Genomic DNA, 72,089 nt, shown 5'->3' with positions numbered 1-72,089 from the left:
CACAAAAGTTATGCCTATGCAGTCATGTATTTGATGGAAAATATGATAAAATCTTTTGTTTGAAAAGGATAAAGTCTATTATGTCGTTATGATGGAAAATAGAATAGATCCTTGTATTTTATCCACGGTATTGATCTTCATTGATCTATTTTGTTATGTTTTACCGTGAAGGATCCATTGTGTGTCTTATGTTGAGCACCTTACAACTATGTCGATTAATATTGGCCTTGTTGGTTGTTCCATAAGATGCTATATGTTGAGCATTCTTGAACTAAATTAGTTATCTTGATTGGTTATTTAGTTGTTTGCTCCGAAAGTCTTCTTTTGTCGAGCAAATCTTTTGACAATTAAATTGATTACTTTTGTGATTAGTTTGGTTTTTTTTATTCCAATTAGATAATTATCAGTTCTCTTGTAATTAGTCTAGTTGATTTTTTATATATTCCACAAGTTCTTGTGTTGAGTATATGAACGGCTATACAAATCATGTTCTATTAGTTAATGTAGTCGTATATTCCGTAAGGTTTTCCTTATGTTGAGTATGTGAACGATTAAGTTAGTCATCTCCATATGATTACTTTGGTCGTAGCTCCATAAGTTTACTTATGTTGAGCACTTTCAATTAAATTGTTCACTTTTGTGGTTTGATTTAGTTGAGTATTCCAATTAAATTAATCATGGTTTTTCTTGTGATTAATTTGGTTGAGTTTTGGATATAGAAAATCATTTCAATGGTTGTTGGTGTCCAATTAAAAAATCCTTCTTTTCTTTCGAAATTAAGGTCGCCCTTGTTGTTCTTTCGGGAATGACATCAAATGGGGGAGAGTTCTTTTAAACTTGTGCTTAATGGTAATATCTTGCGGGGTGTGCTGCTGTGGAATTTTATAGGGGTTATGTTGTATCTTAAAACTCCTTGATGAATGCATTTATCTTTGGCTTTATGATTGCATTTAAATTAAGTTGGTATGTATTTTTCTTTTAGTCTATGAAATGTCTCTTGTGGAAATTTCATTATGATCCCGTTCTTGTACCTTTGCCAATTTTATTGACAAAAAGGGGGAGAAATATTGTAGTTCACACTACAAATACATATGGTTTTCGGATCATTGTGTAAGGGGGAGTGGTTTCCATGATCGAGATGGAGTATTGACTAAGGGGGAGTGATACATATCACCGTAGTATTATTGTTAAAGTCGTGATACAATTGGACTTTGATGTTACATAATAATACTATGACACTGTATAATAATGATCGAGAATCTCGATTTCTCTCATTCTTATAGCTACGGATCTTCAACAACGGTGATGCTAAACTTACAACTTTTGGGATCATTGGAGTACTTGGAATGACGAAGATTTCAGGGAATGTTGAAGATTAGACTATGGAATAGGAGCCACTAAAGTTTATCTTTTTTGTATTCCATATGTGTTAATAGTTTTGTCACTAAAATTGACAAAGGGGGAGATTGTTAGAGCATAGATCGGTTGACCTCGCATGCGTTGCTATCTCAAGTATGTTTGTCAATGTTAGTGATCAAAACTATGAGTCTTCATTTCTAGCCTACATAGCGAAGTCTCGGACTAGGATAGAAAAGTGTAGTTGAGCTCAAGGACTTCATGGTGATTCATCATACAAAAGCGAAGATATACTCAAGGAACCATGGAACTTCATCAACAAAAAGGTATGTGGAGACTTGAACTTATCTATCACTCAAAAGTCTATCTCTTCTATCTTCTATTTCTTATGAGACAAAAGTCGTATGATATATAGACTGGATCATACACATTTGATATTTCGAGCCGAGTATATCTCTCCTATCTACATCTCGAAATCATGTGTTGGTAAAGCGTTTCTCTTTGATCAAGTTTATCTTCACCTAGTGACGAAAGTCATGAAAAGTTTCAATTACCTTGAGAATTGCTCTGACGTGAAACGGTCTGTGAATAACGGCTATATAACGTCCTCTGAAGAATGTCTCAATGATTGGAATGAGAGTTTAGATTACATAACCATGTATTCCTTAATCCGAAGTTTTCAAACTTTGTTGATTGAGAGAAACCGGAGGAATTGGCTTTGCCAAGTCCGCGAACTGATGGAAGTTCTCGACCGAGAATTTCTGCTGGGATTTTCCAACAACTCGTTTGCGTGTAAGTCCACGAACCTAGTCCCCGAACTGGCGAAAGTCTCCTTGCCGAGATTTTCTGCTGAGTTTGGAAAAATCAACCGGTTGTCTTAAGTCCGCAAACTTGTTTGTGAGCTTAAGTGGTTATGATCTAAAGATGTGCTCTGAACATGAAACTTAAATTACTAAGGAATGATTTATGCAAACCGTGGCTATAAAAGTTCATGAGCCGATTCAATCGAGTCGAATCATCTTTGTTTTAATTGTGTCTTGTGTAGTTACACAAGATCTCATAGCAATTGAACAACTATTTAACTAGTTAATTTGAGTCAATTGAACTAGTTATGGTGAAGAAGAACAAGGTTAATATGAAATGCTCATATGGTTAAGCTTTTGGGTTACTATGTAGAACCAACTTACACGTACACGTTTCGGCATGGTTTTCACAAACCCGGTAAACGTCTACCCAAGTGTGTGTGACAAGCTAAGTTTTCGATCTAACGGTTGAGAAATATTAGCTTAAATCTAAATCAGGTTTTCATCTAACGGTGAATATGGATTGCTTTGTAACTAAGGCAAAGCCCTGATTTGAAATCTATATAAAGGAGACATCTAGAATTGTGCAAAACTAATCCCCACACGTCTGTGTGATACTAGTGCGCTCGCTAGAGTCGATTCTCCTTTAACCTTTGTTTTTCTTCTCTAAAACCAGGTTAACGACTTAAATACTTCATTGGGATTGTGAAGCCAGACTGATACTACTTTTATCGTAGTTGTGTGATTTTATCTTGCATCTTCTATCGTACGAGTACACTCTTTGATTGGCTTGAGATCCTGAGAGTTCTCCGATAGGCAAGATAAAGAAGTCACAAACATCTTCGTCTGACTGTTTGTGATTCCTCGACAAACCGCCTGTGTAGTCAGGAAGGATTTTAGAGAGGTGATTGATTAATCTAGAATGTTCTTCGGGAATATAAGACCGGATTATCAATTGGTTCCTGTTCACCTTGATTTTATATCTTAAGACGGAACAAAAACTAGGGTTTATCTGTGGGAGACAGAGTTATCCTTTGATAGACTTTTCTGCGTGAAACATATTTGTTTATTATCAAATCTGCGATTTTGGGTTGCAACAACTCTTGGTTGTGGGTTAGAACAGCTAACGAAATCAAGTGCGCAGTATCCTGCTGGGATCAGAGGCGTAGGAGTACAAATGTACCTTGGATCGGTGGGAGACTGATTGGGGTTTAACTATAGTCCAGTTCGAAGTTATCTTGGAGTAGGCTAGTGTCTGTAGCGGCTTAATACAGTGTGTATTCAATCTGGACTAGGTCCCGAAGTTTTTCTGCATTTGCGGTTTCCTCGTGAACAAAACTTTTGGTGTCTGTGTTATTTCTTTTCCGCATTATATTTTATATAATTGAAATAATACAGGTTGTGCGTTCGTGATCATCAATTGGAAATCCAACCTTTGGTTGTTGATTGATATTGATTTATCTTTGGACATTGGTCTTTGGTACCGTCCAAGTTATTCCTTGTATTTGTTAAAGACTCGCTATTGTTTTTAGCTTGAGTAAAAATCAAATCAAGAGAGAGATATTAACTCCTTGAGATACTTTTATCTAGATTGAATCTGACTGTCTAGTTGATTCTCTAGCCAACTATTTCGGAGTTAGTCCATACAGATTTCTAAGCGAAATATTGGGTGGTGTTGTTTGACCCCCGCTTTTTCAATTGGTATCAGAGCGCGCAAACACATTAAAGACCTCAAAAGTCTGTGTTTGTCGCGATCTGACTATATGGACTATAAAGTCTCAATTAACGCTTCACCAGGTTTGAAAAACAACCGCAAGAAAAAGTCTGATAAACTGGTTACTCTTCAAAAGAGATTGGAAGAAAAAATCCGGATCTATTCTGGTCTTGTTGCAGAAATTGAAACTCTTAAGGATTTGATATCCAGTAAGAGTCTTTCATTGAATCCGAGAGAATCCAGTTGTTCTTTTCTAAAGAATTGTCACCATTCAGATAATGTTCAACGGTCGCTTGTTGAGAAAACTGATGTGATTAGGAATCAATCAGACAAAAGTCAAGGTTCTGGCTTATTCAGTTGTTTCAGTAGTTGAATTTATGTTAAGTATCCTTGTTTCTTTTTAAAGAAATCCTTCTTTTCTTGTAAAATTAAGGTCGCTCTTGTTGTTTATTCGGGAATGACATTTTATGGGGGAGAGTTCTTTTTTGAACTTGTGCTTAATTACCAATTTTTTGTGGGGAGTTCGGCTGTGGAATATTTTCTGGGTTATCTTGTATCTTTATAAACTCCTTGATGAGTACGTTTAGTTTCGACTAGATGATGGCATCTAAACAAGTTGGTATGTTATTCTCTTTTGTCCATGAAGTATCTCTATGAAAATTTCATGAGGATACCACTAGATTTCGTACCTTTGCCAATTTATATTGACAAAAAAGGGGAGAATTAATGTGTAGTTCACACTAAAAATACATATGGTTATGGATCATTATGTAAGGGGGAGCAGTTTTCATTTTGAGATGATGTATTGACCAAGAGGGAGTGATACATATCACCATTGTATTGTTGTCAAAGTTGTGATGCAATTGGACATTTCTGATGTGTAATGATACTATGACACTGTATAACAATGATTAAGAGCAACTGTTTTCTCATTGTTATTGCTACGGATCTTTAACAACTATGATGCTGAGTTGAACACATTTGTAATCATTGGAGTCCTTGGAAGTGACGAAGATTTCGAGTAATGTTGAAGAACCAAGGAGATCAAGCATTTTGATGAGAAGCTACAAATTTTATTTATTTTGTAATCCATATGTATTGATAGTTTTGTCACTAAAATTGACAAAGAGGGAGATTGTTAGAGCACTGCTCGGTCGAACTCGCAAGCGTTGCTATCCCAAGCTTGTTTGTCAATGTTACTGTTCAAAACTATAAGTCTTGATTTCTAGTCTACTTATAGTGATGTCTCGGACTAGGATAGATTGTGTAGTTGAGCATTAGACTTCACGACGTTCATCAATTGAAGACGAAGAACTACTAAGGATAGCTTGTGGAACTTCATCAACAAATGGTATGTGGAGACTAAAACTCATCTATCACTTAGAAAGTGTATTTCTACTATATCTGCTATATTGAGACAAAAGTCGTATTACTATGGTTTTCGATTATGCACATTTGAGATTTCGAGTTGAGTTTAACTCGCTTATATATTTCTCGAAATATGTGTTGGTAAGCTTTCGCTTCAACCAAGTTCATCTTATATTCTTGAAAAAAGTCAAAAGATAATCATGTGAAAATTTTCGAGTAACATCTTACATGGTTTGTGTGATACAATCATTTGGTGTAGACTTGGAATATTTCGTTATGATTATTTCAATAACTTGAAAATTGCTTTGATGCTAATAGTGTGTGAAAACGGCTATTGTCATCCTCTAAGAAAGTTTCAATGATTGAAATAGAGTTTAGAACACTTAACCAACATTGGATTATAGACATGTTATGCACCCTTGCATATATGTGATTCATGTTCGGGAACCATAGTATGCATACCCGTATGAGTACCTGTTGGTTTGAGAAGTCCGGGAACCTAAGTGCGCGTACCCGTACACATACTGGCTTAAGGTTCATGTCCAAAAAATTCTACTGGGTTTGGAGGTATGCGTACCCGTCCGCATACTGGCGAAAACCAAACTTGGTTCGGCTATTCAAGTATGTGTACCCGTTTGCATACTTGAGTGGTTAAAGTTCTAAAATCATTGTGACATGAAAAAATACATTTATATAATAAGGAATGCATTCTTTGCAAACCGTGGCTATAATGTTCATGAATTGATTCAAGTGAATCAAACCAATTTTACTTCAATTGTGTTCTTGTATACTTCTATGAGAGTATAACAATTGAACAAATCTTTAACTAGCTTCATTTGAGTCATTTGAACTAGTTATGGTTAAGATGAATAAGGTTGATATGAGAGTGTTCATATACCTAACCTCGGTTACTGTTGAGCCAACATGGTGTGCACATTTAGGTACGGTTACATAAACCTAAATGAGGGTACATTTCATTTGTGTGTAACAAGCTAAGTTCGATCTAACGGTTAAAAGATATTAACTTGAAGCTTATAAGGTTTTCATCTAATGGTGAATATTGAATGCTTTGTTACCAAGGTAACATTAATTGCAAACCCTGATTTGAAAACTATATAAAGGAGAAGAAATCTAGCAACTGGGAAACCTAATCCCCATACCTCATGTGTGATATTAGTTGCGACTAGAGTCGATTCTCCTTTAACCTTAGGTTTTTCACAAAACCCTATAGGTTAACGACTTGAAGACTTCATTGGGATTGTGAATCCAGACCCAACTATTTTCTCTGTAGTTGCGTGTTCTGATCATACTTTTACTATCGTGATTGAGTATTATCTTTGCTAAGATTTGCTTGAGATTTATCTCCGATAGGTAATATTAAAAGTAGTCACAAATATCTTCGTCTCATGTGTTTTTGAATCCACGATATCTTGTTTCGTTACTATACGATTAAGATTATTGTGAGGTGATTGATAATACTAGGCTGTTCTTCGGGAATATAAGTCCGTTTTATCAACTGGTTCATGTGCACCTTGATTCATCAAAAGACAGAACAAAACTCGTAGGTATTTCTGTGGAAGACATATTTATCTATTCCAATAGAATTTTCTGTGTGAGACAGACTTGTTTATCAAGTCTTCGACTTTGGCTCGTAGAAACTCTTGGTTGTGGGTGAGATCAGCTAAGAGAATTAAGTGCGTTGAATCCTGCTGGGGTTCAGAGACGTAAGGATCGCAACTGTACCTTGATCAGTGTGAGATTGATTAGGGCTCAACTACATTCCAGTCTGAAGTTCATTAGTAGTAGGCTAGTGTCTGTGGCGGCTTAATACAGTATGGTGTTCAAAGCTGGACTAGGTCCCGAGGTTTTTCTGCATTTGCGGTTTTCCTCGTTAACAAAATTCTGGTATCTGTGTTATTTATTTTCCGCATTATATTTTTTATATAATTGAAATATCATAGGTTGTGCGTTGAATCGATCAATTGGTAAATCCAACCTTTGGTTGTTGATTGATCCTTGAAAATTGGTATTTGGTACCGTTCAAGTTATTTCTCTTATATTCAATCGGGCTCGCAAATTCCTATTTGCTGATTGCGGATTGAATTAAGAGATAGAGATATAAACTCTTTGATATACTTTTCTCTAGATTGAGTCTGACTATCTAGTTGATTCTCTTGAAAGTATATTGGAGTTTGTCTATTCATATTTCCAAACGAAATATTGGGTGTGGTTGTTAGACCCCCGCTTTTTCAATTGGTATCAGAGCAGTCAAACATGTTAAGACCTTATAAGTCTGTGTTTGTCTCGATCTGAGTATTGACGATTTTGTCTCTAAAAACGCTTCACCAGAAATGGATAAACTCAACTTCAAGTGTGTTCTATAAACCATCGATATGGTTGAGAATCCTAATTTAAAAAAATTCATCAATAATCTTTGTCTTGAAAAACACCAATTGATAAGAAAAATTGATTAACTTCATTACGATATTTATATAAAAAAATGTGAGCTTCGAGAACGTTCTGAAGAGGTTGATGATCTCCAAAAGAAGTTGGGCGAACAAATCCGGATCAACTCTGAAGTTGTTGCAGAATTTGCAAAACTTAAGGATTTGAAATCTGTAAAGTCATCTTCAATGGAATTGAGTAACTCCTCTAATTCTTCACTGAAGAATTTCCGTATGTCAGGTGATAAGCGAGGCTTAGGCTTTGTGAAAACTGAAAGTGCTCAGAATTCTTCGAACAAGAGTAAAGATGTTGGTACATGTCTGTTTTGTGGTTCTCATGATCACTTTCAACATGTATGTTTGCTAAATGTTGCACGTAATCTTCATAAGAATACTGTACAACTTTTGTCTATTCTTAAAAGACATTTAATACTAACAAGAAAACCTAATATGGTTAGTAGTGCTAGTATGAGAGCTTTTGCTCTGAACTCAACATCACCCTTTCAATGGTTTCTTAATAATGGATGTAGCAGGCATATGACTGGAGATCTCTCGTGGTTTGTCGACACAAGCGACTTTGATTTTGGACCAGTAACATTTGGTTATTGGAGCTTCTGCTACATAAGCAAGAAAGGGACGATCAAATTACCTGGCGTTCCTGAAATTCATGATGTATTATACATTAAAGGTATGCCTGCTAATCTTCTTTCTGTTAGTCAAATATGGGACAAAGGCCATAAGGTTGTCTTCAATGCTAATGGATGTAACATTGTAGACAAATCTGGAAAGTGATTTTTCAAGGATCATGTGGCAAAAATAATTGTTTTATGTTAGATATTCAGTTCAGTAATTGTTGCAATTTGACTAAGGTGGAATCTACACATCTTTGGCATGAGCGTTTTGATCACATCAATTATTGACTTCTAAGTAAGACCATTTACAAAGAACTTGTTAGAGGTGTTCCCAAAATCAATGCTAAGATTGAAAGTGTATGTGGTGCCTGTCAAAAGGGTAAACAAATGAAAGTTCCATATAAATCATCTCAAGATATTCTTACTAAATATCCACTCGATTTAATTCATATGGATCTCTTCGGCCCAACTCAACAACCTACTGCGGATGAAAATAAGTAGGTTTTGGTATGGTAGATGATTACACCAGATTCACTTGGGTGGCCTTTTTGGCTCACAAAAATGAAACCCTCGGTGAATTCAAGATTATTATTAATAGAATCTAGATTGAACAGGGTCGAAAACTAAAGAAGATTAGAAGTAATCGTGGCACAGAATTCAAAGACACCAAAGTATTTGAATATTGTGATTCTCTGAGAATTTCTCAACAATACTTTCCACCCATTACTCCACAAGCTAATGGAGTTGCAGAAAGGAAGAATAGGAACATTGAGGAAATGGCAAGGGTAATGCTCCATAACAAAAACTTACCGTTAAAGTTTTGGGGAGAGGATGTTTTTACAGCTTTTTACTTGATCAATCGTGTTTAATTACGATCAAAGACCTTAAACAGTCCTTGTGAGTTGTGGTACGTTAAGAAACCCAACTTGCATTATCTTAAAGTGCTCGACAGTAAGTGCTACATTTTAAAGGACCGTGAACATAAAGGGAAATTTAACTGAAAAAGCGGTGAAGATATTTTTCTTGGCTATGCATCTTATAGTCGTGGTTTCCGAGTTTTTAATCTCAGAACCCATGTCATGATGGAATCTGCAAATGTTATTATTGATGATCTAAGTAATTTTCGTCATGATGACTCTCCTGCTGAATTTCCTCCAACCGAGACAATTGAGAAAATCAAAGAAATCCCAGAATCAGTAGAAGTTGTTCCAATAGTTATTGATCCTGATGTTTCTAGTGATGAGGAGAAAATCCCTAATCAGGATATTCCTGTTGAATATGAATGTGCCTTTCCGCGGCATCTTTGGTTTAAAGAAATCATGATACTAACAGTATTAATGGAGAAAAGATTCTACAGCTAAGACGAGTTGACAACTTCAAAATATTTGCAATTTTGGTTGTTATTTATCGCAAGTAGAACCAAAAAACATTGATGAAGCTCTTAGTGATCCCTTTTGGGTGAATGCAACGCATGAGAGTTAAATCAGTTCCAAAGACAAGATGTATGGAAGCTCATACCTTGTCCCCCCAATATCAATTCTCGAGACCCTGTAGGTTAACGACTTGAAGACTTCATTGGGATTGTGAAACCAGACCCAACTATTTTCTTTGTAGTTACGTGATCTGATCTTGTTATTTCTACCGTACTAATTACAATCGTAAGATTGGCTTGAGATTGATTTTTCCGATAGGCAAGATATAAAAGAAGTCACTAACACCTTCATCTCATCGTTTGTGATTCCGCAACATCTTCTTTCGCTAGTCGATTAAGATTATTCTGAGGTGATTCATAATTCTAGGCTGTTCTTCCGGAATATAAGTCTGGGTTATCAATTGGTACTTGTTCACCTTGATTTATCAAAAGACGGAACAAAAACTCGTAGGTATTTCTATGGGAGACATATTTATCTATTACCGTAGACTTTTATGTGTGATACAAATTTGTTTATTAAAGTCTTCGACTTTGGGTCGTAGCAACTCTTAGTTGTGGGTGAGATCGGCTAAGGGAATCAAGTGTGTAGTATCCTGCTGGGATCAGAGACGTAAGGAGCGCAACTGTACCTTGGATCAGTGTGAAATTGATTCGGGTTAAACTACAGTTCATACTGAATTTAGTTTGTAGTAGGCTAGTGTCTGTAGCGGCTTAATACAGTTTTTGTTCAATCTGGACTAGGTCCCGGGATTTTTCTGCATTGCGGTTTCCTCGTTAACAAAACTTTTGGTGGCTATGTTATTTCTTTTCTGCATTATATTTTGTTATATAATTGAAATATCACAGGTTGTGCGTTGAATCGATCAATTGGGAAATCCAACCTTTGGTTGTTGATTGAAATTGATTGATCCTTGAACATTGGTCTTTGGTACCGTTCAAGTAGTTTATCTTGTATTCAATTAGACTCGCAGATTTCTATTTGCTTGAGTAAGTATTGAATCGAGAAAGTGAGATATAACTCCTTGAGATACTTTTATCTAGATTAAATCTGACTGTCTAGTTGATTCTCTTAAAAGTATATTAGGTGATAGGATTTCGGGAAACCCTATATATAATAACCGCAATCGCACGGTGTCTAACTAGTAGACAGGGACAAGTACGGGTCGAACCCACAGGGAGCGGTGGAAATACCTATAATCAATATCTGTAATAACTTCACTAGAAACAATATTTTTGGATTTTTGAAATTGAAAATGAAATAATAAAATTAAAGCAAACTAATAAAGTGAACTCGCAATGAGAGAGCCGGTAACCAGGGTCAATGGCATCCACTACTATTTATATTTCGCACCGAAAAGAATTCAAATCCAAATTTATGTATGTCTTTGTTCTATTGCAACACCTATTATTGGTATATGTTTTTGATCATAAGCTCGCATCTCTTAAGTATAGCCTATCAAATTATCTAAGCATGACCTATCAAATTACAATGACGAGGAAATCATCGAAAACATAATTTATAAATTCATAATTTTTATTTGTTTCGTCTAAGCATAACCCATCGAAAGATTTAACCTAAGCATGGATTATCAAATACTAACAAATACAATTGCAATCTATATGAATTTATGAAGAGAGGCTAATGTATCATACGAAGCCTTGTAGAACACAAAAGCTTCAAACCCTTGTAGACGGCGTCCGTCGCCGCCAGCCTCTGTTCCTTTCTCCTCTTCTTGGCTCTCTCCGTTGCGGCTTCAGTAGCCTGGTCGCCCTCCTCCCAAAGCTTTCTGTTGATATCAATATATAGGTGCTGCCAAGACTCCAAAATACGACCTAGGAAATTGCCAAGGCCCAGTCCAAACATAACCGAGATCCGGACCAAGAAATTCTATTCCAGCCACATCACCAACTTTGAATCCCTGGCCATCTAAACATCTTCGTTCACCGTCCAATTCCATCTCAGTCGCATTCAATCAATATCGTACATCATCGATCCACCAGCTGCTCATGCTCATAATACGGACCTCAGAAGTTTGGTACAAAACTCTTGCGAGCTCCATACAACTCCATTTATCTCAGCAGCTGTTCACTTTCCTTAAACTGATTGCAGCCAGTTCAGTCCAATTCCATTCGGAAAATCTCATCCGAGTCCCTACTTTCATAATTCTCTATCGGTTACAGCACATCACCACTGCCTGCACAGCTCGAGCCAGCTCAAATCAACCATCGATTCATCACCTGCTTGATATATCCATCGTTAACTCTGGAGATATTCCACCATCCAACCAAAACCAGCACCGTATACCACCAGTTTGATTCACTGCTCGTGTTTTTTCCATGTCCTTCCATTACCGAGCTCTCTTCACAGCCAACATCACCGAGTTTCAACCTTCTCAGCAACCTACGTACCATTTCAATCTCACGAGACCAGCCATACTACCAACGACACCTCTATCGACTGCAATAAGGCAGGACCAGCTCAAACTGTTGGAACTACAACACCAGTTTCTATTCCCAGCTGAAATCTGACCTGTACATATAAGACCAAGAATTCCCTGTCTTCTGGTATTCTAACGTTCGTCACTGGCGATTGCATAGCATTTAAACTCCATACACGGCCACCATCATTCAGCATCAATTATTCTTCGTTTTCTGCCTATTATTTCGAGAACCAAGAGCTCACGGTATGAACCAGCCCATTCCAATCCATCACCATCCATTTCTTCCAAAACTTCTCATCTCGGCCAAACAACACAATATAAATGAAACGAGTCATCTAACACAAAACTCCTCCATTATCTCATACGTTTAAGCTCTCAGGTCTTCTTCTCCCAACAGTTCCTTCAGCTTCTTATTTTGGACTAGTAGCTTGAGCTCCATTGACCACAAGATTAAACCCGTTCATAGTAGCTTGGTGATGCTGCTGTTATGAACTCGAGATAATCACCACCAGCAGCTCAACTTCTTTGGTCCCTCGATTGCACAGCGAACTCATGTATTTCTTGATCGATAATTTCAATATAACTCCAACTTCAACTCCAACTTCAGGCTGCATTTCGTCCATTAGCTCAACCAAAGACTCACTGAAGTGTACTCCAGAATACACACCACTGCTGACTATTATTTCAGCCATCATGAACCCTTCTAAGACCCCTCTCCTTGCGATAAGAACAACCAACATCTATTGGGACAGTCTAAGGGTGCACAGGAACCGAGCCGGATCGACGGACCGAACCGGAACCGATGGAACCGTACCTGATTTTGGACCGAACCGAGGTACAAGGTACAAGTACCGGTCCCAAAAATAGGAACCGAGCTCTGGGGGTACAGGTACACGGTCCAACACATGAACCGTCCCGTACCGGACCGAAGTCCCGAATAATTCTGACCGTTAGATTTAGGGGATAAGGGATCTGTCTCAGCCATTGGATTAATAGGGGGTATATAAGCTCACTGTGAGAAGGAGAAGAAATTCTTGGGGTTTCAGACTTTCAGTTCCTTTAATTTTTTCTCGCCTCTTCTCAGTACTTCTCTCTGAGAAGGAGAAGAAATTCTCCCCTTCTTCTGATCTTCATCTTCTCTGTTAACCTTCAATCAAACGATTAAAAGTTCAAACCGTATTACTTCGTCTGTCTCTTCGTTTTTAATTCCGGTGTGAAGAAAATTAGAAGAACAATTCTGGTGGTAAGTAATTTTTAATTTTTTGATTTTAATTTTTGTATGCATGTCTGTGAATCTGTGATTGAGATTAACGGATTTTTGTTTTCTCTAGCGAGTAGCGGCTTAAAGGATTTTCTTCATCTCCCACCAAACCTTCATAGCGAGTAGCGTCTTAAAGGATTCACTGCAATCACCGTAAGATCTTTTTCTTCTTCATATGGATGTTGTTTCTTTTACACTTCTGAAACTAAATCTAGGCTTTTAGTGTTCTGTCACATTTTTGGATGATTTTTTTTGCTTTTAGATCTTTGATTCATGAGCAGTAGTTTAGCCGTGAAGATGGAAATGCTATTCTAAAGCTAGGGTTACCTAAAAATTTCTGTAATAGACTAATAGTTGTTTTTTAGTTTTGTGAATGCTGATAAAATGTTAACATGGGTGTTGAATTTGACTCTGAGTATTTAGTTTACCATTCTTTTGATTGAGTTAGTTTAAAGGCTATTGATGAATGTTTTTGAACAGTTATTATGAATCATACTTGAAATAGAAAGCTAAATTGTTCACTTCCAGAGGTATTTGTATGGATTTTCACAAGTAATTAGATAACCAGTTCACAGAACCTTGTGTAGCCCACTCTTACCTCTGTAAGTATTCTTGCCTTTTGTTTCCGTGTCTCTATTTTGGGTTTGTTGAATTCCTGGCTAATTGTGTTTCATTAGCTTTTAATTTTAATTCTGGGAAATCGAAGTAGAACATGCATTTTATCATACAATTTCAATGCATCTTTTTATAATTTTGAGCTTAACCACCAAATTTAGTGTTCCTATACGAGTTTTTAATTGACTGTATAAGATTGGGTCAGTCATTGTTAAGAGTGGCAATTTATAAGCAATGAGTTGCCAGATTTTGCTGATCATAAGCTACATTACCCCAGTCTACAGGCCAAAGATTGAGACCAATTGAGAGAAATTGCCTGACAAGTAAAATCAAGGTACATTATCAAAGGCAGGAGCCGCAGGACTGCATCAATTGCACAAGGTAGAAAAATCCCGAACTTTACAATTTCATAACAGTAGAACATTTTTATCTTCTTCTATAGAATGGGAATCATTGTCTAAAGAATTTTATGGAACACATTGTACATAGCCTCTTTCTGATTACTGAACTTTATGTTCTTTCTTAACTGCATGTCACACAAGTACTAGAAGCACATGTTAAACAGATTTCACAAATTACTAAACTTTAAATGTTCACATGTACTGGTTCACAGTAAATGATTGAAGCACTATAAATGATTGTCCACTGTTTACTAGATTACATGTTTTCTTCTTCTTATTCATGTACTAGTCCACTTTAAGGATTGAAGATAGTTAAATTTCATGTACTAGTTCACTGTTCACATGTATTATGTCTTATTCACTGAGCTCAAATACAGGAAGTGCCAACTTTGTCAGTGATGGAAATATGGCGTCATTTCACTCGGAGAAATGTTGAAGAACCCTCTTGCAATTACTGTGGAAGGACTTATAGGGCTAACATGTACAGAAATGGAAGTTCTGCCTTGTGGAATGCTTAGAAGTTGCAATAATGCTTAGAAGTTGTAACTTATGCAGTTATGCACTTATGCTTATGCTTAATGAAATTATGCTTAGAAGTTAGAACTTATGCAGTTATGCACTTATGCTTAGAACAATGTTTTTAATATTTATGAATTTTTTTTTCCCCTGAAATGGAACCGGAACCGGTCCATTTTTTTGGTACCGAAGGGTGTAAGGTACAGGTACTCGGTCTCGGCAAGAACCGAGCCGAACCGTACAGTGTGCACCCTTAGGACAGTCACGTGCTTGAGAAAGCAAAGAAATTGTTTGTACCACCAACACAAATGTTCTCTAGCCGTGAAGTGACTTCCATGCTGCTGATATATGGAAATACCAGGCCAGCTACGTTATGTCATTTTCGTCTCCATTTTACTTCTATTTTAGCCATTCATTCTCTGGATGATTGGAATCGCTTGTACTTTCTACAAAAGCACTAAAATAGTGTTATTAACCAAAATATTGAGTCCTAACTAATATAAATATGGGTATAAAATATAGCACATACGTGCTTATCATTATGCATACTTGGTTCCCGGACCTAATCAGGTGAAACCGTTCGCATACTAATATGCATACTTGGTTCCCGGACTTTGGCAGTTAAAACCGTTTGCATACTGGTATGCAAACTTGGTTCCGGACCTGAATCATACTACAACAATTTGCATACTGGTATGCATACTGTGTTATATCCCGCCAATGGTTAATTGTTCTAAACTCCCATTTCAATCATTGAAATATCCTTAGAAGACGATAATAGCTGTCTCGCATAAACTATTAGATTATAAGTCATTTTCAAGTGATCGAATGATCAATACGAAACATTGTGAGTCGATATCAAATCACTATCTCACACAAATCATGTAAGATGTTTCAAGGAAATTTTCACATGGTCATCTTTTGACTCATTATTTAGTTTCCAACAAATAAACTGTTTCCTACTAAACTCGTCAAGAATAATGATGAATGTAGCTAAAGAAAAAAGCTTTCCAACACATATTTCGAGAAAGATATAAGCGAGTTAAACTCAGCTCGAAATATCAAATGTGTATAATGTGAAAGTCTATATAGATATACGACTTAGTCTCCATAGGAGATAGAATAGAATAGACTCCTGAGGGATAGATAAGTTTTAGTCTCCACATACCTTTTGTTGATGAAGTTCCTCCAAGATCTCCTCAGTAGATCTTCGTCTTCAATCGATGAATACCGTGAAGTCTAAAGCTCAACTACACATTCTACCCTAGTCCGAGACATAGATATAAGTAGACTAGAAATCAAGACTTATAGTTTTGATCACCTAAACTTGACAAACAAGCTTGAGATAGCAACACTTGCGAGTTCGACCGAGCAGTGCTCTAATAATCTCCCCCTTTGTGAATTTTAGTGAGAATACTATCAAAACATATGGATTACAAAATAAATAAACTTTGTAGCTTCGCATCCAACATGCTTGATTTCCTTGGTTCTTTAACATTCCTTGAATTCTTCGTCACTCCAAGTACTCCAGTGTTGTTGAAGATCCGTAGCCATAACAATAAGAAAACAGATGTTCTCAATTATTGTACAGTGTCATAGTATTATTATAGATCATCAAAGTTCAATTGTATCACAACTTTAACAATAATACTATGGTGATATGTATCACTTCCCCTTAGTCAATACTTCATCTCACGATGAAAACCACTCTGATCCGTAAACCATATGTATGCAATGTGAACTACAAAATAATTCTCCCCGTTTTTGTCAATATAAATTGGCAAAGGTACTAAAACTAACGAGATCATAATGAAATTATCATATAGACACTTCATGACTAAAAGAGAACATATCAACTTGGTTTCGATGATTTCACATAGTCGAAACTTAGTGTATTCATCGAGGATTTTATAAAGATACAAGATAACTCCTACATATTCCACAGCCGCACTCCCCACAAAGATTTGGAAATTAAGCACAATTCCAATTAAGAACCCTCCCCCATAAAATTTCATTCCCGAAAGAACAACAAGAGCGACCTCACTTTTACGAGAAAAGAAGGACTTCTTTGGACATTAACAAATCACATGAAACATGAGTTTGTATCCAGTAAACTCAAATAAATTAACCACAAGAGAACCTTAATGATTAATTTAATTGGAAATGCTCAACATAAGAAAACTTACGGAGCCATACAGTATTTTCACATAGAAGTGGATCAGGGAAAGATCAATACTGCGGAATATTCAAAAGTTCATTCTATCTTTTATCAATATTTGCATAAAAACATAATAGACTTAACTTTTGATATATATGAGATAATCATAGTTCACGAACGTAAACACACATATCCCATAAAAGTTTTGCAATATATAACACTGTAAAGATTATTACTGCAAAATCATCTTCCAAATAACTTAGAATTTGAATAAGTAAATCTAAAACATTGTAAGATGAAAATCGCTGGAAATATCTACGTGTAATCACAATATTTGCTATTACAAACCCTAGTTATCCTTCTTAAAACACAATAATAAATTCTCATAAGAAGTTTCTTAGACATTAAGATTCTTGAAAAATTATTTATCGTCCCCGAACTCCTTGTCGCCAACAGACATTGGAAAATAAGGTTCATGAAGAAAGGAGTCAATTCCAAAGAACCTTCTAGACTGATGTCGAACCAGAGCTTTCTGAATTTCAAGAGTTCTTAGAAGAATAGCCTTTATTTGTTGAATCTCCATTCTTGTTTCTTTCAACTCTTCAAGAACACCAGAAAACTTCTGAAAATTTGAGGGATTAGCCCTTGGTTTATTCATATTCTTCCTTTTTGTCTTCAAAGTTGTAGAGGAATGAGATTTATATTTTTCCTTCATGATTGATGGCTTACCAATCATATTAACATCTTTTCCATCAGAAGATAAGATGCTTGGAGTCTCCATCAAAATATGGAATTGTGAAGAAACACACAAAACTAACTGCACAAGCAATCTCTTGATAAAAAGAATTTTAGAGAAGGAAAAAGGAATGTAGGGTCACGGAACCTAAATACATAGTAAGTAGGATTCACGTATGACCAACTCATAATCTTAAAAAAGGCAGAATTTTCGAAATTAACCCTCTTTTAATAATCAAAACAGAGTAAACTTTTTCAAAATCAATTGTGAAAAGATCAACAGAATTCAAAAACAAAAACAAAAAAACAAACAAATTTTCTTTTCTAAAACCCGATTGTACATAAATCTTGTCTCTTTTTAAATTTAGGCACATGAGACAAGATGCTCATTTCAACACAATTAAGTTGTATTGGGGTGAACAATAATCTATCCACTATATAATTCATGTACGGAATTTTTAATACCTTTTTCATAGATTGTTTATACCTTGTTCTTTCCTGAAGAGGTCTATCTTTTTTTTAGAAATTAACTTCTTCGGAGATGAGTTGAATCTACATACCTCAGATGAATTCGACTTCTGAACAAATTTGAGCTTGTTTTTTAATCGATTTGCTCTCCTTTGAAGTTTGTTGACATGTCTTATTTTATGTTTGTACTTGAAACACTTAGGGAGTTCATGACCTTTAAAAGTACAATAAGAACATGTCAATGTGGAGCATGGTTCATACACTATATCTGAACATGCTGCTAAAAAAATTGTGGTACCTGAAACATGTGAGATAGAATTTTCAGTAGACATGGAAAAATCCATTGTATCCTCCAAAGTGGTTGAAGAAGTTTCTCCAGGAAGAATATCAAGATTGATGTACGTATTCCTACAATTATCAAAATAAATATTTTCACCAAGGAGTGCAACACTTGACTTTTCATCTTCATTTGAATCATAGTGATCAGACATTTCATCAAGAGTTGCAGCAAGACATTAGTAAAATGACCAAAACCTTTATACTTAAAAAAATGTGGCATATCCTCACCATTAGTATCGACGGTGTCCCTGTGTTAAGGTGGGACACGGTCATGAGGTTTGACTGATGACCTGGGTTTATCTCTGATGACCCGTTTACTTCTCTTCAAAAGAAGACCTCTAAACTTTCTTGTGATCAGTGAGACTGAGTTGTCAAGATCTTTATCCGATGAATCAGTCTCAATAGGATCAACTATAGAGTTTCCAACACTTTTACTTTTGTCAAGTAATTTAGTGTTCTTTTGTGCTTTGAAAGCAATATCCTTTTCAGATTTTGATGTATGCTCATGATCAAAGATCTTTGACTTCCCAACAAGAGTATTTCTGGAAGGTGTATCAAGGTTATTTCCTTCAACGATGGCATGTTTCCTAGAATCGTATCTAGCTGGTAACGATCTGAGAATTTTTATCACAATGTCCTTTTCAGGAATAGTCTTACCCAATGCAAAGGATCGATGCATTAACAACTTCAGACACTTTGTGATTAAACTCATCAAATGAATTTTCATTAGCTATACAAAGGTTTTGCCAATCATAATTTAGGTTTTGAATCCTAGCTTCCTTTTCATAGGTATTCCCTTCAAATACGGTTTCTAAGATATCCCAAGCATCTTTAGACCGAGTGCACGTAGTCACATGGTGCTGAAGATCTGGGGTAATGCCACGTATGATAGCATTTAAGCCGTCAGAATTTTGCTTTGCAGCGAGAATCTCATCAGGCTCATATCTACCAATATCCTTTGCAACAGTTATACCGTCTACTGTAACCATTGGAGGATTATAGCCATTCAAAACATAAAACTATGGTTGAAATTCACATGCTTGAAAAAAGGCACGCATAGAAATTTTCCACCATAAGTAATTCGAGCCATCGAAGACTGGCGGTACGTTTATAAAGATAGCGCTTAAGTCCATAGGGTCAGATTGCTATAAACACAGACTTATGAGGTAAACGTGTTTGCCTGCTCTTATACCAATTGAAAAAGCGGGGGTCTAACAACCACACCCATATTTCGTTCGGCAATCTGTATGAACTAACTCCAATATAATTCCAAGAGAATCAACTGTCCAAGAGAATCAATTAGACAGTCAGACTCAATCAAGGAAAAAACATCCAAGAGTTATATCTCAATTTCTCAACACAATCTGCAATCGAACAGATAGAAATATGTGAGCCCGATCGATATGAGAAATAACTTGAACGGTATCAAAAACCAATGTTCAAGTGTCAATCAATTTCAATTAACAACCAAAGGTTGGATTTACCAATTGATTGAACTACGCACAACCTGTGATATTTCAATTATATAAACAAATATAATGCGCAAAAGAAATAACACAGACACCAGAAGTTTTGTTAACGAGGAAACCGCAAATGCAGAAAAACCCCGGGACCTAGTCCAGATGAACACCATACTGTATTAAGCCGCTACAGACACTATCCTACCACAAGTTAACTTCAGACTGGAATGTAGTTGAGCCCTAACCAAGTCTCACACCGATTAAGGTACAGTCGCGTTCCTTACGCCTATGAATCTCAGCAGGACTCTACGCACTTGATTCCCTTAGATGATCTTATCCACAAATAAGAGTTTCTATGACACAAAGTCGAAGACTTGATAAATAAATATGTCTCCCACATAAAAATCCATTCTGATAGATAAATATGTCTCACACAGAAATACCTACGAAGTTTTTGTTCCGTATTTTGGTAAATCGAGGTGAACAAGAACCAATTGATAATCCAGTCTTATATTCCCGAAGAACAGTCTATAAATATCAATCACCTCACAATAACTTAACTGTATTGGTAAATTATTGTGGAATCACAAAGAATGAGACGAAAATCTTTGTGATTACTTTTTATATCTTACCTATCGGAGATAAATCTCGAGCCAATCTTAAAGCATATAGTACTCAACACGATAAAACAAGTAAGATCAGAACACGCAACTACAGAGAAAATAGTTGGGTCTGGCTTCAAAATCCCAATGAAGTCTTTAAGTCGTTAACCTATAATGGTTTAAGGAAAAACCTAGGTTAAAGGAAAGTCAACTCTAGTACGCAACTAGTATCACACAGAACGTGTGGGGATTAGGTTTCCCAGTTGATAGAGTTCTCCCTTATAGTCTTCCAATCAGGGTTTGATAGCTTTGGAACAAAGCAATCAATATTCACCGTTAGATGAAAACCTGATTTAAGATTCAAGCTATGTTTGCTTAAAACCAAAGCAATATCTCACCACCGTTAGATGGTCTTAGCTTGTTACACACAGATGAAACATACCTTCATTTAGATATTGGTAACCTAAGTTAGCCATATGAACACTTTTTTTATTAACCTCATTCACCTAACACTTCTAGATCAAATGATAATCAAATGAATCTAATTATGTTACTCATAGAGTTGTTAAATTGTTTATATTCTCATAGAAGTATACAAGTCATAATTGAAACAAAATCGGATTGATTCAAGAGAATCAATTCATGAACATTTAGCCACGGTTTGCAAAGATTGCATTCCTTAATTTATATATGTATTTGTTCATCAATATGAAATCATATATAACCGATTTTAGAAAATAAACCAAGTTTGCAAACGGGTATGCAAACTTAAGTTCCGGACATTGGTCTTGTCCGACAGTTCGCAAACGAGTATGCATACTGTCGTACCGGACCTAACTCAGGTGAAACTGTTCGCATACTGGTATGCATACTTGGTTCCCGGACTTTGACAGTTAAAACTGTTTGCATACTGGTATGCAAACTTGGATCCCAGACCTGAATCATACTACATCAATTTGCATACTGGTATGCATACTGTGCTATATCCAGACAATGGTTAATTGTTCTTGAAAAAAAGAGGGGGTCTACCAACCACATCCAATATTTCGATTATCAATATGTATGGACTAACTCCAATACACTTTTAAGAGAATCAACTAGACAGTCAGACTAAATCTTAATGAAAGTATATCAAAGAGTTATATCTCTCTTTCTCGATTCAATACTTACTCAAGCAAATAGAAATCTGCGAGTCTAATTGAATACAAGAGAAATCACTTGAACGGTACCAAAGACCAATATTCAAGTATCAATCAATTTCAATCAACAACCAAAGGTTGGATTTCCCAATTGATTGATTCAAACGCACAACCTGTGATATTTTAATTATATAACAAAATATAATAAGGAAAAGAAATAACACAGACACCAGAAGTTTTGTTAATGAGGAAACCGCAAATGCAGAAAAACCCCGGGACCTAGTCCAGATTGAACACACACTGTATTAAGCCGCTACAGACACTAGCCTACTACAAACTAATTTCGGTCTGGACTGTACTTGAACCCCATTCAATTTCACACTGATCCAAGGTACAGTTGCGCTCCTTACGTCTTTGATCCCAGCAGGATACTACGCACTTGATTCTCTTAGCTGATCTCACCCACAACTAAGAGTTGCTACGACCCAAAGTCGAAGACTTTAATAAACAAATATGTATCACACAGAAAAGTCTACGGTAATAGATAAATCTGTCTCCTATAGAAATACCTAAGAGTTTTTGTTCTGTCTTTTGATAAATAAAGGTGAACAGGATCCAATTGATTACCCGGACTTATATTCCCGAAGAACAACCTAGTATTATCAATCACCTCACACTAATCTTAATCGACTAGCGAAAGAAGATACTACGGAATCACAAACGATGAGACGAAGATGTTTGTGACTTATTTTATATCTTGCCTATCGGAGAAATCAAGCGCAATCCAATCTTACGATTGTACTTAGTACGATAGAAACAGCAAGATCAGATCACAGAACTTCAAGAAAAGTAGTATCGGTCTGGCTTCACAATCCCAATGAAGTCTTGAAGTCGTTAACCCACAGGGTCTCGATACAAACCTAAGGTTAAAGGAGGATCGACTCTAGCTAATACAACTAATATCACACCTGAGGTGTGGGGATTAGGTTTCTCAGTTTCTAGAGTTCTCCCTTATATAGTCTTTCAAATCAAGGTTTGCAACCAATGTTAGCTTAGTAACAAAGCATTCAATATTCACTGTTAGATGAAAACCTGATTAGATTCAAGCTAATATATTTCAACCGTTAGATCGAAACTTAGATTGTTACACACAAATGAAATGCACGTTTATCTAGGTTTGTGGAACCGTACCCAAACATGTACATCTAGTTGGTTCAACAGTAGTTAACCAAATGGTTAGCCATATGAACACTTTCATATCAACCATATTCTTATTTACCATAACTAGTTAAAATGACTCAAATGAACTAGTTAGAGAGTTGTTCATTTGCTTAGATCTTTGTAATAAATACGATTGAAACAAAAACGATTTGATTCACTCGAATCGATTCATGAACTTTATAGCCACGGTTTGCAAACTTGCATTCCTTAGTTTATATAAGTTTAAGTTCACGAATAATCGTTTTTAGAAAATAACCAACTTAAGTACGCGGACTTAAGTACCCGTAATAAGTTTGTAAATAGTTCACAAACTCCAATAGATTTTCTCGGGAAGAGAACCTCCCACAGTACACGGACTCTGTTCCGGTTTTCCCGATCAACAAAGTACGCATACTTTGGTTCAAGGAATAAGGACTTATACATGTATGAGTTATCACACAATGCTTATACCCAACAATGGTTATATAATCTAAACTCTCATTTCAATCATTGAAACATTCTTAGAGGACGTTATATAATTGTTGTTCACAAACCATTTTTCGTCAAAACGATTTTCAAGTGATTGAAACTTATCATGACTTTCGTCACTATTAAAGATGAACTTAGCCAAAGCGAAAGCTTACCAACACATATTTTGAGAAATACATAAGCGAGATAAACTCGGCTCGAAATAGCAAATGTGTATAATCAAAGTTTATATAGCAAAACGACTTTTGTCTCAAGATAGGAGATGGAGTAGATAGACTTTTGAGTGACTTCCAACAAATGAACTGAATGAAAGGAGGAGTTATTCAGTGATTCATTAACATTATGCCTATTCTTCCTAACGAAATGCCTGAAATCATCACATATTAAATTAATGGGAATCAATACTGGAATCATACCTTTTAGTCTCCACCAGTTCCTTGAGTAGTTCTTCGTCTTTGTATGATCAAGTCTCCACATACCTTTTCGTCGATGAAGTTCAAGTCTCCACATACCTTTTAGTCGATGAAGTTCCACCAGTTCCTTGAGTAGTTATTCGTCTTTGTATGATGATCATCATGGAGTCTTGAGCTAAACTACACTTTCTATCCTAGTCCGAGACTTAGCTAATAGTAGACTAGAAATCAAGACTTATAGTTTTGATCACTAACATTGACAAACATTCTTGAGATAGCAACGCATGCGTGTTCGACCGAGCAGTGCTCTAACAATCTCCCCCTTTGTCAATTTTACTGACAAAACTATCAATACATAAGGAATACAAAAATAGATAAACAAACTTTTGTAGCTTCTCTTCCACATGCCTGATCTTCTTGGTTCTTCAACATTACTCGAAATCTTCATCACTTCCAAGTACTCCAATGATCCTAAAGGTTGTAACTGTAGTATCACCGTTGTTGAAAATCCGTAGTCATAACAATGAGAAAACAAGAATTTTCAATCATTGTTATACAGTGTCATAGTATTATTATACAACATCAAAGTTCGATTGTATCACAACTTCGGCAACAATACTATGGTGATATGTATCACTCCCCCTTAGTCAATACTCCATCTCACATGGAAACGACTCCCCCTTACATAATGATCTAAAAACCATATGTATTTGTAGTGTGAACTACACATTAATTCTCCCTCTTTTTGTCAATAAAATTGGCAAGTGTACGAAAACTAGTGGGATCCTAATGAAATTTCCATAGATACATTTCATGACCAAAAGCAAGCACATATAAAATTTTTAGATGCTATCGTATAGCTGAAGCTAAATGCATTTATCAAGGATTTTATAAAGATACAAGATAACCCCTATAATATTCCACATCCGCACTCCCCACAAAGATTTGGCAATTAAGCACAAGTTTAATTAAGAACTCTCCCCCATAAAATGTCATTCCCGAAAGAAGAACAACAAGAGCGACCTTATTTTCACAAAAAAGAAGGATTTCTTTGGACATAACAAATCACATACGAATATGAATTTGAATCTAAATAATACTCAATTAAATTAACCACAAGAAAACCCATGATTAATCCAATCGAAAATGCTCAACATAAGAGAACTTATGGAGCCGCATAGTATATACATAAAAATATAAATCAGGGAAGATCAATACTGCGGAATAGACAAGGATTCATTCTATTTACCATCACTATTTTGCACAATGACATACAATAGACATAATCCTTGTAAACAAAAGTTCATCCTATCTTCCATCAATATTCGCATAATGACATATAGGATTAAAACTTTTGTAATATCAAAAGCTCATTCATTCTTTTATCAATACATGCATATCAACATATGAAAGACTTAACTTTTGATAAAGTATGGGACAATCATAATTCATGGACGCAAACACACATATCCCATAACAAGTTTGCAATATATAAAACCATAAAGATTACTGCTGCAAAAATCATCTTCCAAACAATTTTTTAGAATTTAACCAAATAAATCTAAAAAAAATAAAGATTAAAACGTTGGACATAGCTATATGTAATCACAATAATGGTTATTCCAAACTCTAGTTATTCTTCCAAAAAACACAAGAATAAAATTCTCATAAGAATATTTACTAGACATAATAAAATCAACAAGCTAAAGACAAAGTGGACTCCTATGCCGAAGGCAAACACGAACTATATAGAAAATTCGGGATCCTCACGAGCCTTGAGGTCTTTGAGCTTGTGATTGACAACATCAACTGCTTCTTCAGAGAAGCTATCCTCATTGAGAAGTTCTTTAACATGTGTGTTCATGAGAACAAGGTCAGAGTTAACCTTTATCAACTCAGTTTTTAACACATCAAGACTCTTCAAAGTATCAACAAACTGCAGTTTTGCTTCCTCAAAATATTTAAGAAAATCATGAACCACTTCAGCAGAAACCATGTCCTCATTCTCAACATCTTGATGTGTATAGGCATAGTAACATGAGGCATTAGGATGATAATCTTCTACTAGGGTTATTTTCTTCCTTCCCTTGGACTCGAAACCAATATCTTTGTCAAGAAACCCGTTTGGAAAACCGCTAGAGTTAGAAGAAGACATTCTTGGCAGACCACAAAAAAATCCCAGAGTATGCGTACGAGATTCAAGGGTTTTGGTATTTAAATGGTTTATTAGGGAAGGTAACTTTTAAGGTTTCTAAAAATTGATTCGTGACAGTAACACGTGTACTCGTACGAACACAATCTTGACCCAACACAAAAAGTACGCAACCGGTCGTAAATTTACAACAAGACAGAGTTTCTGCTATGTGAAAAATATCACAAGATTTTTTGGTTCAATAAATGTTTTATCTCAGTAGAGAAACAATATTAGAGCACAAAAGTAGCAAGCAACATGGTTGCAAAAAAAAAACTGCTTCGAAAAAGAGAAGGCAAAACGAAGAACCACATTAGACACAGTTAATACTTTAGGAAAAGTTGTATGCAGTCAATAGTTGAGTCATAAACGAAAAGAAGATATCCCAACTAAACAGAAAACAATTTTGACAAAAGTATACCCGATTATTAACACGACTTTCCCAACAGGATTTTGACGAGTAATTTCTCAACCCTTGTGATTAATTAGCACATTAGATGAACGAAGTTCATGGTTGAGTTTCTTTTTCCTTTCAAGTCTAGAAAAAAATCTCTTTTGATGTGAAAAATTATCACAAAACTTATTGTCATCAAAATATGAGACATAGTTTGAGTTCTTAACAGAAGAATTTTGACTTGAGGAGGATGACAACATGTTGACAATTTCTTTATAGCCTTCAATTATCTCCTTCAGGTTATTTCTTATATCATCAATTTTTCTTCTCTCTCCTGGGATTTCGTTCACATCAAAGGTAATGTTATTTCCAGAGGAAACGACTTGACCTTTCCTTAGACGATTTTTGTTAAGACATCTGTTCTGCTTTTGAGCATTCAAGGAACTCTTTGAACTGACTCTCCTGGTAGCAAACACAGGGTAAGTACTAAAACCAATTGGTTTAGACATGCAAATGTTAGTTACACCTTTGAGAATTAAGTCGAAGGTGTGTTGAAGTTGAAGAATGGAATTTTTATTCAACCTAGAGTTTCTCTTTAGCTTAACAGGCCCTTTTTAATCACAAAAGAGACATAATTTCTGATCATGTGGATGATCATAAGGTTTCGTCTTAGCATCATCGTTTGAAGATTTCTTACTTCCATTTAATGTGCAACATCCTTGATTAATAGAAATTTCAGGCACATCTTTTTTAATAGGAAGGGATTCCAATTTTACTTCTAAACCTGGAGCTTTGGTTTCAATAGAAGTAGATGGTGTAGAAGACTTTTTGACACGACCTTGAATAGAGAGTTTTCTCAAGCGATGTTCAATTTCCAAAACATACTTTCAAGACTTGCCTCAAGTAGGATAGTGAAGACTGATCTTCAGCGTTTTTGGAATTGCAGTCTCTTACTACACCAAGAAGGACATTGACATGGTTTTTCAACCGATTAAATCTATCAGTTTGGATTGTAACAATATTTAGAATCAGTTGACTCTCTTCAGCTGTTTCCCTTTCATTAATGGAGATAGACTATTTTGAAGGGAATCGGAACAACACATGTCGGTGTTTGTTTGTCTCATCAGAACACTGGGTTCGTCTATATTTGAGATTGAAGAATCTTTCTCTTTAATAGATATAGTAGAGACGGAACTTTTATTTCTGGTGATGCGTTTATCCGAGATATCACTATTGTCCATAGATTCAGATCGCTACAAACACAGACTTATAAGGTCTTTAAACGTGTTTTCCTGCTCTGATACCAATTGAAAAAGTGGGGGTCTAATAACCACACCAAATATTTAGATTAGCAATCTGTATGGACTAACTCCAATATACTTTTAAGAGAATCAACTAGACAGTCAAACTCAATCTTAAAAAAAGTATATCAAAGAGTGATATCTCACTTTCTCGATTCAATACTTACTCAAGCAAATAGAAATCTGCGAGTCTAATTGAATACAAGAGAAACTACTTGAACGGTACCAAAGACCAATGTTCAAGGATCAATCAATTTCAATCAACAACCGAAGGTTGGATTTCCCAATTGATTGATTCAACGCACAACCTGTGATATTTCAATTATATAACAAAATATAATGCAGAAAAGAAATAACACAGACACCAGAAGTTTTGTTAACGAGGAAACCGCAATGCAGAAAAATCCCGGGACCTAGTCCAGATTGAACACAAACTGTATTAAGCCGCTACAGACACTAGCCTACTACAAATTAACTTCAGTATGGACTGTAGTTTAACCCGAATCAATTTCACACTGATCCAAGGTACAGTTGCGCTCCTTACGTCTCTGATCCCAGCAGGATACTACACACTTGATTCCCTTAGCTGATCTCACACACAACTAAGATTTGCTACGACCCAAAGTCGAAGACTTTAATAAACAAATCTGTATCACACAAAAAAGTCTATGGTAATAGATAAATTTGTCTCCCACAGAAATACTAAGAGTTTTGGTTCCGTCTTTTGATAGATCAAGGTGAACAGGAACCAATTGATAACCCGGACTTATATTCCCGAAGAACAGCCTAGTATTATCAATCACCTCACAATCATCTTAATCGACTAGCGGAAGAAGATATTGCGGAATCACAAACGATGAAACAAAGATGTTTGTGACTTCTTTTATATCTTTCCTATCAGAGAAATCAATCTCAAGCCAATCTTACGATTGTACTTAGTACGATAGAAACAACAATATCAGATCACACAACTACAAGAAAAGTAGTATCGGTCTAGCTTCACAATCCCAATAAAGTCTTCAAGTCGTTAACCTACAGGGTATCGGTAGAAACCTAAGGTTAAAGGATAATCGACTCTAGCTAATACAACTAATATCACACCTGAGGTGTGGGGATTAGGTTTCCCAGTTGCTAGAGTTCTCCCTTATATAGTCTTTCAAATCAGGGTTTGAAACAATGTTAGCTTAGTAACAAAGAATTCAATATTCACCGTTAGATGAAAACCTGATTAGATTCAAGCTAATATCTTTCAACCGTTGGATCGAAACTTATCTTGTTACACACAAATGAAATGCACGTTTATGTAGGTTTGTGTAACCGGACCCAAACATGTACATCTAGTTTGTTCAACAGTAGTTAACCAAATGGTTAGCCATATGAGCACTTTCATATCAACCATATTCTCCTTTACCACAACTAGTTCAAATGACTCAAATGAACTAGTTAGAAAGTTGTTCAATTGCTTAGATCTTTATAATAGACACAATTAAAACAAAAACGATTTGATTCACTCGAATCGATTCATGAACTTTATAACCACAGTTTGTAAAATTGCATTCCTTACTTTATATAAGTGTAAGTTCACGAATAATCGTTTTTATAAAATAACCAACTTCAGTATGCGGACTTAAGTACCCGGAATAATTTTGTAAATAGCTCACAAACTCCAGCAGATTTTCTCGGGAAGAGAACCTCTGACAGTCCGCGGACTGGGTTCACGGACTCTATTCCGGTTTTCCTGATCAACAAAGTGCGCATACTTTGGTTCAAGGAATAAGGACTTGTACATGTATAAGTTATCACACAATGCTTATATCCAACAATGTTATATAATCTAAACTCTCATTTCAGTCATTGAAACATTCTTAGAGGATGTTATATAGTTGTTGTTCACAAACAATTTTTTGCCAAAGCCATTTTCAAGTGATTGAAACTTATCATGACTTTCGTCACTAGTAAAGATGAACTTGGCCAAAGCGAAAGCTTATCAACACATATTTCGAGAAATAGATAAGCGAGATAAACTCGGCTCGAAATAATAAATGTGTATAATCAAAATATATATAGCAAAACGACTTTTGTCTCAAGATAGGAGATAGAGTAGATAGAATTTTGAGTGATAGATAAGTTCAAGTCTCCAGATACCTTTTAGTCGATGAAGTTCCACCAGTTCCTTGAGTAGTTCTTCGTCTTTGTATGATGATCGCCATGGAGTCTTGAGCTCAACTACACTTTCTATCCTAGTCTGAGACTTAGCTAATAGTAGACTAGAAATCAAGACTTATAGTTTTAATCACTAACATTGACAAACATGCTTGAGATAGAAACGCATGCGAGTTCGACCGAGCAGTGCTCTAACAGTTCTAAACTCCCATTTCAATCATTAAAACATCCTTAGAAGACGACAATAGCTGTCTCACACAAAATATTAGCTTATAAGTAATTTTCAAGTAATCGAATGATCAATACGAAACATTCCGGGTTGACATCAAATGACTGTCTCACACAAATCATGTAAGATGTTTCAAAGCAATTTTCACATGATCATCTTTTGACTCATTATTTAGTTTCCAACAAATAAATTGTTCCAACTAAACTCGTCAAGAATAATGATGAATGTAGCTAAAGCAAAAAGCTTTCCAACACATATTTCGAGATATCAGTGGGTTAAACTCAGCTCGAAATATCAAATGTGTATAATGTGAAAGTCTATATAGCTTGCGACTTAGTCTCAATAGGAGATAGAATAGAATAGAATTCTGAGTGATAGATAAGTTTTAGTCTCCACATACCTTTTATTGATGAAGTTCTTCCAAGCTCTCCTCAGTAGACCTTCGTCTTCAATCGATGAACGTCGTGAATTCTAAATCTCAACTACACATTCTATCCTAGTCCGAGACATAATATAAGTAGACCAGAAATCAAGACTTATAGTTTTGATCACCTAAACTTGACAAACAAGCTTGAGATAACAACGCTTGCGAGTTCGACCGAGTAGTTTATCCTAGTCCGAGACATTTGGTCATCTAGAACTAGTTTTGAAAAAAGACCAGGAATGTGGAAAAGTAAACATGTTAATCAACCTAGTAGAACTGTTCTTTTTCAGTCTGTTTTAGGAGCTCTTGCTAGCCACCATCTTGTTGTTTTTCCCATGCCTAAAAAGTTTACTGACAGGTTAGACTCTATCCAGAGGAAGTTTTTCTGGAATAAGAAAGGAAATAATAGAGAAATGTACTTTAGAGGTTGGGAAAATGATACTAAACCAATAGTTCATGGTGGACTTAGCATTAAAAAAACCGAATTCCTTAACACTGCTCTGTTGGCCAAACTTGCTTGGAGAATGTTAAAAGAACTAGATGCTTTATTGGTTCTGATCCTCAAACATAATCCTCTTCATTTTGTTAATGACAAAACTAGGTCTTGGGTTTGCAGAGGAATTTGTAGAGGCTTGGAGATTATTAGGGAAAAGTATTGTTGGGAGGTTGGGAATGGTTAGGATATTTCAATCTGGAAGGATAAATGGGTGTCAGGTAAAAATAGTTTGGTTCGCTCTCAGTTTATGTCTGCCAATATTAGTACAGTGGATCAATTAATTGACCAAAATACTAATGAATGAAATGTTGGCATGTTGACTGCTCTTTTTGATGATGAAATTGTTAGAGATATCTGTAAAATATGAATTCCCTTAATGGTTGTTGATGAAATTAGATGGGTTCCAGCCTATAACGGTGAATATTCTGTTAAAACTGCTTATAGAGTGGTGACTGATAGAATTTATGGTCCAGTGCAAGATAACTTTAACCGGAAAGCTTTCTGGAAACTTAACTTACCACCAAAGATCAAATACTTCCTATGGAAGTGTGTTACTGATTGTCTTCCTTTAAATGGGAAAACAGGTAGGTATGTCCAAACTGTTGATCAAAAGTGCCCTCTTTGTAGTAATCATGTTGAAATAGTAGATCATCTCCTTTTAGAATGTCATGTAACTAAGAGCCTGTTTGGTATAGTTTTCAAAAACAATTTTCTGTTTTTAAAAACAGAGAAAACAAAAAACAGGAGAAAACGCGTTTGGTAGGGACATTTTCAGAAAATGTTTTCTATCTGTTTTCTGTTTTTAAAAACAAAAAAATGAAAACAACAAATTATTGTTTTCTGTGTTTTCTCTTTTTTTCTTTTCTTTTTTATTTTCTTCTTTTCAGAACAAAGTAAGAGATGGGGGAATGACCGCAAGTGAGTCATGGCTAATATCACTATCTCTTAGACGAATCTTTACATTTGATCCGATTTAGTTGGTTTTCCTTGTTTTCAAAAACATTTTACCAAATAATTTTTAGAAAATGAAAACAAGGAAAAAAGGGTATGTTTTTAAAACAGTGGAAAACTATTTTTGAAAACTGTTTTTGAAAACCGTACCAAACAGGCCCTAAGTCTTTGTATACTGCAGTGGACGGTGTTGTTACAGGGACGTATACTAGTATGAATCTAAAAGATTGGATAGCAACTTGGTGTGATTATGGCACAAAATAGACAAATTAATTCTGATCTCTCTTATAAGAAAAAAACAGGGTATGGCCTCGGTTTAAGTTTTAATATAAATCTTTAATCTTTCCTATTAAAAAAATATCTAATTAAAATTTATGGATTTTAATCTTATAATTGTCTATTTGTCTGATATTATATATACAAATTCCAACTAACCTCTAATTATATTTTTCGAATCTAAACCTCTAGTTATGTTTACTTATTTCAAAAAAAATTACGGCGACCTTCGGGGGCGTTGATAATTAGCAATATTCTAGAAGGTTATTGTTGGGGCGTCACACTCCAATAAAGGGCCTTCACTTGGATTCTTAATGTCCAAAAAAGTAGTTATGGGATATTCTAACACATATACAAAATGTCTAGCTTACCCTTTAACTAAAATAAAACTTAAAAATCGTAGAAGTGATTTTACGTCCAGGTTAGGATTAATTCCAACCGTAAAATTTTATTTGCATGTAGTTTAACGTCCAGGTTTGGATTAGTTTCCAACCGTAGAAGCTCATTTTACGTCCAGGTTTCTTTTAATTCCAACCGTAAAATCCGATTTTACGTCCAGTTTTCTTTTAATTCCAACCATAGAAGTGATTTACGTCCAGGTTTAGTTGAATTCCAACCGTAATTTTCAATTTTACGTCTAGGTTTAGTTTACTAAATTTTTCTTTCGTCAACCTAGCCGTAAATTTCAATTTTACGTCCAGGTTCCTTTTAATTTCAACCGTAGAAATTGATTTTACGTCCAGGTTTTGATTGATTCCAACCGTAGAAATTGGCTTTACGTCCAGATTTGGATCGATTCCAACCGTAAAAATTAATTATTATCTAATCAAATTAAATAAAATTAAAATTAACTAAAGGGTTATTCGCTCATTACAAAATTATTTTAGATAAAGGATTTTTTATATTACTTCTGGATGACCCGTTTTTATCCTATTAGGTAACGCCCCTCTATTAAAATGTGACGCTCCAATAATAGACTTCCTATTCTAGCCCTTCCTTTTATGTGTCCTACACTACCTCAAACTTAAAATGTAAAAATATTGTGAGCATGGCCATGGACCATGATAACTCATGAGTGCGTATCTCTGGGGGTCCATATTCCTGAACTTTTAAAGCAAAGCAGAAGTCAACCGAGAAGTCAAAGATAAAATAATTTGCCTGTCTGGCAACTAGCTGAAAAACACCGTTTGACAACAAAAAGCTGAAACAATCAAGGTCTCATATTTCTTCATCACTGTGCTTTTTTACTTTAATAAGCTACTGATAGTTGTTTACGATTTGTTTTAGTCCGAGGGGTTATTCTGTTTGCTCAGAATTTATTCTCTTCATCAACTTTAGGGTTTCCAAACCAAAACTGGAACATGTTAAGTGTTTGTAGAAATGCCTAAGTGAGAATAATTTTTATGTAGTTTAAATGAAAGGCAAGGGAGGTTGGAATGCTCAAGTAGAGCTTCGACACAAGCAACAGAGACATTGAAAACTTGGAATTGTGAGTAAGTCATTCTGTAAAATTCCAAAAAAAAATTTGATAACATACAGTAGTTCAAGCAGATACAAATTCTTATTCTGTGTGTTTCATAAATTTATCATAACATTTGATAGAACCATTTTTGTGTTTCATAAATTTGTCATAACATCTGATAGGAACATTTTGTTTTAATGTTGACAGCGGACAGGACTTCGTCTACGAACAAAGGACATTCTGCCAAAATATAAACGAAGTCAAGCATACGGATGATCAGAATCAGCTTAAACACCTCGCAAACATAAAGAATGCGTGCAACTCATGTGCGCACGTCAAATTTACTCAAGTTGAACTCGGTATTCTCTCTCCGTCGTGTATGTTTCACCTCGGATGCTGTACTAGCCGTTGAAGAGGTACAGCAAAATTTTCAGCTGGTCCCAAACCAAAATTATACATATAGCAACCTGTTATATACTTGTGTACAAGAATGCAAACGTATTCAATCCCTTCACGTGTGCGACAAAATGCCTCATCTGAAATCTCAAGCTACAAAAAAGTGCAAAGTTATCCATGCCAAGACCCTGAGTCTTGGGTATGGATTAGAAGGAAAACTTGGAAATATAATTGTTGATCTGTATGGTAAATGTGGTGAGACTGATTTCGCAATGGAGGTCTTCAACCGGCTTGATAGAAGAGATACTGTTGCCTGGAATTCAATCATGTCTATGCATTCAAGATCGGAATTTCCAGAAGAGGTTGTGAGGATGTTTAGGTTGATGCGTAATTCTAACACTGTTTCAGATCAGTACACATTTGCTTTGGTTGTTTCTGCTTGTACGAAATTGAATAATGTGGGTTTAGGTAAGGTTTTTCACTGCGATGCGATCAAGACAGATATTGAGTTAAATTCCTTTTGCGGGGGTTCTTTGATCGACATGTATGCTAAATGTGACTGCTTACCAGATGCTCGAAAATTATTTGATAGAGTTGATAAACCTGATACTGTATCTTGGACAACAATGATTGCGGGTTATGTTCGAGTTGGCTTACCCAGAGAAGCTCTCGAGTTGTTTAAAGAAATGGAACGAGTCGTTGAGAAACCAGATGAAGTTGCAGTTATTACGATAATTACCGCCTGTGTTGGTCTAGGAAGGTTGAACCAGGCAATTGATTTGTTTTCCCAACTACCAAATCCCAATGTGGTGGCTTGGAATGTAATGATTAAGGGACATTCTAAAAGTGGGTTTGAGAAAAAAGCTGTTAGTTTCTTTCGAGATATGCATCTGGTTGGTGTTAAACCAACAAGATCTACACTGGGAAGTGTTTTAAGTGCCATCGCTAGTCTTACAGATCTTAATCTAGGAAAGCAGGTTCATTCTGAGGCTATCAAACTAGGGTTGGATTGTAATGTTTACGCTGGAAGTTCATTGATAAATATGTACTCCAAGTGTCACTCTATGGAATCTGCTAGAAAAGTTTTTGATGCAATGGATGTTACAAATACTGTTGTGTGGAATGCTATGTTAGGAGGTTATGCACAGAACGGACAATCTCTTGAAGTCAAAGAAATTTTCTCCAATATGAGAAATTCTGGTCTAGAACCTGATGAGTTTACTTACACCAAAGTTCTTAGCGCATTTGGTCAGTGGGAAAGCTTAGAAATGGGTAGGCAATTTCATGCATTTATAATCAAGATGAACTTGGAGTTGAACTTATTTGTTGGAAATGCTTTGGTTGATATGTATGCTAAGTCTGGTGATTTGAAAGATGCAAGAAGGCAATTTGAACTCATCCCAGAGAGAGATATTGTTTCTTGGAATGCCATTATTGTTGGGTATGTACATGAAAAAGATGAGGAGGAAGGTTTTAGAATGTTCAAGAAGATGATATTTGATGGCTTTTTGCCTGATCAATTTTCAGTGTCTAGTATTCTTAGTGGCAGCGCAAATCGGCAAGCATTAGAGCAAGGTAAACAAGTGCATTGCTTCTCAGTGAAATTAGGTCTTGACTTGAATATTTATGCTGGAAGTTCTCTGGTTGACATGTATGCCAAGTGTGGGGCAATGGAAGCTGCAAATAAGGTAATCTCTGAGATGCCTGTAAAGACTGTTGTCTCTAGAAATGCCCTAATTGCAGGGTACATTCAGAACAACAATGCAGATGAAGCAGTGAAGGAGTTTTTAGACATGCAAGCAGAAGGTTTGCAGCCTTCAAAGTACACATTCGCCAGCATTTTAACTGCATGTAGTGCATCATCAAGGTTGAATCTGGGAAGGCAGGTTCATTGTGATACTTTGAAATCTGGTGTTTTAGTTGATGATGAGTTTTCGGGTGTCTCACTCTTGGGTATGTACCTGCGATCTTCAAGCACTGAAGATGCAAATAAGCTCTTTTTGGAGTTCCTGAAGCAAAGAAGTAGAGTTTTATGGACTTGTATGATTTCAGGACATGCTCAGAACGGCAATAGCTCGGAGGCTCTTTGTTTTTTTAGAGAAATGCGTAATGATGATGTTTTACCAGATCAATCCACTTTTACCAGTGTCCTCAGTGCTTGTTCTGGCTTAGCAGCCCTACAGGATGGGAAAGTCATTCATTGTCTTGCTTTTCATACCAGGTTCGACTTGGATGAATCCACGTGCAGTGTTCTTGTAGATATGTATGCTAAATGTGGGGATATTGGGAGCTCAATGAAAGTTTTTGAGGAAATGGTAAACAAAGAAGATGCTGTTTCTTGGAACTCGATGATTGTTGGATTTGCGAAAAATGGCTATGCAGGGAAAGCACTGAAGATCTTCAATCAAATGAAGCATACAAATGTCAAACCTGATGATATCACATTCCTAGGAGTCCTCACCGCGTGCAGTCATGGAGGAATGGTATTAGAAGGTCGCGAATATTTCAATCTTATGATATGTAGTGGGATCAAACCTAGAGATGATCATTTTTCCTGCATGATTGACCTACTTGGGCGCCATGGACGTCTCAAAGAAGCAGAAGAGTTGATTGAGAAATTGCCATTTGAACCTGGAGCTGGGGTTTGGGCTACATTACTAGGAGCCTGTAAAATACACGGGGATTTAATACGGGGGCAGAAGGCAGCTGAAAAGCTTATTTTGTTGGAACCTGATAATCCTACATCCTATGTGCTTCTTTCTAATTTATATGCAGCATCTAAGAACTGGGGTGCATCCAACAGAGTTCGCAATTTAATGAAAGAAAGAGGATTGAAGAAGTTTCCTGGATGTAGCTGGATTGAAGTGAATGCTAAGCTAAACTTATTTGTAGCAGGAGATAAACTTCATATTAATGCTGGTGAAGTTCGTGCTGTTTTGAAGGATTTGACTGCATTGATGAGAGAACAGGGCTACATAGCCACAACTGATTTTCTTTTAGATGAGGAGGATTGAGTCATGAGTCTTATATTCTCTAGCGTGGGGTATAGACAAGTGGATTATCAGAGGCTTCTTCTTTCCTTGCACTTAATTGTACAGGAGGAGATCAAATCCAATTTGGCGCAACAATGATAGCAAGGTATCAGTGGTAGTATTTATTATTTTTATTTTTATTCTTTTGATCGATAAAGATATACAGTTTTGGCGGTTACGTGTTTCGAACTCATAGCATCAGTACTATTGTGGTATCTTTACCTGTTGGCTTATTGCTGCTATCTTCATGCGTGATAACCTATTCCTATCATATGGGTGGTTGATAATGAAAACCCTAAGTTGTTTCTTATGTAATTTGCACTTATCAGTCATGCACGTGTCCATATACAATTGAGCTGGGTTTGACTCATTTGAGTCAATTCCACATTTCCACTTATGTTGTATTAACCTAATACTACACATTTAAGCGTGCACATCCTTTGTTTATCTGCGTGTCAAGACATGTACTATCATACCTCCTCAAATGCCTCTTCACCGAGTCATATTAGAATAGCTGCTGCTGTCTATGTCTAAATGGTCCAAGCTCTAAAGAGATCCACTTGGTCACTCATTACTGATGTTCTCATCTTTCCTCTTGATTTACAGTTTTTATGATGATTGATGTAGTTATCTTTGGAGGAAACAGCAGGGATATGACTACGGAGGTGGATTTTTTCCAGGCTCCTCTTCCTGATTCTATCTGAGGAAGACTCTGATATTGATGTATGTGGTGAGAGTACTAAATATTCATACTCAGCATGCATTTTTCAGTTTTACTAATAGTGCTCACATATGAAAACCTAAAAATCATCTATGTTATCATCTATGTTTACAGTATATATTTGGTTGATGTAGTGACAACAAGATGTTTTGCAGGAGGATAACCATAAACATGATCATCTGCTTTATGTTTATGTTAGTTTTTCAAAAGGGGTGCAGCTTTTCAAGTCAAGCAAGCTCTCTAACAAAAGTGGAAGCACGGTTGGCCAAAGGAAGGCGAGACAGCAGAATTTGCTTGGGTACACGTGTACGGTTTATATTATGAAGAAACAAATTATGGAGGATACGGAGTTACTGTGCGCAATATGGCTGCAGAGCCAATAGCTGCTTCAGTCTATTGGAGTAACTTATCTTTATCAAGTGTTGAAGGGATTAGATGGTGCTTCAGAACATTGGCTCTGCTTTTTGGCTGTTCAGAACAGCCTGTTCTAGTCCTCGTGTGCAGTGCAATTCCCGAGGAGTTATTCAGCTTCCCCACCACATTGCCTCTGCTTTTCGCCCTAGACCTAATTGCAGTAGCATAAAGGTCAATAATGTTTGCCAGAGCTGTACGATGAGTGTGGTCCCTTGTATGGCCAAGGCTTCCTTTAAACCTGTGGGCGCCTCTCATTTAAACACAACAAGGCAAGCTACATTTCTCATATTTTAAGAGGCATTCGAGGAAGTGGAACAGCGCTTATCTGGCAAAACAGGCAAAATGACACTACTGTACTACAGCTGGGGCTTCAAAGATTACAAGGCTGATACCAAACCACAGAATTTTTTAGATGAACTACTAGGCGTTCTGTGGAAGATGCTTATTACAACTTGGATACAAGGAATATGATCCTGCAGTCTGGTCGGCAACTTGAATTGCCAGACTAAGATCTTGCAGTTCCAAGACTATCATAGTTGATAGTTGAATTTTTATAGTTGTTTTTTTTATGTTCGGATGTCTATTTATTGTGTGGCTAACATGTAAATGTTAACAGAAAGGATGCCAGATGTGGCATGACTTCGTTATCACCTCTTCATCTTTCCTTGAAAATTTCTTCTGAATAATTACTTCTGTTTCATTAAACGTGAGTTTTTTTAGCATCAGCTTTTCCTCTGCGGTCACAGTGGTCTGTTAATTGTCGGTGTGTTTCATCTCACAACCTCAGGATTTTAGAATGGCTAAAGCTCCAAAGAAGGTCATTTTAGACGAGATATTTTCCATTGTTCTTATTAAGAGTGAGTTAAAAATACATTCATATATTCCTTTTAGCTTCAAAAAAAAAGAGTGATATAGTCAAGCCACAATAGGCATCATTGTTCTCTGTTAACATTTACATAAAAGCCACACAATAAATAGACAGACATTCGAACACAAAAACATCCATCAACTATGATAATCTTGGAACTGCACAGGAACAGACTGGAGGATCCTAGTCCTCGTATCCAAGTTATGGACCAGACCGCAGGATCACATCCCTCGCTTTAAAGTATGGCGTAATGTCTAAAAAGTCCTCTCTTTTTCTATCAGCCTTGTAAACGTTGAATCCCTGCTGCCGTCCATAGACCAGTAATGTCTTTCTTGCCTGTTTTGCCAGATAATAAGCAGCTTTTGCCTCTCTGATGACTGCCTTGTAAAAGTTGAGAAACGTAGCTTGCCTTGAGTCCTTTAACAGAAGATACGAAGTCCTGCATGATCTTGTTATTCTTCTTCTTCATTATAGCTTTTCTTTTCATACTTCGGCAAAACAGTTTTTGCTGGTGGTGCCGATTCGGGGACAGGGGCAGTTTTATCGGCATTCTAGATAATATGTAATGAAAATGTTGGCAACCAGCCAATAGGCCCATTACTGCATCCAAATCGTAGGATGAGTTCTTTCTATGAGGTGAACAAAAAAAAAAGGTGCTAAAAAAACATAAATTTACCAAACCATGGAGCCGTGTTAGGAGATATGAAGTCCTGCATGATATGAAGTCCAGCTTTCTTCTTCTTTAGTATAGCTTCCCTCTTTCAGCTTCGGCCAAACAGTTTTAGCTGGTTATGCGGATCCGCCATTGTCACCGCAATAGGGACAGGGGGGTTTGGCCCCACCATAGGAGGCCCGGCATCATTAGAAAATATCTAATGAAAAACCGTGGTGACAAGTGCGGAACCCCATAACCAGCCAATACTGCGTCCAAATCAGTCTTTCAATAATTGGTCCTCTTGAGACTTGAGCAATGACCCATCTTTCTATGTGTGGGTGGAAACAACAGTTATGGCAGGATTAGGGGGTATCAGCGATTTCAAATGTTGGAACTGATGGCTGGCTGCTGCAGAACCCTCTGGATGAAGGACAGCATCTTCACCAAGCCTGCATATAAAAGGACACTGTAAAATGTTAGCATAAAGTTCAACATGCTCGAGTTGATTATGATGCATAGAAAGCATTTTAAATGAATAAAACACAGCTGTCCAATATGGAGCCCGATTAGAGTATTGGAAATCTGTTGGTTTGATATAACAAGTATCACATAGCTCGGAGTTGAAGACATCGAGAGAAGTATAAACAAGTCAGAGATTTCAACGTAATTGTTCAGGATCCAGGTAAAAAATGATTTGGGCCTCTAACCAAGCTCAATAGACATGCTCCTGCGCTGCAGAAGCGCAGAGTTTCAAAATAATCAGGTTGGGGCCATCAAGCATAATAAACTTTAGGGTTTCTCTGCTACCCCAAGGTGTAACACTTGAGAGAGGGTCAGTTGTGCGTGTATACCAGGGACACGATCTGTATATCCAACAGCAGACACATACCCTACTCCACCTTGGTTCTTTGACACATCTAGCAAGGTACCGCAGATAGCCAACTAGCCAAGTCTAGTTAATGGTAGTGTGCAAGGCTTTTCATGCGCTACAAATTCCAACACCCAAAAGAGTCATTTAAAAAAATTGATGATGAGAGTTGTGGGCTTCTACTTCTAGGTTTTATCATAGTTGACATCTAATCCAGACTCAGACTCAGATTCCATTTGGATCTAGTTAGCCAATTGTTATTGCATCAGGTTAAATCATTTAAAATGAAACCCAATGAACAGAAAAAAAATATGCATCTAAAATTGTCTGGAAACCGAGGTTACGTTCATCTCGAACCGGCATTAAAATTTTCCCAAATAGGTGGATAGTTACTAGTATAGGTAAGGGCACTATAGTTTTCAAGCAAAACCATCTCTCCATGAAAATCAACAATCTCTTTTCTTGCTTTAATCAACTTATCATGAGATTCCTTTGCGTTGCAACTCTGTCCTGCAATTAAAAACATACGAAACAATCAGCTTACAACTTTATCAAATCCTTGTGATAACATTGATCGTAAGCCACCGAATACTGTTGCAACATGGCGGGATAGCAAATCAGTGAGCCAAAACATCCACCACGTACCACAAAGATCAGTGGTACAGATTTCCACTAGTTAAAAATCAAAAGGATAAATTAAGAGGAGATGTTATTTTCCTGAGGTGGATTAACTCAACAACTGTAATCAGTAAAACATTACACACCTACATGTATATGTTAGCTAGGGATAACTAATCCAGCGCATGATTGTGAAAATTTGGAGAGGAACGAACTACATGGAGCCAAACATTTGTATCTCTGCAACTAAATTTCATGGCGTAATCCTAAGATTTACATCGTAGTTAACGAAATCAGTTAGAAGGAGGATCAGTATTAATCAATTACCTTGAATCTGATGATGTATTCTTCTTCTTCTCAATGCCGATATAATGCTCTTCATATGCAAACTTTGCATGAACTCGATCTCTGCCTGTTCCTTTGGTCCTCTGAGCAATGACCCATCTCTCTCTGTGGGGGTGGGAACAACAGTTGTGGCAGGAGTAGGGGGGGTATCAGCGCTTTCAGATGTTGGAATTGATGGCTTATTGTTGATTGGAAAGAGGTGATCAGGAATAGAATTGCAGCTCCAAAACCCTCTGGATGAAGGGAAAACGAATGATGCCCCTGTTTGCTTATCATATTTTTTCAGTATGTTCACGAAACCTGCATACAAAAGGGCTCCATAAAATGTTAGCATAAATGCTCGACTTGAACGATGCATAGAAAGCATTTTAAATGAACAGGCAGCTACCGGTTATGAAGCCTGATTAGAGTATTGGAAATCTGTTGCTTTAATACAACAAGTGTTAATTGTTTCATTAAACAAGTCAGAGATATCAATAAAATTGTTCAGGAATCCAGGTAAAAAATGTTTCGGGCCTATAATTTATGACTGAACCAGGCTCAATATACATGCTGCAGAGTTTCAAAATAATCAGGTTGGGATCATCAAGCATACAAACATTGGGGTTTCTCTGCTACCCCAAGGTGTATATATAAGTTCGGAAGTAATACTTGAGAGAGGGTCAGTTATGCATGTGTAACAGGGACACGATCCAACAGCAGACATATACCCTACTCGATGTTTGTCTTCAACACATTTTAGTAGTTAGAGAGCAAGGTACCGGAGATAGCCAACTAGCCAAGTCTAATGGTTGTGGGCAAGGCTTTTCATGCACTACCAAAAAGAGTCATATAAAAAAAATTGACGATGAGAGTTGGGTTTACTCATAGTTGACATTTAATCTGATTCCAGACTCGGACTCCATTTGGATCTAGTTAGCGAATTATTCTTTTTTCCAGTAAAGAAAAAGTCCCTGCAGATATTATAATGTTGGATTCCATTTAAAAAGAAATCCAAAAGCATCAATAGAGACTCCTCTACAGGTTAAATCATTCAAAAAGAAATCTGCTGAATCAAAAAAACATGCATCTAAAATAGTATGGGGCAACCCAAATCACATCCAATTCGTCCACACAAATGAGTGATCATATGTCAAAGAAAAAACGGAAAAAAAATAGAAAACGCTTTACTTTCCTTTATCCACATCTAAGGCCTAGTAAAGAAAAGGCCAGTCAAATTGACGTTTGTCGTGTGATTAAAACATTTACTTTCTTAAAATGTCTAACACTATTGAAGTTGTTCTATTACATCTATACTAAATAAAATATCATCCAAATTGCTAAATTCAGTAGTTTTATACACACCAGCGAACTATTTTCGGTGGCGAATGTGTGGAGCACTGATCCTTTTCGGTGGCCTGATCTAGATGGCGAATGCGTGGAGCACTGATCCTTGTCATTCTTACATAAATGTCGAAATTTGTGGATTCCATGGGATTTTACTGTATTACTAGTTTTAGTTTTTATTCGCAAAGTATAGTAATTTAGAGAGAGATAATTACCAGTATAGTTACAGGAAATCCTACACTACACCCCTCATATGACTTCATTATTAATCAACTCATTTTTAGATTTACACTCTTAATTTTATTGATCAATCTTTGAAGGTTCTTAGAAGAAAAGATAAAGAAATCAAGAATGATTTCTGCTCTGGACTCCCTCTCTCTTATTTACTTGTTTCTTACTCAAAAAAGATCTCTCTCTTCTCTTTACAACTTGAACGACTATTTATAGGGAAATACATAATGGGCGACAGCTAATCTATCCTTTATTTTCGGGTATGATTTGCGACATTCTCGCAACCTTACAAATATTAATTTCGCAAGCTCTTTAATTTTCGCAGGACTATCACATCTTTCTTGTGATCTTAGGTGACGTCATTTATTATATTCTTCCTGAAATTATTCTGCGACGCTATTGTATTGTGTTGTTGATAATTTCGCTGAAATATTGTCGTTGCGATATTCTGATTCTACATCTTGCCTTTTTCTCATATCTTTTCTGCGAAGTAGAGAATGATGTGAGAAATGTCGCAGCTGTTCTCCTCTTCATATTCTGCATTTATCACACGTATACTTTCTTCCATTTATTTCTCGACACGTCTTTTGTAACCGTTGCTTTACCGCTTATATCTTTCCGTATTAATCGTGTTTATTTTCTCGAGGAGAAATTCCCTCTATATATATTCCTTCTCACTCTCTTTTTATTTCTTTTTATTTTCTCTGCAACTTCATCGTTCTTCTGCAAATTCCATTATTGCAACTTTTCTTCTTTCTTCTTCAATCTTTTTAAGTTCTTCTTCATCTTCATACTATTTCTTCTACAGATCTTCATAGTTCGTAATTTTCTTCGAAACAATCTCCATGCTATTGTCTTCCATGGATTCATCAAGGTTAGTTTTCTTTTTTCTTCTTTATGAGTTTTACTGAAATTGATCTTGTTTATTGCCTTATTTGATGTTGTTTATGTGATTCTCATACTCTTGTTATTTCAGCAAAAGCGCCTCCAACACTAGATTTACAGTTCAGAACCCTAACATTCCCAAATCGCAGCATAAGGTTGTTGCGCCTAAAAGAAAGTTTGCGAATGAGAAGGTAGTAAGAAACACTATCCTTTTCTAATAACAATATTGTTGCCTCTGTTTCTTATCTGGATTGTAATTCGCAGGGTGATAAAGATGTTAATAAACCTCTCAAGAAATCTCGCCACCTTAAAATTGTTCCAACTTCTGTTCCCTTCCACTTACTCATCTCTTCTAAATCTCCTGCGACATCTTCGCAAGATAAACCTTTATCTCCAATTCGCGAAAAAGCTGCCTCAGACTTCATTTCTTCAGCTGACCTTTCAATGATTGAAACTCCCCTTGTTGATCCTGCTGTGAATGAAACCTCTTCTCTTCCTATTGAGAATGTTTCTCAACCTTCTATCTCTACCAGTTCTCTACCTAAGTCTCTTCCTCTTTCGAAAGAAACCGTGGAAGGGATAGATATTGCCTTCAAAGTTTTATCTGAAGTTCTGGATGATGTCAAGAAGTCTTCCATTGATCCTATCAAATCTAATGTTTGCGAAATTCTGAGCAAGCATTTGGGTTCTGACAGAGCTGCTTCGCAGCTTCGCAGACAGCTTTGCAAAAAGAATGTAATACTCTTCGTCTCGAAAATCAGAAGCTTCATAATGTTTTGTTGGATCGTGACAATCTTCGCAAGAAGAATGATGAATTGAGAGGTATGATTTTCTTATCTGTGTCTTTAATTTTCCTTTTTAATGGTTTTATCCTTCCCATATTTAATTATCCTTGAAATCCCTCTTTCGCATGTTAAGCTTTAAACCAGAAACGAATAATGGAGAGATATCAATTTGAATCTGTTGTTGAAGAAGCCTGTGTTGATAAAGAAATCTTGATGGATCAATATAACCAATTAGATAACCTCTATTCATATTCTCTTGATCATATAAATAATCTTACCAATGAAAATACCCAATTAGTTCAAAGACAAGATTTATTAAGTAATGAAGTATCTCGTCTTTCTTATTTTTTAACTAAAGCTAATTTATGGATGTAAACTTTATCAGATGAGAATAAAACCTTATCCCAAGAGAAGAGAACTTATTTAAACAAGATGGCGATATCTTCGCAACAACTTAGTATTCTTCAAAAAGTATGTGATGACCAAGAGCAATCTCTTCGCTCTTTGAGAAATGAACTTAAAGAAGTAACAGAGTCATCTATCGCTGAAAGAGATACACTCATTCAAGGTAGAATAGCTTTAAGTGTAAAGGCGAATCAGCTTAAAGAACAATATTCCAAATTAGAAGAATCTTATTCTTCTCTTGCGAAGAAAAATGCCTTTCTTATTTCTAAAGAGAAAAATCTTCAGTCTCGACTTAAAGGTTTAGTTGGAGATAAATTTGATGACGCAATGGACCGTTGGGAGAATAGTTGTTGTCCTTGATTCAACACCTTATTTCGCAAAAGGAAGGTAGTCATAATAGTTTGACTGCCTTAATTATCTTTTCTTTGTCATATCTTTCTGAATTCTTTCTTAATGAAATTTTGTATTCTATCTTTCGCAGAGTCTGAGAAGAATCTTCATTCTTCCATTTCTGTTTTGGAGGAAAATGCCAAAATTCGCAAAGAAAATGCATTGCTCTCTCTGCCCTTACTGGTTCTCGCGACCGAGCAGAAAGAAGACTTGATTATCTTGCTTATTTTAAGGATATTCAAGATAGGAATCAGAGAGCACTTCTTCGCAAGTTCATCTCCGGGCTGAAGTCCTTGTAAATGACATTTTATTGTCCAAATCTCTTCCTCCTACATCAATTGATCCTTTAGAAGTAGATGATGATGAAGTTCCTCGTCCTGCTGATAGTGATTATGATTACGAAAGCGGTGCAGAGGATAATTTCTTGGAAGATGAAGAAGAATTCCTTCTAAAGAAGCATCTGCTGGTGTTAATCAAATGAGAAAGAAATTTCTCCTGAAGAAGTAATTGCTGGCGATAATCAAGATGCTAGTCAAGGCGAAGATCAAAACCGAAATGAAGGAGAGGCTTGCGAGAATTTGGCGAAGAATTTCTGTTATCTCCTGCTACTGAATTAATACTGAAGCTTGAGCTTCTTATCTAGTTTGTCTTCTTGAACTGTCTTATTTTATCACTTTTGCGAGTTACATTTTTCAACCAACTTTGGAATCAACTTTTTTTTAATATTTTGTTGATGAGAAAGATAATGCTTCTTGTGTATTGATTCCCATACTTGCCTCTCATTATCTTTCTTGCAAAAAATAATCTGTTACGAATACTTATAAATATTTTGTTTTATCATGTGGTCTTATTTTGCCTTCCTAATTAAAGGTCTTATTATGCCACCTCTTGTCATTGCGACAAAATCGCAGGACGTCCTTGCACTTTCATGCAAAAACCCATTGATCTTGCCTTAACTTTTTCTTTTGTATTATGGCCTCTTCAGGAATGTTGCGACAATATGACAGGCCTAAATATTCTTGCGAAAATAAAGCCCCATGACATTGCCGTCTTGCGACGAAATCGCAGGACGTCTTCGCACTTTCATGCGAAAACCCATTGATCTCGTCTTATCTTTTCTTTTGTATTATTGCCTCTTCAGGATTGTTGCACAAATATGACAAGCCTTAATACCTTGCGAATAAAAAGCCTCATGACATTTGCGTCTTAAGACACTTATCAGCTCCCTAATGGAGGGTGCCGCCCTTATCTCCCCCTGGTTGCCCCTTCAAGGAGGCGTACTTCTACCATACAAGGTTAGCTCCTCCCATCCAGTCTTAACAACAACCAGTTGTTTTCGCAGCCTCTTATCCCTTTTACCTATAGGGCTTATGGTTACGAGACTGCACCCTAAGTGGGGTTTTCTTCAGGCCGAGTGCAGTATAAGCCAAGACTTGTCAAGAATGGCAAGGTACGCTTCAAACGTCCCTGGCACTCTTGACTCAACCGTGTACCTCGGCGCCTTGATCAGATCTGCACTCCTTGGGAGAGTCCTTATTACCTTAGTCGCCCAACCCAAGTCATATGCTTAAGCTGAGAATCCAAGGTGCCTCTCCCGGATGGGCTTTATTGACCCCAAATCTCCATGACTCAGGTTCCGGTGGCGGTGTAGCCTTTCCCTGAGCCATGCAACAGGTACCCCCTAATATGACGTACTTTAGGTCTTACATTTGCCTCTTGCGAAATTTTATTCGCGAACTAGGGTGTACGCCATAAAGGTTCGCCCCTTTCTTTTATGTCATTGTTCTGTGATTATCTCTGCGAAAATTTCGCACATCATGATCTTGTTTTGATATGAGTAATCTTGCAATTATTCTTTCAGAATCCATAACTTCTCAAAGCTTCTTACGGATAATATCTTTTAAGTACAACCTGTTCCATGGTCTGTCTAATCTATGACCAACATCTCTTCCTTGGATCCATTAATCTATAAGCTCTGTTCCAACTATCTCCTTAATGATGTAAGGTCCATCCCATTTTTTCGCTAATTTTCCACCATTTTCTCGCTGATATATTGGTGTTTCTCTCGCAGAACTAAATCTCCTGGTTGAAATTCGCGTATTTTGACACGTTTATTATATTCTCGGGCTAATCTTCGCTGATAATTCTCCATATGTTGTAAAGCTTTTTCTCTTCTTTCTTCTAATTCATCAAGTTTATTTAAAATCAAGCCCGCACTAAGATTTTTCTCCCAAGCTTCTCTTTTTGTTGTCGGAATAACAACTTCTGTTGGTAACACCGCTTCAACTCCGTATGTTAAACAAAAAGGTGACATTCCAGTAGCTTCTCTTCTAGTTGTATTATAAGCCCATACTGCATTATGTACTTGTTCGCACCATGCTCTGTGATGTCCTTCCAATTTCTTTTTAATATATCTGCAATTGTTTTGTTTGTTGCTTCTACTTCCCATTAGCTTGTGGATACAAAGGAGTAGACTTTCCACATTTTATCTTGAATGCATTAAGTAGCATTTCTATATTCTGTCCTTCAAATTGTTTCCCATTATCAGATACCAACTGTGCAGGAATTCCGAATCTGCAAATGATATTTTCGAATATGAATGTAAAGATATCTTTGTCGCGAATATGTGTACTACTGCCTTCACTTCTGTCCATTTTGTGAAATAATCTGTTGCGACTATTAAGTATCTTCTTTGTCCAGATCCTGGTAAAAATGGCCCCAATATCTAAGCCCCACTTTCCAAAAGGCCACACACTGGTTGAAGATGACAATGGTGCTCCAGGTGCATGTATTTTCTTTCCATGCCGCTGACAATCTTCGCAACGTCTTGATATTTGTTTTGCATCTTCATGCATGTATGGCCAGTAATAACCTTGCATTTTTGCTCTATGTGCCAAAGATCTTCCTCCACTATGATTGCCAGCATCCCCACTATGTAACATTTTTAGCACCTTTTCTCCTTCCTCTCGTGTCAAACATCTGAGTGATGGTCCATTAAAGGATTTTCGGTATAGCAACCCATCTCTTAATTCATAATTCGTTGCACGGCTTTTTAACTTGTGTGTTTCCAATCTATTTCTTGGTGTTTCTCCTTTCGCCAAATATGCATGAAGTTCCATTCTCCAGTCTGCGATATTGTTCATTTGTTCTTCTTCTTCATTGTCTATTATCATCACGTCCACGTCTTCTTCTTCTTTATTGATTGATGGTGACAGAAGTGTTTGTATTTTTATGCATCTCGCAGTTGGATCTGTCATCATGCTTGAGATGAAAGCAAAAGCGTCTGCGAGTCTGTTATCCTTTCTTGAAATGTGCCTCCATTTTATTTTTGGGATTTTCGCTGACAATTCTTCAACCAGCTTCTTGTATTTCTTCAAGGATGGTTCATTTGTAGTATACTCTCCCTTTATTTGGCGAATAACTAGCTGCGAATCACTAGTGATCCTGGCATTTTCTAGTTTCATTTCTATTGCGAATTTTAAGGCATGTATCACAGCTTCATATTCTGTTTCATTATTAGTGGATGCAAATTCCAATCTGAATGAAAAAGCCATTTTATTCCTTCTGGCGAAATTAAAACAATTCCAACTCCATTTCCTTCCTCTTTGATGATCCATCTACCAATATCTCCCATCTATTTGGTTCTGTTAATAAATCTTTTGGATCTCCATGTTCTTCTTCTACATCCATCATTTCTTCTACTGCTTCATCTTCTTCTAAAGGAAATTCTGCCAAGAAATCTGCAACAACTTGTGATTTTGGTGAAGACAAAATTTCATATTTAATATCAAAGTGGCCTACTTGTGCATTCCATCTCTCCACTCTTCCTGATCTTTTAGAATTCTTCATCACTGATTCAATTGGTACTTTTGTTAATACCTTTATCTTGTGTGCTTGAAAGTATATGCGGAGCTTAAATGATGCATAAACTAATGCTAAGATTAACTTTCAATCTTTGAGTAATTCTTCTCGGCAGTATTAAAAGTTTTGCTAATGTAATAAATGGGTTTCTCCACTCCTGCGTCTACTCGCAATAACACAACTTAATGCATGCGACGTCGTCGCAAGATAGATCAATAATTCTTCTCCTGATTCTGCTTTTTGTAAAATAGTTGTATTCATAAGATGTTCTTTGATCCTTGAAAAGCTTTTTCACATTCATCAGTCCATTTAAATTTCGCACCCTTCTTGAGTATATCGAAAAAATATTTGCATTTGTCTGATGATCGCGAAATGAATCTCCCCAGCGAAGCTAGAAGCCCATTCAACTTCTGTACATCTTTTATTGTTGCTGGTGTTGGCATGTCACGAACTGCTTGCACTTTTTCTGGATCAACCTGTATTCCTTCCTTTGATACAATGTAGCCTAAAATTTTCCCGATGCAACTCCAATAGTACACTTCTCAGGATTCAATTTAATGTTATACTGCCGCATTTGTTCAAAAATCTCCCTCAGGTCTTGTACATGGTCTTTAGCTTCTTTACTCTTTACTAACATGTCATCCACGTATACTTCTAATGTTTTGTGTATCCATTTTGCGAACACCTTCTCTACCATTCTTTGGTATGTCGCTCCCGCATTTCGCAAACCAAATGGCATTTTCGTGTAACAATATAAACCTCTAGGGGAAAGAAAGCAGTATGTTCTTGATCTTCTTCAGCGAGAGGGATTTGGTTATACCCTTTGTACCCATCTAAAGATGATACCCTATCATTTCCCGCTGCGGATTCCACCATTTGAGGAATATCTGGTAACGGAAAACTATCTTTGGGGCAAGCTTTGTTTAAATCAGTGAAATCTATGCAAATCCTGATTCCTTTGTTTTTCTTTGGGACAATGACCATATTCGCTATCCATTCTGGGTATTTAGCTTCTCTTATGATTCCCGCTCAAGCATTTTCTGTAGTTCTTCTTCTATTTGGGAATGGTAAGTTGTTGCAATTTTTCTTATTCTCTGTTTAAATGGTCTCACATTTTTGTTAATCTCCAACTTGTGGCATGCAATTGATGGATCTATTCCCGGTATCTCATCCATGCTTCCTGCGAAAACATCTTTATATTCTCGCAACAAGTTAACAGTTCTTTCTTCTTCTTCCATATCCATTTTGGTTCCAATTCTCAATATTAGAGGTTCCTATAGTCCCAACGTTTATTTCTTTTGTTGGTTCTGCGGCAGTGTAACTGGGTTTAGGTTCTCCCATTGGTGTTGGTTCTTTTATTGTTTTCATAGGTCCTTCTCCTTCTTCCGAAATTTCGCTGGGTATTCCTTTGCCTTCTTTTGCCCTTATCATATATACTCTAAATTCTTCTTTTCTTCTTCTTTCTTTGCTCCTTTGCCAACTTTCTGCGAAATTGTTTCTTTTTGCATTATCCCCCATAATGCTTTACTTCAATTTGATGACATAATTTCGCATTGTCAACATCTCCTCTGATTTCACCTATTCCATTTGGTGTGGGGAATTTAATACATTGATGCAACGTTGATACCACAAATTTTATCGCATGTATCCATGGTCTTCCTAATAACATATTATATGGCGATTCCATATCCACCACGCACAACGTTACATGTGTTTCGATTTCTCCAAGTGGAATTCGTACCACTATCTCTTCTTTAGGTTTTGTTGTGGATTTTCCAAAGCCGAGAACAAAATATGTTGAACTGGACATTTCTTCATCTTTAAATCCCATTCCCCGGAATGTGTGATAAAATATTATATCCACTGAACTTCCTGTATCGATTAAAGTTCTGTTCAATATCCATTCTCCTGTGGATTTTGTTGTTGTCTCCTTCTCTTTTCGCGTAATAGGCACTGTGATAACCAACGGAGATGTGTGGTTCAAATTTTCTTTTGGTATTTCTGCTGCCATGAATGTAATTTTTGCTTTTCCAAATCTTTCAAGGGTGATGTCTTTTCTACCGCCATAACTTTCCTTCCTTCAAAATTTCGTTTATGTATTCTTCCTTTGATGTTTTCATGGAATTCATTAACCATCGTTTTTGTTATCATATTACACTGCAATCTTTTGTCATCTTCATTAATTGTATTCATCTTTCTTCTAACTGATTCACTGATTCATTTAATCACTTTCTTGATTTGAATATTCTCAACAACAATCTTCAACTTTCGATCTTCAATATCCCTGTTTCTAGCGCCATTATGTAGTTGCAGGAAATCCTACACTACACGCCTCATATGATTTCATTATTAATCAACTCATTTTTAGGTTTACAGATCAATCTTTGAAGGTTCTTACAAGAAAAGATAAAGAAATCAAGAATGATCTCTACCCTAGACTTTCTCTCTCATATTTACTTGTTTCTTACTCAAAAAAGATGTCTTCCTTCTCTTTACAACTTGAACGACTATTTATAGGAAAATACATAATGGGTGACAGCTAATCTATCCTTTATTTTCGGGTATGATTTGCGATATTCTCGCAACCTTACAAATATTAATTTCGCAAGCTCTTTAATTTTCGCAGGACTATCACATCTTTCTTGTGATCTTAGGTGACGTCATTTATTATATTCTTCCTGAAATTATTCTGCGACGCTATTGTATTGTGTTGTTAATAATTTCGCTGAAATATTGTTGTTGCGAGATTCTGATCCTACAACCAGTGTAGTTAAGACACTATAATTCTCAAGCAACACCATTTTCTTCATGAAAATCAACAATTTCTTTTCTTGCTTGCAACCCTGTCCTGCAACTCCTGTAACTAAAAACATACGACTCAATCAGCTTATAACCTTATTAACATGCCCCATATTATGAAAATAAATGCACATAGCAGATCAAATTCGTGTGACAACATTGCTCGTAAGCCAATGATCCTGTTACAGAAATGAACTCTCTAGTCTAAATAGATGGCAGGATAGCAAAGATGAGTGGTACTAATCATGTGGAATGTGGATATTCCTAGAGATTACATCAAAAATCAAACGGATAATTAAGAGGAGATATTATTCTCCTGAGGTGGATAACTCAATAACTGTAATAAGTAACACAACGCACCTACAGGTATATGTTAGCTAAGGATAAATCCTAATCCAGACCATGATTGTAAAAATTTGGAAAGGAAAAAACTATAACGAGACAAAAATTTGTATGTCTGCAACAAAATTTCATTGCATAATCCTAAAATTTACAATGTACCTAACCAAATCAATTAGGAGGAGGATTAGTATTAAATAATTACCTTTAATCCGGTGATGTATTCTTCTTTTTCTTTTCACTGCCAATAAAGTGTTCTTCATATAAAAACTTGGCATGTACTCATTTCTGCCAGTTCCTTGGGTCCTTTGACCAACAACTCATTTTTCTTTGTTGGGCATGAAGAACAGTTGTGGCAGGAGAAGCGGCAGTGGGCAGGAACAAGCCTTTCACTAACTGATGAAGACAACAGATTACAAACAACACAAGCAAAATCAGGATTCTGAAAAGGAACACATTTTTGTTGAAGTTAATATAGGTTTTGCAAGGCTAAACCTTTATAAAAATGATGGAAGATCTTCGACAACTATATTCATATTAACTTATTTACGGTTCTGACGGAGAATCCAAATAGAAAACATAGAAAAATGATATTATATACATGATGGATGTGAATGTGTTGAGTCATGAATAGACACAATGTTTGATGAAACATCGCAATGGTTCAAGAAATAAATAGATATGGTCATGCAAATATTGTGATGTTTCATGAAACAACACAATGATTCAAGAAATAACTAGATCTTCTCTCCTACAATAATGCAAACATCGTGATGTTTCATGAAATAACACAATGATTTAAGAAATAACTAGATCTTCTTTACTACAATAATCTCCTCAAAATCTAAATGGTTGAATTGTCTGGGACATTGTCTAAGGGATTAATCTATAACACCAATCATTCTTCTTCAATCAATACTCCCCTCGTCATCTCTCCCAAACCAAAAAAAAATCAAAAACCAAAATCATTAGCAGACTTCCGATTCTCAAAAACAACATCATCAAGAACTTAACCAAGAAATCTCAACTTCAACAATTAAGAATACTGAACTTTTTTGATGGAAGTTAAATGGTTATTTGAATTTCTCACCATGGATGATTTCTTCCAGTTTCAACCGCGATTGAACCTTTGTGATGAACTCATTTCTTTTGTAATTCGATGATTTGTTAGGTCTGAATCGTTCATTAGCATTGGTATACAAGAAAGAAGAAAATTGATCGCTCAGATTATTTGATTTACTTAGGTCGAGTTGAATTCAGACAACTCTAGTTTTTCTTCCGACCTCATTAATACAGCCATCTGAAATTCAGAAACGAGAGATCGAGAAATTGGAAACAGCTGCTGGTGGTGCTGATGAATTCGATATTAAGGAGAAGAAGTTCGTGTTATTGTTGCTGTGTATGAACGGGAAATCAAACTAGGTTTTTGTTTTGAATCTGAGATCGAGAAAATGAATCTGCTGCTGCTCTGAGGAAGGAGGTTAGGGTATTGATTGTCTTCGGTGGTCGAAATTAGTTGCAGACATGGTGAGTTCTCGAGATCTACAGAGAGAAGATTATGGAAGACAAAAAGATAAACCTAGTCAGTTTTGCTTGGGGTGGTTCTGCCTTGAGATTTCATGGAAACTCCAGCAGCAAAAACATTCATCTGGACAAGGAACGGGACCCGTGGTATGTTACGCACACAAGTGACGCGTAGACGATTGAAGTTGCATTTCTTCTCTTGTATACTGACTCGCCTTTTGTGTTTGTTTGCAGAATATTTAGCCACGAAATACTTGCGGAAAAACATTCTTACTGTTAACCAAAGAACATGATAAGTCTGGCTAGGGCTGTTCATGGTCGGTTTTGGTTCGGTTTCTAGCCAAACCAAAACCGAAACCAATATTATTGGTTTCTAAAAATCTAAACCAAACCAATCCATTAACCATTGGTTCGGTTTCCAAATGGTTCCAGTTGGTTTCGGTTTGTCTCAGTGGTTTTTGGTTAACCAATAATTATGTCAAACCAAAAAAAAATACACAAATTTACAGATAAAAAAATCGTAGTTGCCGATAGTATTGGTTTACACAAATATACAGACAAAAAAAAAATCAAGAATAGTTAAAGCTTACTCTAATTCTAGAGATCAAATGAAGATATATGATATATCTTAATTTATATATTGAGAAATAAAAAAGAAGGAAGACGGGAAGAAAAAAGTCGAGTAGCAGCAGCTGTAGTTGGGGGTGGAGAAGGGAGGCGGCTGAGAGAAGGAGAAAGAGAAAGAGGGAGAGTATCATAATGAAATATTAGATTTAGAGTTTCTATTTATCCTCTAAATTAATGGGTAGAATCTAATATTTTTAAATCCATGGTAGAAATTAAGTTTAAAAATTAATCGGTTCCTCAATGGTTTTTGGTTCGGTTTTCAGGTCAAACCAAAACCAAACCAATAATGTCGGTTTTTCAACATTTTTTACCAAACCAATCCAAATCTAAATGGTTTGGTTCGGTTTCTTGCTTATTGGTCTGGTTCGGTCGGTTTCCAACGGTTAACCGACACCACGTTCAGCCCTAAGTCTGGGATTATTCTCACTGTTGTTGGAAATATATGGACAGATTTTATTAAAGACCAAAGAAAGATTATAATACAAGAAGAAGAGAAGTCAGACATTCCTGACAACTCAAACAACAAAGAACATCAAAAAAAAAAAAAAAAAAAAAAGACTCAATACAAGTCTGGCGAAACAAAAAAGCCAAGAGAAAAATTCATCTGCTGGTGATTACGTTGTTTCTTGACACAAAAAGCCCATGGTAATGATACTTATTTGGAGGCACAAAGTCTGCCCAAAGCCCGTCCTATTGACCTGCCCAGACGGCCGAACATGTGGCGGTCTCCCTTAGGATGCTGACTTTTGGTGGTGGTGGCGGACGATATTGGCTTTTCATGGTGGTGATCCTTGCGATGATGACGACAGGAGAAAAACTCAGCGTCTCCAGTGACTGTTTGGATCAGAAATTTAGACCAAGAAAATAGAAGAAACAACTCCCGCAAGCAAATATAATTTAATAAAATGAATGTTCACGTACCTTCTGGAATGATCGATCAAGTTGTGCTATGGCTTTGTGCAAATACCCATAGAGCACATATTCAGTCTCCTCGTCTAAATGGAACTAGTGACGAGAACAAACAAGAAAATTAGGGGTTTAAAAAAAGGAACGTAAATCAAAATGCAGGAGTAGAATAACAAGAGATGACGATATGATGCTCACGATTCGACTAAAATGTCTAATCTCTTCTATCGTCCTTGCACCTTTTTGTAAGGTTACAAATATTGATTCCGAATCCATTTTTCCACCGTGCTTTCTGTTATGGTGCCGGTATCGCCTACAATGACGACAATCGCACCACAAGTGGTCGCGCATACAACGCCGACAATCACAGCACAACTCAGCACTGGCGTCTTTGATTATCTGTGATCAGAAATTTAATACATAAATAAATAAAGTTAAATAAGAAACAATATATCATTTAAGATCATAAAACCTCATGAGATGAATGTACGTACCTGCCGAAAAGATGTACGCAGTCCAGTATAAGCTTTAGCCACTGACCTATCAAACGCAGCTTCATCCTTCTTGATGTTGTTTAAGTCTATCTAATAACCATGATTACAAACAACAAGATTAGGGGTTTTGAAAAAGGAATAGAAACCAAAATTCAGATTAGAATAACAAGAGATGACGATATGATGCTCACTTCTCCAAAGAGATGATCGATGGTATGAAGGGTCCTACTAAAACCTTTCGCTATGGATATCATATCCCTTTTTACGTACCCAAACTGTGTCACTAAGGCGTATAGTTCCATCTTTAATCGTTTTTATTCTTTTGTTCTGATTATAACTCAAACAGAAAAACAAATATACAGTAAATATTGTAAAAATCTAACGATATATATAAGCATAATGGCGCCCGTTAGTGAAACATTGCAACCATTTGGGAACAGTCACACCCATTAATGAAACACTACTTATTATCAGGGAAATAGATGTGTTCTATCGGAAATAAAAAAAGAAAAGACAACATTCAGATTAACTCATGACGGTATCTTAGTTTGTACATAAGAGTTAACTATGAAAATGATGAACACCATTCATTCATTCATTCATTCAGATTAACGGAGTGTTCTTTTGCCCACAAAAAGACAACATATTTGAGAAAATACAGTTGTCTTAGTATTTTTGTCTCATTTACCTTAACAATATCTTTTCAACTACTGTACTAGCAAAACATTCCATCAAATCTAAATTTTTCACCCATTTGTAAGTATATCTCAGTGTCTGACTCCATGAATAAGCCAGACACCTTGCCCCACAATTCATCCTTTGCTGCGATCAGCTGCATTACTGCTATCCTTATCCTTTGAAAGGATCCCCTAATTTGCTTCTCAAGCTCCAATTCTGATTTCACAAGAAGCATTTTAGGAAGAGTCATGCAGTTGAATAAGAGACATGAATTTCGGAAAACCCCATCGCCACCAGCAGGTACAAATTGTCTTTTTCTATCTACAGAACCAACAAACATCCAAAACTTCAACTTATTACGATGCATTGGGTGAAATATGCTTCGTTAGCAGTGGAGAGAGAGAGAGACCGGACCTTATCTATAACTGACACAATCCGCGCCTTTTTCCCTTCTTTCTTGGCTCCCTTGCTTCAGCAATACCTGTCCACACAGGGTTTTTTACTAGAAGATGGGAGGGTTTTTTCCACTTCCACCAACTTTCTTCCTCCTGAAAGATAAAGAGATTCACAACTTCTCTTTTGTCTATCTGTTTCCCCGTTTAGATAACAGATACAAGTCTTGGACAGTCTCCGTGTACATCACTGCATACAATGTTGCAGAGAATTAGTTATCACTCAAGTGACTCAAAAACCATGGAATCCTATTATTAAGAAGAGATCATAGAGAACCTCGTCAACGGAGCAGGTTCATTGTCTCGAGTGGAGTACATACACATCTTAAAGTCCTAAAAATGACAATGCTCATCAGATCTATGCTGGACTAGAAGGAAAAAAAGCGTGTGCCAGATTAGACCAGAGAAAGACCAAACCTGAATCCCAACTTTTCTCCGACATTTCTCAATTCTGTATCCATCGTAATCGCTATCGCAACCCAGTTTCTGGAGCATAAGAGGAGCACTTCTCCTTGTGTTATCTGAAGATTAAAAGATGATTAAGTGGATAAAGTTATATATGCACAACACACAACAATCTCAAAGATAAGATTAAACTAGGAAGATTAATTTGACTTAGTTACTCCTCAGATTGTTTACCAAACTTGACGCATTTTCTTTTTTGTTCTATTGCCCCTTATTCAAAGCATTTCAATCAAAGATTATTACCACACAGAGTCTGCAACAAATAACAACATAAGTATAGAGTTTCCACAACCATCTGAGCTCCAAATGAAAATTTCGAAAAAAAAAACGAAACACCATGCGTTTACCATATAATAATCACATCAACAGAGTTAGGTGTAAATTTGAAAATTCAGAACACTAATGTCAAAACCAGTGTAATTATATACAAACATGTGCTCACAGAATAGTGCAACACCATCATCACAAAATAGTGCCATACTCATATATTACTTTTTACGTCTAAGTCGGCCCTTTAACTGAGTATTTCCTTAGTTTAACGATAGAGAGACGAAATTGATTGCAAAAACAAATTCACCCAATGAATATGTCTTGGGTAGTGTATGCAATAATAAGCAGGAATATGAACTTGAGTGTTTCAGAAGAAAGCTCTCTTCTTTGTGCCCCTAGAATCAATTGTGTGCTTTTGCAAGTTGGTTTGTATTTTGACAGTTTTCTCGCAGCATTTTCAGTCTTCTTCGTGTATAATTCCAGAAGCATAAAAAAATGTGACTATTGAAATAGTAAATTCAATTTATTGTCTCAAGGGAATTAACCTGAGTAGCAAAAGAACTGTATAAAATATAAAGCATCCAAGAACAAATAGTTCAAAATGTAAATGCAAGTAAATCTCACTCTGACCACTTGCATCTCCTCGAGTCGCCAGTAGATAAGTGCTTTGTTGGTGGATATAACATGCCATTCTGCTATATAAGGAAACAAGTTAGTTCACAGGTCATGCAAAGACGGAATACCTTTCAACTTCAAAGGTTTAACAAAGTAATGAGAAAAAATAGTTCGCATAGAAAGAACGAACTAAACTGAAATGTGTTGGACTGCAGTTGCAGTGCTCCAATCTTTAAAGAGTAACCGGGAGAACTCACCACTAAATTGGGACTCAAATGATCCTTGTGGCAATGGACTCAAATGATCCTTCTTCTTCTTCTTCTTCTTCTTCTTCTTCTTCTTAATTCTTAATTGCCAATGGAGTTCGGAACAGAAGTTGTAAGATACCAAGGGGCACTGCCCCAATGGAGATGATTGTGGAACCTGAAATAGGAGTTGTTCTAGTAAGAAAATGAAATTATGTGTGTTCACATTCAAAAGCAGATAAAAATCCTAACTCATTTACGCCAATACTGAGCATTGTCTAAAGCTCCTATCAACACAAGCCTTTCATTCTCATCAGCTAACTAATCACTTACAACAGATTACAAACAACACAAAACAAAATTGGCATTTGGAAACGGAATAAATCAAAATTCTAAATCAGAGTAACAAGAAATGACAATGATACTCACATTTTGTTTAAGTTGATACAGGTTTACAGGTTTTGCAAGGTAAACCTTTCTAATAAGGTTGGAAGATCTTCAACAGCTATATCCATATTAACTTCTTTACGGTTCTGCATTTGAAAATTGTTAAGCATAAACAAAGAATCCAAAATAGAGAACATAGTGAATGATGCAGGATGCAGAATTCTTATATACATGGATGGATGTGAATGTGCTTGAGTCATGAATAGACACAATGTTTGATGAAACATCGCAATAGTTCAAGAAATAACTAGATAATCTCTTCTATGACAATGAAAACATTGTGATGTTTCATGAAACAACACAATTATTCAAGAAATAACTAGATCTTCTTTACTACAATAATGCAAACATTGTGATGTTTCATGAAACAACACAATGATTCAAGAAATAACTAGATCTTCTCTACTAGAATAATTCAAAGGCAATATAAACCTACTCAAAATCTAGATGGTTGAATTGGGATGCAGTTGTGCGGGACATAAATCCACTTTTTAAATTTTTTTTCTTTCCTCATTGTCTAAGCCATTGACCTATAAAATCAATCATTCTTCGATACTCCCCTCGTCACCTCTTCCAAACCAAAACACAGAATTCCCATTCTCACCTAAAAAAAACTTCTACTTCTCACCATCATCATCAATAACAAGAAATCTCAATTTCAATTAAGAATAGTGAAGAAGAAGGTGATAATGAGAATTCAAGAACTACTGCTACTACTGTAACTAGAATATAATCACGAAAAATCAAAAACCCAACAACGAATTAGCGGTGGCAAAACAAAAATCAAGAATTGAGTTTAATTACCCAAGAAGAAAGTGAAGGGCCTCATGAAATTTGCGATCTTTTTGATGGAAGTATTTGAATTTCTCACCGAACACGTAGAATCTTCATGGATGATTTCTCCCAGGTATTTGATCGTTTCTTCTGTTTTGAGTTCTTTTTTTGTTTTGAAATTCGATGATTTACTCCCAGGTGATGATTTCTGAATCATTCTTCAGCGAAAAAGAAGTAGATTGATTGATGATGTTTGGTTTTCTGGTTTTGTTTAGGGTTTGTTTGTTTTACTGTAAATAGAAGAGTATTGAAATTGATTGGACATTTTTTATAAACCCACAATAATATACTCACGGCCGTGTCAATTACACTCTACTTACACCGTAGTGATTTTTTGTCTTGCACTGGTTCTGGCATTTTTATGGTTTTGATTCGATCGATTACCCGCCTGTTTTGTTTATTCGATCGATTACCCGCCTGGCATATTTAGCCAGGAAATGGGAGAACATTTCGTAAGTCTGGCTGTTGCTGCATTTTCTTTTTGTTGCAAAACGAACAAATTTTATTAAGACCAAAATAAAGATTACAGACAGTCCTGACAACTCAAACAACAAAAAAACATGAGAAAGAAAAAATAAAGATCTATCTTCTAGCGCTTCGTCTGTGCTTTTTGCGGTGATGGCGGTCTCTCGAAGGATGACAATAATAACACCAATCGGAAGTGCTTGCATCAAGTCTGTTTAGAACAGAAATTCAGACCAAAAAAAAAGATTAAATTGTAAATCCAAACTCTATTGAGCAATAATAAGAAACATATAGCCGATGTATCTTTAAGAGATGAGATTTTGGATATACGTACCTTTCTATAAGACCAAACTCTCTTGAGCAATAATAAGAAATTCATAATGCCCCTCATGTGTCCTAAATGCTGTCTTCGGAATATCAGGTTCATGTACTCGAAGTTGATGGAAGCCAGACAACAGCTTCTCTCTCTTCTTAAGCACAATTTAGTTGAAGCACAAGCTCGGATGAAGAAAAATTCAGATCTTAAGAGAATCGATAAAGATTTTGCTGTAGGGGATTGGGTATATCTTAGGTTACAGCCATATCGTCAATCTTCATTGGCTCTTCGGCGTGCAATTAAATCAAGTCCTCGCTCCTATGGAGTTGTGGCGTATAAATTGGAGCTTCCAAAGAGTCGAAAATACACCCAATATTCCATGTATCTTATCTTAAGAAGTGTTTGGGTCCTCTACACCAATCTCAACAACACCTTCCTCCGGTGAACGAAGATTTGGAAGTCCAGCCTTACTCTGAAACTGTTTTGGCTGAGCATAAAGGAAATCTCACCTTCACAAAGTTGTTGGGTCAGTGGAAAGGGACCTCTACAGCAGATGCTACTTGGATGAATTACTATAATCCTGATGAGGACAAGGTTTTTCCAAGGGAGGAGGATTGATACGCCCTGGATATATTAGCAGACTACACGTATATGTTGTACTTATCCTACTAGTAAGATCAGTTGCTACAGTTAGTTGGTTATTATCTAAACCTATTGTTATTTATGTCTGAATGCTTATCTAATAAAGACATGATGAATTTGCCTATTATCTCCTCTGAGTTCTTCCCCTACTTTCTGAATTCTTCTTCTCTTCTCATCTGATTTCTATGTTATGGCTTCCTGATCTCTTCTTTTTCTGTAAACTTCTCTTATCACCTAGTCTGGACCTATCGTAAATTGAAGAGCACATGAATGTTATAGTTTTTTTTTTTTTTTTTTCTTTTTTCAATCGTTTTTAGGTATTAGAGCTGTATTATACAACTAGTTTCGCCTACAACGTTTTCTTCATCTACATCTGAAACCACCACAAGTTCCTATATACATATAGCTAAGATTATATACATTTGATCAAATACTATACATTTGAATTCGGAAATTTCAAATACTCACTGCAGTTTGATCAATAGAAACAGAAACAAGGAAATCCAAATTTGCAGAGCAGAGGGAGATGGGAGAGAGATACTGGATGGCATGGGCATGTCCATTCAATGGCTTCACACATTCCTCTGAAACTTGTACTTTACCATCAAGAACAAACAGTTATCACAGTTCGAAAACGATCTGAAACAGATTGAATATGCTAGCTAACAGAATATAACTGAGAAACCGGCACAACTAACGCTGATGCACCTCCAGGGACTTGCATGTTTATTCCTAGTGAAGAAGCATTTATGAATTTTCAGTTTCAGTGCAGGTAATCGAGATAATAATAATACCTGGGGGAAAGACGAATGCACTCAACCGAGTCAGGGTGAGATGACAGAGAATTAAGCACCTGAGAGGAAATAAAAACATTTTAGAAACTGATTCTATAAATTTCACTAATGCTGTAAAGCTTATGCCTATTTACCACCATACAAGTAAGCACAATTTTCTGCAGGTTTACATAAATCTAGAGAAGAAATAATAAATGATTGAGAAGATAGTGAAAGACAATAAATAACAAGCAAGACATTGGTAATGAAGGAAACATACCTTCCCAGTTATTAAGTTCACTAAACAGAGCCATCCTTCGACCCTGTTATACTAATCGTGTCACAAAGATCAGTGGTACTAATCGTGTGGATATTTCTAGAGATTCACACTAGTGAAAAACCAAACGGATAAATTAAGAGGAGATATTATTCTCATGAGGTGGAGAACTCAACAACTATAATCAGTAGAACAGTAGGCAGTAGGCATCTACATGTAAAGGATTGAACTATGATGAGCCACATATCTGTACCTCTGCAACTAAATTTCATGGCATAATCCTAAATTTACAATGTAATCAAAGAAATCAACTAGGAGGAGGATTAGTATTGAATATAACCTTTAACCTGATGATGTGTTCTTCTTCTTCTCAGTGCCGACATAGTGCTCATCATATCCAAAATTTGTATGTACTCATCTCTGCCAGTTCCTTTGGTCCTTCGAGCAACAACCCATCTTTCTTTGTTGGGGCAGGAACAACAGTTGTGGGAGGAGTAGGGGTGGTGGAGCAATCCGAACTATCTGCAATTTTAGATGTTGAAATTGAGGGCTCGTTGTTGATGGGAAAGAGCTGATCAAGTATTATTTTGCACTCTTTTACCAGTTTGCAAAGTAGGCCTGTGGTATAGAATGCCTGCTGCAAAACCCTCGGGATGAAGGGCAAACGAATGAAACCCCTGTTCTCTTATCATATATTTTCAGTATCTTCACCAAGCCTGCATATAAAAGGGCACCGTAAAATGTCAGCAGAAAGTTCAACATGCTCGAGTTGAATATTATGCATAAAAAGCATTTTAAATGAATAAAACACTGCTGTCCATTATGAAGTCCGATTAGAGTACTGGAAATATGTTGCTTTAATAAGACAAGTACTAAATAGCTTGGAGTTAAAGCCATACGAAAAAAGCATACACAAGTCAGAGATATTAATGTACTTGTTTAGGAATCCAGGTAAAAAATGATTTGGGCGTATAATTCATGACTGAACCAAGCTCAATATACATGCTCCTGCACTCCTACAGGAGGATTAATATTAAATAATTACCTTTAATTCTGATGAAGTATTCTTCTCCTTCTGAATGTTGACATAGTACTCTTCAATCTCTGCCAATTTCTTTAGTCCTCTGAGCAACAACCCATCTTTCTTTGTTGGGGCAGGAACAAACGTTCTGGCAGGAGTTAGTACAGCGATTCACATGTTCAAATTGAGGACTCGTTGATGTTGTAACCGAGGACTCATTGTCGATGGGGAACAGGCAGCATCAGGGGTGGTGTTGCAATCTGCTAATGCTGCCATTTCTATGCAACTTGCATGTCTAGATTGAAGCATTGATTTTGGGTTTTGAATTTAGACGCCAACCAAATCTGGTGACAAACATTTTATTGAAAATTATTGAACCACCACCGGCGATAATAAGTTATTAGGGCTTGTTTCTTTCTTTTTGTTCTCTCTAAACAGACGAAGGAGGCGGAGGCATCGTTTGGATGGACTTGTGGTCAAGAGTTAACTTATAATCGTTGATTTTCTTTTTATGTAACGTCTGCACTGTAGCCCGTTTTATGGCTGACCGCATTTACTGATGGACGGTTGTGATGTTAACCTATCATAGCTAGTGTGATTTGGTGCATTTGTCTCGGGTGCAACTGTTAAAAACCAACATTTATCGTGGCTGCTAAGGCTTAGTCTATGGTGCGCTAATCTAGCCGTTATATTAGCAGTCCATGTCAGCTAGGACAACATCCTAAATCCTATAGAAGTTCTAATCTAGCATACTAGTTGCTGAATAAAATAGCGATGGGTGCTGAACCAAATAGCGTTTGACCAGTCAATTAATTGACTTTGGTGAACTTGCAAACATCGCTACACAATTTTATTTTCCAAAACAACTAAGAGTAGTTCCTATGGAATGAACAAACCTGAAGTTTGTTCATTTTGCTCCCACTATGGAACGAACAAACATAAAAAATGGATGTTCAAATCAACAAATATGTTGTTTTGAACATTGAGTCGGAACATCCAGCGCGTGTCTGTGGTAAAGACCGGCGGCATTGCTACCAACGCTGGCGTCAGAAGGAAAAACGTCAGCGTTTGTACACCCAACGCGCGACATGAATTAAAGCGCCAGCGCTCGTAACAAAAACACCAGCGTCTGACCCAATGGTGCCAACGGCTCAATCTGAACGGCTGCAAAAACTTGTAGTCCAACGGTTACATTTTTTGAAATCTATAAATACTCCTCATTTCAACTCTAAATTCACACATTCTACACATTCTTCACTATCAAATCATCTACAAAAATGCCTCCCAGAGTTCGTGCTGTTAGATACACTCAACAAGAGGATTTAGCTATTTGCAGAGCCTACATTTTTCAAACACAAGATGTTGCCGCTGATGTTGCTACCGGTAGGAATGTATCACAATCGACGTTCTCGGAGAAAGTTCTTGAAATGTTCGTTGCTGAAACGATGAACATTAATAGGCGTGATTTTCACGGATTGACACATCGTTTTAGTGTAATTAGTTGTAATGTATTGGAGTTCATCGCTCAACTAATGGAGAATCACAAAAATAATATCAACGGTGAAGCCGAACATGAAGTCGAACCCAGAACTCTAGCGATGTGGCCAGCATCTCAACGCGGTCGTCTTTTCAAATTCCATGTTTTTTTCAACATTCTTAGGGTGCTCATCAAATACGATCCCTACATCGCCCTTGGAATTCCACCACCCGCCGAGAATTGACACCTATGTAGTAGTTGTTTTAATTTGATGTATTTCTTTTATTCTCATGTATGATGTGGTTGTTCAATGCAGTATGTTTTTATTTATGAAATTGATGGTGCAATGTTTAATCGAGGAAAATTTTAAAGTACTTGATATTGATAGTTTTAGATAATCGTAATAACACAAAATAAAAAACAAATTAAATAACATAATACCATAGTGAATCGATTTGTCATACAACTTCAATCAGCCCACTCCACCAAAAAACACCTGGGACATTCCCAGATGTTCCTTCCATATGTGTCTTCTTCAAAAGATGTCCGCAAATGCATAAAAGTCTTGCAACCGGGCTTTGAGCATGTACTGATTCTCTGTCGACAATGTTTGTATTCGTGATCTCCATATCCACAATGCTTGCAGTGTAATAGCTCCTTCTTCAATTTGGCTTTAAGTTTGAAGTTTTTGCAGAGTGTTGCAATCTTTTCTTCTTGTTCTTCTCTTTTAATCTTCATAGCATCATCCAGCATATGTGGTTCCTATGGACGGGATCTTGACATTGCAAATACCTGAGCTTTTCCGGTTGTGATTCAATCACCATTCTGATGCGTGAACAACCTTCCCGCGGACACTTTGAATACATCCAAGAACATTGCATAAGACTGTGGTTATCCATGAAACATAATGGACAAACCTCTTTTGCTTCGACACATAATATTTGCTTCGTTTTGCCTTTAGAAAACATGGTGTATGTTGAGAAAGAAATCGGATGGTTTGGTTTAGAATAAAACCCGTATTTATAATAGAAAATAGGCGTTGGTAATTCAAACGGGCGGTTTTGGTAAAGTCGCGCGGTTTTACTACAAGCGCCAACTTCTATGTAATTCAAATGGGCGCTTAAAGGAAAGACGCCAGCGCTTTACTTCAAACGCCGACGGCCATATTTCCAATGGGTCACTTTTCTTTCTTGACCTATAAATTTCATTCCTCACATATCCAAAATTACATATTCTTCTTCTTCTTTTTTGCTAAATCTCTCCTCCTTTGCAGAAATGTTGTTAGAAATCGTGGTCCCAAGTTTACTCAAGAAGAGGATATAAGTCTATGCAAAGCATATTTCTTTCATAGGGTAATTATTGGTGTTGTTATTTCTCATGGAGAACTTTTTTCAATGTTCGTCTCACTGACGGGAAACCCAAGAAACTGAGATGCTCGTCGATTGCGTCCTTGTTTTCATTCTATTAGGCTTGCAGTCCAGCAATTTCTTGCTCTGGTAATGGAAATTGATCGAGAAAAGTTCATCGGTGTAACTGAAGATGAAGTGATCCAAACAGCTCTTGATAATTGGGAGGAAGCTCACGGTAAGCCTTTTCGTTACGAAGCGTGTTTCAGAATTCTAAAAGATTGTCCATCTCAAGCACATCGTTACTGCACTCGAATGTCGCTGCCGGTCTTTATAATGTAAGAAGATGTTGCTCTTGTTCGATGTTGGTTACATCGTATGATGAGACCAATGGACAATTATAATTTATGGGAAAGAGTATTGGGACATTTTGTAGCATCGCGGAACGAAGCCATAAGAAACAGTAAGAGCCTAGAACTAAGAATTGCATTTATCACTAAGGAAGTCAAACATTATACGGAAGTTTTGTGGATGGTTCACGGTAGCTATTCTGGATTATCCAACGAAGAACTGGTGAGTATCTTCCCTTTTTACTCACTGATCAACTGCATTATAAATATATGAACTTGTTTTTTCTATGTTTTACAGAAAACCATCGCTCAGACCAAGTTTACTGAAGAAAGCGGAAGGGAGTTTAAGCATTTTGAAAGATATGAACTCTACAGAGAGAATGTCGCTGGATTTGATGTAGTTTGATGTTTTTGTTTTGGATTTGATATTATTTGCAAGTTCAAATTGTAATAAATTTCGTTTAATCTGAAGTGAAAATCTCTATTTTAAAATCTAAAATATTTTCATTCATTGATGCCAATTTTTTTACAAGATATAAACTTAGGAAATAATAAAACGTATTAAACAACTTCAATAAAAAATCAAGTACAAGTTTTGGCCTCCTGTTTATCTTCATTTGACGTATCTTCCATTCAACGCGCTCTTTGACAGTTTCGCGTTTGTTTTTGAATTTTTGATTGTTAACTTTCAAAACTGGAGCTCTTCTTTGCCTTTTAGCGGAACATTTCCTTGGAGCAACTTCAAAAACTTGCACTTCCCTCTTATAATTTTCAATATTTTTAAAACTCCCACATATCTTAGAAACGACAGCTTCAAGTTTTGGATCGCAAAAAAGTGTGATCGCCTTTTCAGCCATTAAGAAATAGATTTTAGAAGAGAAAATTCAAGAGAAGTGAATTTTGGTGTGAGTGAATTGTTTGAAATTGATGTGAATTTATAGAAGTAAAAAGTGAATTTCGAATTAAAAAAAAAACTACTCGTTGGCGTTTTTGCTAGAAACGCCAGCGTTATACGCTCGAACGCCGCGTTCAATCCTTGATCGCCAGCGTTTCTCCTTCCGCGCGCTTGATTATTTAACGCCAACTGCTTTACCATAGTGGAAAACTCGTTTGGCCATCCACCTGGCTGAACAAACACATGAGTTTGTTCATTCTCATAGGAATTTCTCTAATTATTATCATTTTCTTTTCCATCTTTTCCTCTCTCTCCATATTTTCCTCTCTCTCCAATCACATCACGTTCCTCTCTCTCCATCACACTCTTGCGCATTATTGATAAAGGACCATGATGTGTGTAGACTCGTAGGATAACATGGATTTTTTAATCACCATCAACATTTGCACTTCACACTGACAGTATAGGACGTGTGAATAGCTATGATGTGTAGGACTCATAGCTATAATTATAATACTTTCCTCTCTCTTCATCATACAACGCGGAATGGTTCAACGAAAAGGTAGTTTTTTCCACGATGAACCATTCAGCGCTTCAATCTCGTTGCTAGTTGAACCGCGAGTACATGGTAGGAGAGAGAACTAGTGTTAACAAATAGACCATTTTTTTGAACTGCAACACTTTTCTGCTAATCTAGCAGCTCAATCTAGCCCATATGACTTAGTCTAACGAGGGTGCTAGATTACTGGGAGGGTATCGAAATATATTTATAGTTACAAAACAAGAGTGTTTGGCGTGTTACGCAACAGTTGAGATATATTCATTCTTTTAATTTTAATTGGGGGCTAGGATCTTCCTTTCCTCTTCCGGTTTGATCAAGCATATACACATCCAACAAGTGTAATTGGTGGTAGGATTTAGTGAACTTCTTAGACATTTTATGTCTCCCACTTAACTGCATTTAGTTCCCCTTTTCAATTTGTTAAACCCTCTTTATTATCAAACCTCAAGAAAGGAATCGAATGGGTTTTCATATACATTTAATGTTACAAACAAGTATTTGATTTATCTCCAACCTTATCTTCTATAATACCTCTTAGTATCTCCTGTATCATTTAAACGGCAGCATCAGAAACTTCACTTGTATTGTTTTCAAGAGTTTGAAAGTTATATTTCTTATGATTCTTTGCACATAATCGATTTAAAGTTCCCTTTAAATTAGATTTCGTCTGATCATCAGTAGTAGTATAAGAAGGTTTTTCATTTTCTTTTGACTTGATATTTTTAAGCAGATTACCTTCATCATAACTTGTTTCAGATGTGATTGAACAATGAAAATGCTGGGGTACCAACATACAATACCAATTTTTTCTTAGGCAACCTGTATGGACCAAACTCAAACACAATTCCGAGATTTACAACTTAATGAATCCCAATCAGGAATTATATGAAGAGTTTATATCTCTTTCTCTCACAATCAATATGTAAACGGAGACAAGTCCGTGAACTTGATTATGACGTGAGAGTACTTGGACGATTCTGAAGATCAATATCCAAGATCAATCATGTCAACAATAACGATGGATTATCTACTTTGATTGATTTACGTACAACCTGTGATATCTCAATAATTAACTAATAAACCTTATCCATAGGATATGCTTTAATTGTTGGTAATTAAAACATATATATTTGAAAATCATAATTAAACGTTTTTCAAAACTTCGGTTCGGGATCACCTTGAGCATTAAGGAATATCTTTGAACAATTAATGATAAGAGTTATGCGCATGTTCAAATAATGTCGACATCTAGAATTTTCCTATCTTAGCAAATCCTAATTCCAAAATCACACAAAATATAAAGAAATATGTTGGTTTTGCTCTTGGGACCGGTACCATGACTCACAATATAGGTTGTGACCGGTTACACCTTGCTTCCCAAAGTAGAGTGTCACCAGTTACACCATGCTTCCCAATGTAGGTTGTGATCGGTTACACCTTGATTCTCAAAACTAGTTAGGATCGATTACACCTTGTCATATAATATAGGCTATGACCGGTTACACCTTGATTCTCAACATAAGTTAAGATCGGTTCTACCTTGTCATCTTGCATTGGTCATCCAAATATTATTCAATGAAGAACCCGACCAACACACTTACGATCTCCCATTCGATTATGAAACAAGTTCATACATCTACTTCCTGAAACCAATGTAATAATACATAGTTTCATATGATGAAATTACACCTATATCCTACACATAATCAAGTAACTAAATACATATATTATGTTGATGTCGTATTTACTGAAAAGACGAGGGTACCCAAATATACCTCAATCTAAAACTTTTCCACCTATAAGTCCTTTCTCCGAAAGTGATTGTCTATGGACTGAGTCGAGGCAATACAACTAATCGGTTCACACTTCGTGTGATCGTCTATGGATACGAGATCGAGACAATACGACAACAAGATAACCTGTATGATTGACTATGGATACAAGATCGAGACAATGAAACAACGAAGTATGTTTACTTGATAAATGGTTCGGGCTTAACCAAACACAATAGGATTAGTATCAAGTAAATAGGGATTAACGTTTGTGTATTTTACTTCTAATTATAATAAAAACAGTTATAATTGCGGAAATAGAAAAGTAAAAGACACAACAAGATTTTGTTAATGAGGAAACCACAAATACAGAAAAACCCCGGGACCTTGTCCAGAATTGAATACTTTCAGGATTAAGCCGCTATACAAAATGAAACCAACTTTGTATAGTTGAGACCAAGCAACTAAACCTATAGTTTACCTAGTTCCGTCTGTATTCCCACGCCTCCAACTTGTAATAAGTCACATACTTGGAACAATTCTTTTGGTTCGTATTCCAATTAGTAAAGGAACAACAAATCTGTTTAGTAACAACTCTTTTCAACCAAGTGATGTGAGTTCGACAAAAGGCTCTTCCGTTTATCCCAATAAACTCCTTTGTCAGGTCCTTAGATCTGTCTAATAACAACTACCAAAGTAATTGTCAAGATTTTGCAATCAATACTTTGAATCACAAAGAATTGTAATGATGTTGATCTACTCAACTAATCAATCCAATCTACCACAAGGATAAACTGATTATAGTTGGATCCTCTTTAATCGAAACAAGTATTGTGCACACCAAAGATTATGAACCCAAATCAAAAATCTTCAAAATCTTCTTTGTCTTCAAATCTTCTTAGATCTTCAATAAACACCTGCACACAATCAACTTGAATCTCTTGTGATCAATCGCGCATAGAAAGGAGTCTGTTAACAATGGATTATCACAAGACGTCTTTAGATCTACAAACATTCTAAAGATACCCGTTGTTGATGGTGGTTTTTAGTTCAGGGTCAAAATTGTAAAACCCTATATTTAGCGTTGTAATCCTGCAAAGGAATAAAGGCCATTTAAAAGTAATGAGTGTTCAAACCTCTTTACTTATATATGTATTGAGCAACTCAGTATAAATATGAAATTCATTCAGAATGGTGCGTGTAGTAGCAATCCCAAATATTCGGTGAATTCTATTTTCTTCCAGCATTATTAACTAATGCATGACTTTCCTAGTATTTGCATGTGCTATGTTCCCAGCCGAACTCTCAATATTGACATGACATGACGATCAATGCTCACTCTCAGCAGAGTAGCATGAATCTTCCGAAGTGCCAGTATTGGGATCTGCACAAAAATACTCATACAGGCTACATCGCTCTCTGACAAAGAAATCAACGCGTTCATACACTTTCAATTAAAGTTAGCGTGATCGAACACATATTTATTCCTTGAAGAAAATCTAGATTGTTAATATCAGTCTCAAAAATAATCACGGCCACATGATTTGGCAGCGCGATTTAACAAGCTTAGACTACTCCTAGCAGAACTAGGTAATCACCACAGTGACCACCGGCGGGCCCACTAAATCCCTAGTCGATCGAGCCCTATGTAGCTCATTCGCAAGTGCTTCGAACGCCGATCCAAACATGGGCGTTCACGCTGCATAAAAAAAGCTCAAACGAGCTAAGACCGTTAAAAAAGGGTCTTAAATACATCATGACCGTCCAACTTTGCCAGCCTTGTTGGACGACTGAGATCTTCCCTGGAATGATCAAAGAGGCGTCA

General features: G+C 36.4%; 4 protein-coding genes and 2 long non-coding RNA genes across 19 annotated transcripts; 2 read left to right on the top strand and 4 right to left on the bottom strand.

Annotated features, from left to right (window-relative positions):
* The first annotated feature begins 33,535 nt into the window (after positions 1–33,535).
* On the top strand, positions 33,536–39,141 carry LOC113331629 (pentatricopeptide repeat-containing protein At3g09040, mitochondrial-like). Of its 7 annotated transcripts, none has more exons than XM_026578322.1 (5): positions 33,536–33,626; positions 33,821–33,900; positions 34,081–37,407; positions 37,929–38,024; positions 38,178–39,141. In XM_026578322.1, the coding sequence occupies exon 3, from the start codon at positions 34,185–34,187 to the stop codon at positions 37,281–37,283; it is 3,099 nt and encodes a 1,032-aa protein (XP_026434107.1). In that variant the 5' UTR covers positions 33,536–33,626; positions 33,821–33,900; positions 34,081–34,184; the 3' UTR covers positions 37,284–37,407; positions 37,929–38,024; positions 38,178–39,141. The 7 variants fall into 7 exon arrangements, with proteins under 7 accessions (XP_026434107.1, XP_026434111.1, XP_026434112.1 ...); XM_026578326.1 differs by having other exon boundaries at positions 37,908–38,024; XM_026578327.1 differs by having other exon boundaries at positions 37,908–38,031.
* Positions 39,142–40,319: 1,178 nt separating this feature from the next.
* LOC113331382 (SPX domain-containing protein 2-like) lies at positions 40,320–42,157 on the bottom strand. Its single transcript, XM_026578092.1, has 3 exons — positions 41,773–42,157; positions 41,221–41,337; positions 40,320–40,408 (listed from the first exon to the last, which is right to left on the bottom strand). Exons 1-3 carry the CDS (start codon positions 42,155–42,157, stop codon positions 40,341–40,343), a joined length of 570 nt encoding a protein of 189 aa, XP_026433877.1. The 3' UTR covers positions 40,320–40,340.
* Positions 42,158–52,315: 10,158 nt separating this feature from the next.
* On the bottom strand, positions 52,316–54,524 carry LOC113331539. Its single transcript, XR_003351009.1, has 3 exons — positions 53,902–54,524; positions 53,017–53,207; positions 52,316–52,536 (listed from the first exon to the last, which is right to left on the bottom strand). It is a non-coding gene; the product is annotated as an uncharacterized LOC113331539 (long non-coding RNA).
* A 1,128-nt stretch (positions 54,525–55,652) lies between these two features.
* LOC113331381 lies at positions 55,653–56,150 on the bottom strand. Its single transcript, XM_026578091.1, has 3 exons — positions 56,067–56,150; positions 55,884–55,967; positions 55,653–55,796 (listed from the first exon to the last, which is right to left on the bottom strand). Exons 1-3 carry the CDS (start codon positions 56,142–56,144, stop codon positions 55,653–55,655), a joined length of 306 nt encoding a protein of 101 aa, XP_026433876.1. The 5' UTR covers positions 56,145–56,150.
* Positions 56,151–56,841: 691 nt separating this feature from the next.
* LOC113331193 lies at positions 56,842–60,605 on the bottom strand. Of its 8 annotated transcripts, none has more exons than XR_003350769.1 (9): positions 60,339–60,605; positions 59,517–59,620; positions 59,100–59,265; positions 58,858–58,922; positions 58,132–58,210; positions 57,910–58,013; positions 57,770–57,825; positions 57,455–57,682; positions 56,842–57,361 (listed from the first exon to the last, which is right to left on the bottom strand). It is a non-coding gene; the product is annotated as an uncharacterized LOC113331193 (long non-coding RNA). The 8 variants fall into 8 exon arrangements; XR_003350766.1 differs by having other exon boundaries at positions 58,852–58,919; XR_003350772.1 differs by having other exon boundaries at positions 58,201–58,210; positions 58,852–58,919.
* On the top strand, positions 59,953–61,907 carry LOC113331192. Its single transcript, XM_026577934.1, has 2 exons — positions 59,953–60,441; positions 61,255–61,907. Exons 1-2 carry the CDS (start codon positions 60,362–60,364, stop codon positions 61,592–61,594), a joined length of 420 nt encoding a protein of 139 aa, XP_026433719.1. The 5' UTR covers positions 59,953–60,361; the 3' UTR covers positions 61,595–61,907.
* Positions 61,908–72,089: the final 10,182 nt, after the last annotated feature.

The sequence above is a fragment of the Papaver somniferum genome, unplaced genomic scaffold (genome assembly GCF_003573695.1).
Source record: "Papaver somniferum cultivar HN1 unplaced genomic scaffold, ASM357369v1 unplaced-scaffold_125, whole genome shotgun sequence".
Lineage (NCBI taxonomy): Eukaryota > Viridiplantae > Streptophyta > Magnoliopsida > Ranunculales > Papaveraceae > Papaver > Papaver somniferum.
Note: the sequence above shows the minus strand (reverse complement) of the source record. Positions and strands in the feature narration are given on the sequence as shown.

What these genes read in the sequence shown, in the direction of transcription:
- LOC113331381 (XM_026578091.1), bottom strand. Translation starts at nt 56,144, where the DNA reads ATGGATTCGGAATCAATATTTGTAACCTTACAAAAAGGTGCAAGGACG. An exon ending in TTAGACATTTTAGTCGAATC is followed by an intron (nt 55,968 to 56,066) that starts GTGAGCATCATA and finishes TCTCGTCACTAG; the next exon opens with TTCCATTTAGACGAGGAGAC. An exon ending in TTGATCGATCATTCCAGAAG is followed by an intron (nt 55,797 to 55,883) that starts GTACGTGAACAT and finishes TGATCCAAACAG; the next exon opens with TCACTGGAGACGCTGAGTTT.
- LOC113331192 (XM_026577934.1), top strand. Translation starts at nt 60,362, where the DNA reads ATGAAATTTGCGATCTTTTTGATGGAAGTATTTGAATTTCTCACCGAA. An exon ending in TCATGGATGATTTCTCCCAG is followed by an intron (nt 60,442 to 61,254) that starts GTATTTGATCGT and finishes TCGGAATATCAG; the next exon opens with GTTCATGTACTCGAAGTTGA.
- LOC113331382 (XM_026578092.1), bottom strand. Translation starts at nt 42,157, where the DNA reads ATGCTTTCTATGCATCGTTCAAGTCGAGCATTTATGCTAACATTTTAT. An exon ending in AATACATCATCAGATTCAAG is followed by an intron (nt 41,338 to 41,772) that starts GTAATTGATTAA and finishes TTTTAATTGCAG; the next exon opens with GACAGAGTTGCAACGCAAAG. An exon ending in TAGTGCCCTTACCTATACTA is followed by an intron (nt 40,409 to 41,220) that starts GTAACTATCCAC and finishes TTTTATATGCAG; the next exon opens with GCTTGGTGAAGATGCTGTCC.
- LOC113331629 (XM_026578322.1), top strand. Translation starts at nt 34,185, where the DNA reads ATGCGTGCAACTCATGTGCGCACGTCAAATTTACTCAAGTTGAACTCG.